This window comes from Felis catus, chromosome B3 (genome assembly GCF_018350175.1).
Source record: "Felis catus isolate Fca126 chromosome B3, F.catus_Fca126_mat1.0, whole genome shotgun sequence".
In the NCBI taxonomy this organism is placed as follows: Eukaryota; Metazoa; Chordata; class Mammalia; order Carnivora; family Felidae; genus Felis; species Felis catus.
The window spans coordinates 71,113,024-71,185,112 of NC_058373.1; the positions used below are offsets into that span (position 1 = coordinate 71,113,024).

Sequence of the window (72,089 nt, forward strand, 5' to 3'; positions counted from 1 at the left end):
ATCCAAAATCTATACTTACATGTAGAATATCTAAGAGGTAATGATTTTAACATGAAAGATAAAATATTACTGAGACTCAGAGTTATAGGAATATTTGAAAAGAAGTGAGGTTTGTTCCAAACCAATCTTCAAATGGCCAGAGTATCTAGGAGTTACTGGCTTTGCACATTTAAGTAAACCCCTTAAATTTCTCTGAACTTCAGTTTCCTTATCTATAAAAGAGAAGGATGAAGCATACCTCCCTACAGCTCAAAGGGTCATTTGGAAGATCAAATGAGATAATTTATGTAAAAATACTTTGTACATTTACAAGTGAATTGTTAGCAAAACCCACAAATGTTCATTGTTATTCACTCCTTGGTTACTTCTGTTTCTCTAACAGCTTTGGAATCTAAGAACGCAACAATGCATTTTGTGACTGAGTTTGTCCTCCTGGGTTTTCCTGGTCAAAGGGAGATGCAGAACTTTTTCTTCTCATTAATCCTTGTGGTCTATCTCCTCACTCTGCTGGGGAATGGGGTTATTGTCTATGTAGTGAAATGGGACAAGCGGCTTCACACACCCATGTACATCCTCTTGGGAAACTTTGCCTTCCTAGAGATCTGGTACATCTCCTCCACTGTCCCAAACATGCTGGTCACCATCCTCTCTGAGACCAAGACCATCTCCTTCACTGGATGCTTCCTCCAATTTTACTTCTTTTTCTCACTGGGTACAACAGAGTGTTTCTTCTTATCAGTTATGGCTTATGACCGGTACCTTGCCATCTGTCGCCCACTACATTACCCTTCCATCATGACTGGGAAGCTCTGTGTGATCCTGGTCTGCGTTTGCTGGGTGAGTGGATTTCTCTGCTATCCAATCCCCATTGTCCTCATCTCCCAACTTCCCTTCTGTGGACCTAACATCATTGACCACTTCGTGTGTGACCCAGGCCCATTGTTCGCACTGGCCTGCATCCCTGCTCCTTCCACTGAACTTATCTGCTATACCTTCAACTCAGTGATTATCTTTGGGCCCTTCCTTTCTATCTTGGGATCTTACACTCTGGTACTCAGAGCTGTGCTTCGTATTCCTTCTGGTGCTGGTCAAACTAAAGCTTTCTCCACATGTGGGTCACACCTAATGGTGGTGTCTCTATTCTATGGAACCCTTATGGTGATGTATGTAAGCCCAACATCAGGAAATCCAGCAGGAATGCAGAAGATTGTCACTTTGGTATACTCAGCAGTGACTCCACTCTTAAACCCCCTTATCTATAGTCTTCGAAATAAAGACATGAAAGATGCCCTAAAGAAACTCCTAGGATTAAGAAGTAACCCAAACTGAGACATGTTTGAGAGAGAAGCAGAATTTATCACTTCTAACCTTAATTATTTATAAAAACAATAGAGAATGGCTTCAGAAAGTCGTGTTCCAGCTCACACTTAAGTAGAGGGAGATACTTATTTTTCACGGTTATTTAGCAGTTCAAGTTCAGCTCATCAATGAAAAATGTTCAATAAAACATTTTAAATTACCTCACTGGATAATTGTGTTTTTATATATATCTTCTTTCCCTGTGATGTATCCTCATTGGTTTAATCTTAGCTGGTGGAAAGAATCACATATATGTGTACCTGGAGCCTTTCAATAGAGGGTGCAATCTTCTAAATTCAGAAAATACTCTTAAAGACAATGGACCAAGGGGCCGCCACTAACAACAACAACAACAACAACAACAACAAAAAGCCCACCCAGTAACAGACATTTTCCATTGTTTAAAGCTGTCTTTCACACCAAAAACAGAGTATGTTTCATACTTCTTTCACTTAGAGATAAAGTACAAACTCTCCTTCCTGCCAAAGCTCTCATTTACTAGACTCCTCAATCCATTCTTCTTTCCTATTGATCCACTGTCTAAGCCCTGCACTTCACAATGATCATTCTACATGTTCTCCCAAGTGGGCATCTTTACTCTTAGTGCTTACTCCCCAAATCAGTTGTGACAACTCCACTTGTAATATGGAATAACAATGTCCTAAGCATATTTTTATGCCTCTCAGAAGGCTATAGAGCAACATCTGAGTCAGGAAAGCATTAAGAGAAAATTATAGCAAGAACAAATTCCATCTTTGTGCCCAAACCCCATGCTGAAACAGGAAAGCCATTAGCTGAAAGGCCAATGTAGTTAAAATGAAAGTACCCCCTTTTAGTTATGGCCATTCGGGAAATAAAATTAGGTATGCCAGGAAGATAGGCCTGCTGGTACTAGTTGATTAAATACTCTCACACAGTGTTTCTCAAACCTTTCACTCCTCAATCCAAACAAAGAATGTTTGGCAACAGTGGTCAGAAAACATGGGGCATTTGGGGTCAATATTTCTTTGAAACTCAAAGTTTTATCTAAAAAATGATCACAAATTATACTTTCTGTTCCACAGTACACACGTATTTTGTGTAATAAAGAATTATCTTCTCTGAGTAAAACCTTCCCTTAAGGAAGATATTTAATTAGGAGCTCGTGTATCCCATGGCATACAATCACATACCCTGTTTGAGAAATACAAACTTAAGGAGACAATGGGGTCCCCAGAGAGTCAATGTAGCACATTATCTAATAATAACTACGGGCCAACCTACCAGAAATATTAATGAAACCCCCAGGCAAGAAGGAAGAAGGTCCCTAGAGAAAGTTACAAGATCACATGAAGAGATACCTGAGAATTCTCAACAATGGCCAAAATGGCACATAAACTAAGACCAGCACATAGTTTCAGCACACTCTGTAGGAAACAGACCACTAGAATCTCACAGTGCAAAGGAAGTGAAATAAGTCATGCATGAAGCTCTCACAGAGGGCTTCCACATTAAAGGCAGTGAAGGAGAGAATCTTCGTGACCTCCCTATGAACTCTCCCCAAGATGACCTAGGAAAGCTTCTCAGTATTTAGGAATCATCATCTCTGATGGGCATTGCTGCTATTATACACCACAGGTGGGCCTATTCACCTATATATTTGTTCATTCAATATGCTCAAGAGATTGAGTATCAAGGAATATTGGTTACTCACAGCTCAAAAACAAAAACAAAACTCTCAGAGTGTTTAGATCACCCTGGAACTTATACTCCCCCAAATAAGTACACTGAATTGTGTCAAAGTAATCCACAGATCTTCCCCATCTCAGGAAGTGTCTGGAGTACCAGGAATGGTATGACTTTCACAGGTATTTTGAACAAAACAGTGTGGAACTAGCTCCATCCACTGGGACTGAAACCAAGAGAAAACAGGGATTTGTTTTGTTTTGTTTTGTTTTGGTCTCCTCTCTCAGTTCTCTCCTCTTTGTTCATTCCATTACTTATGTCCACCATCAGGAGAGGTGGCATTAAAAAAAATTTTTAAGGGTAAAATCATATGAGTGTGTATAACAACTAAGATTCACATAGGGTTTAATGGTGAATATATTAGGAAATGCTTCTTATAATTATGTTGGAAACCATTTGTGAAATTCACTTGCCATGCTTTCCCTAGAGCTAATAGTTTTTCTGTGAAGTCTTTTTTTAATGTAAAAAAGAGTAGCCTCTAGCTCAAACACATGCATTTTTATCTTGAGTCAAAGTCTGTGAATCTGATTCAAGTCATTGTTGCTGTTTTCCCAGGGGTAAGTGGCTGCTGTCTGCATTACTCCTTTCTTGTCTTGTCGAGAAAAGAGAGCTCTTGTTTGGAAAGCACAAAGTTCCCACAGTGGGAAACCATTTTTTATACCAAATTATCTTACCAAAATCATCCATTCTATGGAACCCTTAACAAAAATTATGATCAATGCAGGTAAGTTTAGTTCTTCATAATCATCTTAATTTAAAAAATTAAAAAGAATTTATCTCCATCTTTCGATTTCCTTCTCTTCTTGGTTTCTTGTCCACAAGACTGCAACCTGCTTTGACTTAACCAGTCCAATAGGAAGGTTGTGTTTGCTTCTAGATGAATAGGTTCATAGTTCACTTTATGCATTATTCATTTAGTGAACTTGCAACAGCTGTTTCATTGTAAATATATTTATATCACTTAACATACTCTCACTGAATAGAAGGATTTTTCCCATTTGATTATGCTCAGTGAGTACTATAAGTATTTTATACACACCACTTCTATCAAAATTATTTTTAAGCAGAATTTTCCTCTTATCAAAGAAGTATCTTGTTAAAAAAAATTCTGGAGATTTTAATATGTTAAAGCTATCATTGTGTTCTTTTCTCTGAATTATTTGATTCTTAAAAAGGTATCTTTGGGGGCGCCTGGGTGGCGCAGTCGGTTAAGCGTCCGACTTCAGCCAGGTCACGATCTCGCGGTCCGTGAGTTCGAGCCCCGCGTCGGACTCTGGGCTGATGGCTCAGAGCCTGGAGCCTGTTTCCGATTCTGTGTCTCCCTCTCTCTCTGCCCCTCGCCCGTTCATGCTCTGTCTCTCTCTGTCCCAAAAATAAATAAACGTTGAAAAAAAAAATTTTTTTTAAAAAGGTATCTTTGGTGATGGTGTTGTAAAGAGAATAAGGTCAAATTTTGGAATATGGGAAATAATTATTTTTGATACATCTTTGATTCTTTTCTATTATTTTGAAAATTCAGAGTATTTTTTAAATAGACTAAATCCATTTAAAAATCTTCCAAAAAATAAACTTTAGGAAGATTGTAGCAGCAGTGAGAAGAGCTTTACAAGAAAATCTCCTGGTGATTTTAATTTTCTTCTCCAATACATTGTATCTGTTATATTCATCTTTAATAACATAGATTTAAATGCATATGAAGCATAACTTATCACATGAAATTAATTATTATGGAGTGAATTATAGTGACTTTTTATTGACAAAAACAAAGGAATAAATACCAAATTGTAAATGAGCTTTAATGCAATGTAAACATCTTTAAATAGGAAGTAGCTGTAAGAATTTATCTGAATATCTTTGTTGATTTTCTCCCACTATCATGAAAAAAATGATAGAAAGTAAATCTCCTAATGGAAATGGCTCAAGAAAAAAGGTAGGGGAGACAGAGAGGGTGAGAATCTGTAATAATGTCAAAGCTCAAACCATTCAAATCTATACAATGTGTCAGATACAAACCTATTTTTACATGATAGCATGTGTGTCCTAACATTTTGAAATAAATAGCACTAACTTCTATATATGAACAGTTTTCACTGAAAAAAAATGAAACATAAAACAAACCATTTTTGCCTCTAACACAAGATTTCTTTATATCTAAAAAAGATTAAATTTAACTGATTTTGCCCACTGATAAACAAAGTTCAAGTAGCTTAGAATTGTACATTTACAAAAAATCAGGGCCAAAGAGCTCACTCAGAATAGAACAGGACTTATTCAAAACTTGTTTTAGAATATTCAGTACATTTTCCTGCATCAAACTGCCTATCCTAAGAAAAGTTTCAAATGTCTCAGCAGAAAAGTGACTTGTCATTATCTGTCTTCTCTCCACAGTCTGGGGGCCATGAATAAGTCAGGGATATCTACTGTGACACAGTTTGTCTTGTTGGGTTTTCCTGGTCCCTGGAAAATACAGATCATCCTTTTCTCAATGGTTTTGTTGGTCTACATCTTGACTCTGACTGGGAATATGGCCATCATTTGTGCAGTGAGGTGGGACCATCGACTCCATACACCTATGTATGTGCTCCTGGCCAACTTCTCCTTTCTAGAGATCTGGTATGTGACCTGCACAGTCCCCAACATGCTGGTCAATTTTCTTTCCAAAACTAAGACCATATCATTCTCTGGCTGCTTCACTCAATTCTACTTCTTCTTTTCCCTGGGCACAACTGAGTGCTTCTTCCTCTGTGTCATGGCCTATGATCGGTACCTGGCCATCTGCCGTCCACTGCACTATCCCTCCATTATGACCGGGAAGCTCTGTGTCATTCTGGTGTGTCTTTGTTGGCTCATTGGTTTCCTTGGACATGCAATTACTATTTTCTTCATTTCTCAACTACCCTTTTGTGGTCCCAACATTATTGATCACTTCCTGTGTGATGTGGACCCACTGATGGCATTGTCCTGTGCCCCCACACCAATCATAGAGTATGTATTCCACTTTGTGAGCTCTCTTATCATCATTCTCACCATTTTGTACATTATTGGGTCCTATGCCTTAGTGCTCAGAGCTGTGCTTCAGGTTCCTTCTTCAGCTGGGCGGCAAAAGGCCTTCTCTACCTGTGGATCCCACTTAGCTGTGGTGTCTCTATTCTATGGAACCATAATGGTGATGTATGTGAGTCCTACATCTGGCAACTCAGTTGCTATGTATAAGATCATCACACTGATATACTCTGTAGTGACACCAGTCTTAAACCCCCTCATCTATAGCTTACGCAACAGGGAAATGAAATTTGCCCTCCGTCAGGTCATTTGTGGAATAAGAATCATCCAACCCTCATGAAAAGGTTTTGCGAGAAACAATGACTCTTTTTCTGAAAGTGCAACAGTAACTCTTTTCTTCCAATCTAAACTGATTTGACTTTATTCATAACCATAATGGTCCTGTGGTACAAAACAAAATTCATGTATTTAGTCATATTTGGATGTGCTTTTAGTTTCACGAATCTGTTTCCATGGAAAGAGATTGCCACCCAACACAGAGAAAAAAATAACTCTTAAAAATCTCAATATTCACCTCCAGGAAGGTTTTGATTCTTTCAGTATACAATCTCTGTCCACACAACTTGGTTAAGAGATATGAATCAAATTGGTTATTTGCTTACAAGGCTGTATAATGCTTCATTTTTAAAAAAAATTTTAGTGTTTATTTATTTATTTTGAGAGAGAGAACTTGCAAGGAGAGGAGGGACAGAGAGAGAAGGAGAGAAAGAGAAACCCAAGCAGTCTCCATGCTCAGTGCAAAACCAAACATGGGGCTTGATTCCATGATCATGAGATCATGACCTGAGCTGAAATCAAGAGTCAAATGCTCAACCAACTGAGCCACCCAGGCATATAACACATAAAATGCCTTTTGCCATTTCAACTTGGACCAATCTTGAAAGGGTTTTCACCCCAAAGCACAACTTGGAGAATAAGGCCATCCCAAATGTGAGTCTATATGGAGTGGGTCACCAGAATCCAGGGATGAAAGAAGTCATAAGTAGCCAATCAATGAAGCACTACATACATCAGGTAACTACAGTTTAGGGAGCTCTGCCCCCACCAAAAAAGGAAATACTCCATGAGAGAAAAATCAACATACAAACTTCTGCCAAACAATAGGGCAACAATACCACTCAAGGAAAAGCTTTTCACCTTTATTTTTCTCCCACCTGAAACCTAGAGTAACCAGAGGCAGTGTAGTCATGTGGGAGAAAAGGAATAAAAGGGCAGAGGAAAAGTAGTACATCAAGTCTGAGTCAGACACAGTCTTGAGAAATAAGTTTTAATTTGGATAAAAGATTAAAATTTTGCTTTTAAACTATACTACAATTTCCAATATCTGGACAAGAGAACCCTGTATTAATACTAAAAGTAACCAGAAAAGCTATCACAGTGGCCCAAGATACTATCCACAGATGGAAACAAATAGAACATCAGAAAGTGTGTGAAGTAGAAATGGTGAGAAAAAATAAAGTTTCTTTGTGTTTGTATCCCACTAAGTCCAAAACAATAAATTAAACAATTAAAGTGCAAATGTTTTTAAAATGCTGTAGCCTAAAGAAGGAAGAAAACCTTCACCTGAAGACCAAAAGGTATGTTTTTGAAAGTATTCTTGGGCAACTGGACAGCACTATACTTCAAGATGAGCACAGGAACTTAAAAAAGGTGGGAACAGAATCAGAAAATCTACTTGGGAAGCTACTAATGACAGATTTGAACAATCCACTACAGTTTGGACTTAACTCAGCACTAATATTTTAGTGATTCAGCTGCATTCATTAGCAGAAGGAAGAGAAAGTATTTTGTATAAAATAGCTCACACATATCCTACTACTGCAACTTATTAGATGTTGAATATGTAGCTATACCTATCAAACACCTATTCTTTTGTTAAGATTCAACTGAGACGTCACTTCCACCAGAAAGTCTTCCCAACATTCCCAGGTTGCACTATGTGTCTCTTCATAATGCATATAAAACACACCAGGTAATTTTTCATCATTGTACTTACAAACTCTTTGAGGTGAGTCTATTATGTATCTTTCTCTTCCTCTAGAGTACAAGCCCTTTTAGCACAAGGACAGTATCTTATCGTTTCTTCCCCAGCATGTAGCATGATAACTGACAGAATTATAGTAAGCATGTAAAGAAAGGAGGAGGAGGGGCCCACATGGTGGCGAAGTAGGGGGAATTCATACTCCCCCCTCTCTCAAAGAAGTGTAAAAGCCAAAGGACTTTGAACACCAGAGCCTGGGAGGTAAAGAGAATGAATCTGCTAGGAAGAAAATGGGAAAGCTGGAAAAAAGATAGGTGGGTAACTGCTGACTTGGGGGAGATTAAAAAAAGGCCACGTGGGCACGGAGGGGAGGGACCCCCTTCTGCAGAGAGACAAAGGAAAGAGAAAGAGCGGCTAGGGAAGTGCAGGACCATATCTGGACAGGAGAAAGACTTCGGACTGAGACTGAGAGGGATCCGATCTCTAACTGCGGGGCTTACTTCAGACTGGAGCTGGCTCCCTGTTCATACACCTGGGGAGGAGGGGAACCAGGCCGGGGTGTGGTTGCAGGTCAGGGGCTCAGTCGGCAGCTGGAGAAAGTGGTTCCCTCCTTGGAGGGCTGTGCAATAGCACAGAACCTGCCTGCGTCGGCCATCCCTGGGCACAGTGGCTGGGCTGAGGGCTCAGTCTGCAGAAGGATAAGGCTACCGTTTCCCTGGAGTGCTGTGGGAAAAGACAAAGGCTGCCTGTGTCCGCCACCCCGGGGGGCTCAGTCCACAGTAGGAGAAGGCAATCCTCCTGTAGTGCGGCTGCACAGACAAAGCCAGCCAGGACCACATCTCGCCGCACTGAGAGGCGCTTCCCCAGGGCTAGAGCGCACTGAGCGGGACTTTGAATCCTAGCCCAGCGCAGGGTGAGAGGAGTTGGTGGAGAAAGACCGCCCCATCTGTGCTCGCTGCACAGTGAAGACGACTCAAACTGAGTCCACCGGGTCCGGCTCCGTGGAGAAGAGACTGGGGGATCACCATCCCCCACCCCCCCCCCCCACCACCACCACCGCCACCAAGACGGGGCCTCAGGGATCACTCCCGGGGCCCATAGTGGAGGTGGGTTCAGATTATGCCAAACCATACCCCTTTGCACTGGGTAATTGTGTATCCACCAGAACGGCACAGACCCTGCGGACAGCTACTACCTACAAGCGCTGCAGCATTGCCCAGATTAACTCTAGGTCAATTCTGGATATATAGATACATTCTCCACTCCCCCCACCCCCCGCCCCATTTCGCCTCCTTATCCCTTCCCTCCCCTCGGCTGGTTACTCTGGTTATTGGTCTGTCTAAACAAACATATTTAATCCATTGTCTTGACACATGTTCTACACCTCCTTCTTCACACTCCTTTCTCTCTCTCTGGAATAATCAAGCCATATAGTTTCTCTGTCTGGGTAACTTTATCTTTGTTTTTCCCCCGCCTCCTTCTTTATTTTCCTTTCTCTCTCTCTAGATTAAGCCTTTTAGTCTCTTTGCCTAATCAATGTTTATCCACCCCCCCCCCTCCTGTCATTTCTCTCTTTGTATGCGCTCTTCCATCAGCACTGCCTCCACCCTCTTCTTTACTTGTAGTCGGTGTTTTGGGGTTTTTTGTTTTTAGCCTTCAGGGTTTTTTGTTTACTTGTTGGTTTGTGTTATTTGTGTGTTTGTGTGTCTTTTGTCTCCTGTTTGTCTACCTGTTTTCCTTTACAGGGCTACTCCAAGGAACAAATCAAAACATATCTGGTGGAGGGTCCAAAATAGTAAGCATGTAAAGAAAGGAAAAGTTTTTAGAACTGGATGAGTGAGCTAGTTCCTGAATCAGTCCTCACTGAATTAAATATACTTTGATCACAAAACCACTAACTGTTTACATTTTTTTAATTTAAGGAAATTATCACTTTTAAAACTATATTTTGGTATGTTTTATAATAAAAAAATATCATCTTGTCAAAATTTTTGAACAATACGTAAGAGGTAAAGTTAAGAGTAAAAGCTGTCACCTTCCTCCTTACAATCCTACTTCCCACAAATAACAAGTTTAATACTGGTCAAAATTTCTATATATATATATATATATAATAGCATGCAAATGCATATATATATATATATATAATGCACATATATATATAATGCACATATATATATATAATGGTTTTTCTTTTTTTAAACTGATTGTATTACACAGACTATTTCATAGCAGTTATTTATTCTCCTAAAATTGTGTAATTTTCTATACAGGTACAATACAAATAGATATGCTTCATTCTTTTTCACTTTCATATTGTCCTCTTGTGGAAATAAATCATAACTTTTTCATTTTTCCCCAACTGCCAGACAAACATTGTGTTAAAGTATTCTATTCTCACATAGGTTAATCTATGGAAAATAAAAAATTAAAAGTAAAAAAAAAAAAACTTACAGTTCTAGGGAGGATCTTGTTAAAGAAAACAAATCTATCACAAATACCATCTAACTAAATAATAAGCCAAACACACACAAAGTCTATATAATGTATATGCAACTTTAAAGAATATAAAATTTAGAAATGCCTGTGTTCTTCTTCACCCAAGTAAAAATCATGGCACAGTGTCAGCACTTTAGAAGCCTTTTGTGAGCCTATCCTCAACTACATTAGTCTCCCTACACAGTAAGAGGGGGGAGGGATTTTGTATTAATCTTTCCCTTTTCTTTGGCTTTACTACTTACTTATCTCTAAATAAAAACTATGGAGTAGCGAACCCAAATAATATTTCTCCACAGAAATGCTGAAAAACGGATGAACACTGTCAGAATCTACTTAATTGCAATTCTGGAAAAAAAGTCAAGAATGTATAGCAACTAAGTGAATGCTTCTTCAAGAAAAAGGCAAATAACACATGGTAGGAGAGCTTTGTGAAATTTTAAATTATCTTTGCCACATCTCTTTCTCCTCAGAGAAGTAGCAGTCTTAAAGTTAGCAGTCTATACTCCTGGTGGAAGTTACTGGTTCCTGGTTCCAGGAGAAGCAGAATTGAACTTGTTCACAGAAGTTGTTTGTCTGTTTTGACATATCTAAGGGCTCCCTGAAAGACTGTAAGAGAGGGCTTGTCTTTATTTCACCTACCTGGGAACTCTCTCAAGACACAGAAACATCTATGCGGAAAGCATTCCTCAAAAACAATAAAAGGAAAATGAACAAGCCATTGCTGACTAGGGCAAAGGATATCAATTGAGAAAGACAATAAACACACTGAAAATTCTAGGAGGAGAATTTTGGAGAGTTAGTTACTTATTCCTGGAAATCTCCCCAAACAGAAAATATCAATAACAGGAAAGGAATTATACAAAAGAATTAAATAAAAATTCTAGAGCTAAAAAGTACATTAGCAAACATTAAAAATTTCCTAGAGAAGTTCAACAATAGATTAAAAGTAGAAATAAAAATCACTAAACTTGAAAATAGGTCAATTGAGATTATTCAGTCTGAGGAAAGAAAGAAAAAGAAATAGGTAAACCAAACAGAGCCTAAGAGATGTATGGGACACAATCAAATATACCAATATACACATAGTAAAGAGACCAGAAGAAGAGAGAAAGAAAGGAATATAAAGAATATTTTAAAAAATAATGGTCCAAAACTGCCCAATACTTAGAGATAGAATTTCATATCCAAGAAGTTCAATGAACTCAAAGAGATTCACACCGAAACACATAATAATCAAACTGTCAAATATAAAGTAAGCAAAAGAATCTTGAAAGCAAAAGAGAAGTGACTTTTACCCAAAGCAATCTACATATTCAATGCAATCCCTATCAAAATAATACCAGCATTCTTCACAGTGCTAGAACAAACAATCCTAAAATTTGTATGGAACCAGAAAAGACCCCAAATAGCCAAAGCGATCTTGAAAAAGAAAACCAGGGGCGCCTGGGTGGCTTAGTCGGTTAAGTGTCCGACTTCAGCCAGGTCACGATCTCGTGGTCCGTGAGTTTGAGCCCCGCGTCGGTCTCTGGGCTGATGGCTCAGAGCCTGGAGCCTGTTTCTGTTTCTGTGTCTCCCTCTCTCTCTGCCCCTCGCCCGTTCATGCTCTGTCTCTCTCTGTCCCAAAAAATAAATAAACGTTGAAAAACAAATTTTTTTAAAAAAAAAGAAAAAGAAAACCGAAGCTGGAGGCATCACAATCCTGGACTTCAAGCTGTATTACAAAGCTATAACCATCAAGACAGTATGGTACTGGCACAAGAACAAATACTCAGATCAATGGAACAGAAGAAAGAACCCAGAAATGGACCCACAAACGTATGGCCAACTAACGTTTGACAAAGCAGGAAACAATATCCAATGGAATAAAGACAGTCTCTTCAGCAAGTGGTGCTGGGAAAACTGGACAGCGAAAAAATGCAAAAAAAAATGAACCTGGACCACTTTCTTACACCATACACAAAAATAAACTCAAAATGGATGAAAGACCTCAATGTAACACAGGAAGCCATCAAAATCCTCAAGGAGAAAGCAGGCAAAAACCTCTTTGATCTTGGCCGCAGCAACTTCTTACTCAACATGTCTCCGGAGGCAAGGGAATCAAAAGCAAAAATGAACTACTGGGACCTCATCATTTAGAAATGCCTGTGTTCTTCTTCACCCAAGTAAAAATCATGGCACAGTGTCAGCACTTTAGACGCTCCTTCCACACATTGAAGGAAACAATCAGCAAAACTAAAAGGCAACCGACAGAATGGGAGAAGATATTTGCAAACGACATATCAGATAAAGGGTTAATATTCAAAATCTATCAAGAACTTATCAAACTCAACACCCAAAACACAAATAATCCAGTGAAGAAATAGTCAAAAGACATGAATAGACACTTCTTCAAAGAAGACATCCAGATGGCCAACCGACACATGAAAAAATGTTCAACATCACTCATCCGGAAACTACAAATCAAAACCACATTGAGATACCATCTCACATCAGTCAGAATGGCTAACATGAACAGCTCAGGCAACAACAGATGTTGGAGAGGATGTGGAGAAAGAGGATCTCTTTTGCACTGCTGGTAGGAATGCAAGCTGGTGCAGCCACTCTGGAAAACAGTATAGAGGTTCCTCAAAAAGTTAAAAAGAGAACTACCCTACGATTCAGCAATTGCACTATTAGGTATTTATCCAAGGGACACAAGTATGTTGTTTTGAAGGGGCACATGCACCCCAATGTTTATAGCAGCACTATCAACAATAGCCAAAGTATAGAAAGAGTCCAAATGTCCATCGATGGATGAATGGATAAAGAAAATGCATATATATATATATATATATATATATATATATATATATATATACACACATCACATTTTCATATGTGTGTATACACACATACACACAATGGAGTGTGTATATATATATATATATATATATATATATATATATACACACACACACACACACACACACAATGGAGTGTGTGTGTGTATATATATATATATATATATATATATACACACATATATAATGGAGTATTACTCGGCAATCAAAAAGAATGAAATCTTGTCATTTGCAACTACGTGGATGGAACTAGAGGGTATTATGCTAAGCAAAATAAGCCAGAGAAAGACAAATATCATATGACTTCACTCATATGAGGACTTTAAGACACAGAACAGATGAACACAAGGGAAGGGAAGCAAAAATAATATAAAAACAAGGAGGGGGACAAAACATAAGAGACTCTTAAATATGGAGAACAAACAGGGTTACTGGAGGGGTTGTGGAAGGGGGGGTGGGCTAAATGGGTAGGGGGCATTAAGGAATCTACACCTGAAATCACTGTTGCACTATATGCCAACTAACTTGGATACAAATTTTAAAAAATAATATAATAAAAATTAAAAAAAAAGAGACGTGACTTGTTATGAACAAATGATACTAAATAAGATTTATAGCCAATTTCTCATCAGAAACCAGGAAGGCTGGAAGGCAGTAAGATGACATATTTAGAGTGTTAAAAGAAAAAAACATAACCAAGATTTCTGGCAAAACTGTCCCACAAAAAAAATGCTGAAGGAGTCCTTCAGGTTGAAATGAGAGGACAAGAGACAGTAACTTAAAGCCATATGGATATAAAAACCACTTGTGATGAGCACTGGGTGTTATACATAAGTGATGAATCATTAAATTCTACTCCTGAAACTAATATTACACTATATGTTAACTAAGTAGAATTTAAAATCATATGATTTCATTCATATGTGGAATTTAAGAAATAAAACAGATGAACATAGGGGAAGGGAAGCAAAAATAAGATAAAAACTGAGAGGGAGGCAAGCTATAAGAGACTCTTAAACACAGAGAACTGAGGGTTGCTGAGAGGGTGTTGAATGGGGGGATGGGCTAAATGGGCGATGGGCATTAAGGAGGGTTAGAATGAGCACTGGGTGTTATATGTAAGTGATGAATCAAATTTCACTCCTGAAACCATTACTACACTACATGTTAACTAACTTGGATTTAAATAATTAAAAAAAAAAACTTAAAGTGGAATTTAAATAAAACTTTAAACTACAAAAAAAAAGAGAGACACAAAAAACACTGACAAAGACAACTATATACATAAATATAAAAGCCAGTAATCCTGTATTTTTGATTTGTAACTCTTCTTTTTTTTTCTGTGTAATTTAAAGAACAAATGTATAAAATAATAATTTTAAGTCTATGTTAATAAGACAACAATTCAGTGACAGCAAATCTCAAAGGGATATTTATACCAATAAATATCTAATTTAAAAAGAAGGGGAGGGGCCAAGATGGCGGAACAGCATGGAAGTTTTTTTGTGTCTCTCATCCCTGAAATGCAGCCAGATCAACACTAAACTACATTGCATGCCTCGAAAACCGATTTGAGGATTAACACAACAATCTGCACAACCTGAACCATAGAACTCAGCAGGTACGCAGCACAAGGTGAACTGGGGGAGAGAGAAGCCATGGAGGGCAGGAAGATGGTTTTGCTGGCAGAGACAGACTGGAGATGGAGCAGGGGAGAGTATGGAAAAAGCACCAGTCCCCCCAAAAGCAGCTGGAGAGAAAAAGGAACAGTGGAAACAGCCACAGGGACTGAACAAAAAAGGGAGAAAGGAGAAAGGAGAGGGTTTAAATTCCATTAAGACTGTGTAAATGGGGAGGGGAGCTCAGAGTCTGAGCTCAATACCTGGCGGAGCTCAGGTGGGAAGCACGGTTACCCAGGAGCAGAGAGCAAGATCCGAGGGGTCTGAGAGCCACACAGGAAGAGGTGGTTCCCCTGCTGGGAGAACATTTGGTAGAGGCAGTGCAGCCTCCCCACAGACAAAGTCCCCAGCAGATCCCGGAGAACGGCCACATTCATTGCTGTTGGAGCAAGGGTGTTGAGGGTGAAGCCTGGCACCAGATGTGTGTTGTGATTTGCCATAATCCCTGAAATACTGCTACTACATGATTCCACGAACTTTTTCTGTGGCAGGCTGGCTCCTGGCCACAGTCTCTGGGCATCAGCAGCAGCACAGTCTCACGAACATTACTGGGGGTGGGCGAGCACCTGGCCATTGCTCAGGGAGACCTGCCCCCAGAGAGTCAGAATGGGTCAAAGCCTCAGTCCCTCAGCAGCAAGAGGTTGGGAGACACAGCCCCATGTGAGATAAAACTCAGGAGAGAAGTGCCGCCTGGCAGCCTGACAGCTTGGTCACGGACAGTTTAAAAGTGAGCAGTGGACAGAAGCTGGAGACAAAGGAGGGATGCTTGATTGCTGGTCAGGGAGAACACAGACTTCTGATACTAGAGACTGCGTAGTTGGATGATGCTGTTTTCATCCCTTCCGTGCATGTGCATACACACCTACACATGCCACAACAATACACCCCAGTAACCTAAGCAGTGCCACCTAGTGGAGAACAGAGTTGTTACCCTGCCCAACTGGGCCAACCTTGTACTTAAGGAACACCGCAAGTCTCTCCAACTGCTTAGTTTACAGACTATAGAGTGCTTCATAGTTTGACTTCTAGAGGAAACCAGATGTAATTTCAATCATACTTGATTCTGTTTGCTGGTCCATCTATTCTATTTTTTCTTTTTCTTTTCTTTTCTTATTCTTGAATACAGAAAGAGAATAAATTTATTTTTATTTTCCATTTTTATTAAAAAGATTTTTCTTTAATTTTTTCTACTTTTTTACTTCTTTGTAACATTTTATATTCCATTTTACTTCCATCATTTAATTCTATTCTATTTTACTGTATTCATTTTTTTCAAATTTTCAAAATTTTTTTGCTGTTTTTTCCTTTTCTTATCTTTCCCTTTTTTCTTTAATCTATCAAGTTTCTTTCAACAACCAGACCAAAACACACCTAGTATCTAGCATCCTTTATTTTATTTTTTGTGTTGTTTTTAATTGTTTATTTTTTTTACTTTATTAATTCCTTTTCTTCCATCAAAATGATGAAATGAAGGAATTCAGCCCAAAAGAAAGAACAGGAAGAAATGACAGCCAGAGAATTCATCAACACAGATACAAGCAAGATGTATGAACCAGAATTTAGAATCACAATAATAAGAATACCAGCTGGGGTTGAAAACAGATTATAATCCCTTTATGTGGAGATAAAAGGAGTAAAAGCTAGTCAGGATAAAATTAAAAAATGTTGTAACTGAGCTCTAATCTCAAATGGGTGCCTTGGTGGCACAGATGGATGAGGCAGAGCAGCAAATCAGAGATATAGAGGACAAACTTATGGGGAACAATGAAGCAGAAAAAAAAAGGGAGACTAGGCAAAAGAGCATGATATAAATTAGAGAACTCAGTGACTCATTAAAAAGGAATAACATCAGAATCATAGGGGTCCCACAAGATGAAGAGAGAGAAAAAGGTATAGAAGGTCAACAAAAACTGACCATCAACAAGGCATATCATAGTCAAATTCAGAAAGTATTCAGGCAAGGAAAGAATCATGAAAGCAGCAAGGGAAAAAAAAGTCCTTAACTTACATGGGAAAACATATCAGGTTCACAACAGACCTATCCACAGAAACTTGGCAGGCCAGAAATGAGTGGTAGGATATATTCAACATGCTGAATCGGAAAAATATGCAGCCAAGAATTCTTTATGCAGCAAGGCTGTCATTCAAAATAGAAGGAGAGATAAAAAGTGTTCCAGACAAACAAAAATTAAACGAGTTTGTGACCACTAAACTAGCCCTGCAAGAAATTTTAAGGAGGACTCTCTGAGGAGAAAAGCCAAAACAAAACAAAACAAAACAAAAACAAAACAAAAACAAAAAAACCCAAAAGCAACAAACACTAGAAAGGGCCAGAGAACACCACCAGAAACTCCAGCTCTACAGGTAACATAATGGCAATAAATCCATATCTTTCAATACTCACTCTAAACGTCAATGGACTCAATGCTCCAATCAAAAGACACAGGGTAACAGAAAGGATAAGAAAACAAGATCCATCTATATGCTGTTTACAAGAGACCCATTTTAGACCTAAAACACCTTCAGATTGAAAGTAAGGGGATGGAGAACCATCTATCATGCTAATGGTCATAAGAAGAAAGCTAGAGTAGCCATACTTATATCAGACAATCTAGATGTTAAAATAAAGACTGTAACAAGAGATGAAAAACGGCATTATATCATAATTAAGGGGTCTATCCACCAAAAAAAAACATCTAACAATTGTAAACATTGATGCTCCACATGTGAAAGCACCCAAATATATAAATCAATTAATCACAAACATAAAGAAACTCATTTATAATAATACCATAATAGTAAGGGACTTCAACACCCCACTTATAGCAATGGACAGATCATCTAAACAGAAAATCAACAAGGGCTTTGATGACACACTGGACTGGATGGATTTAACAGATATATTCAGAACATTTCATCCTAAAGCAGTGGAAAGCACATTCTTCTCCAGTGCACATGGAACATTCTCCAGAATAGATAATATGTTAGGCCACAAAACAAGTCTCAATAAATTCAAAAAGACTGAAATCACACCATGCATCTTTCCAACCACAATGGTATGAAACTAGAAGTCAATCACAAAAAAAATTATAGAAATAACACAAATACATGGAGGCTAAACAACATGCTTCTAATCAGTGAATGAGTAAACCAATAAATCAAAAAGGAAATAAAAAAATACATGGAGACAAATGAAAATGAAAACATCAGTTCAAAATCTTTGGATGCAGCAAAGGTTGTTCTAAGAAGGGAGAGTAAGCAGTACAGGCTATATAGCAAGAAAGATGTCAAATAAATAACCTAACCTTACATCTAAAGGAGTTAGAAAAAGAAGAACAAAGCTCAAAACCAGTAGAAGGAAGGAAATAATAAGATTAGAACAGAATTAGTGATGCAGACACTAAAAAAAACAATAGAAAAGATCAATAAAACCAGAAGTAGGTTCTTGGAAATGGTCAATAATATTTATAAATCTTTATCTAGATCCATCAAAAAAAGAAGAGAGAGGACTCAAACAAAATCAGAAATGAAGGATGAGAAATAACAACTGATACCACAGAAATACAAAAGATTATGTAAATATTATTATGAAAAATTATATGCCAAAAATTGGACAACCTAGAAGAGATGGATAAATTCCTAGAAACATATAACTTTCCAAAACTGAGTCATGAAGAAATAGAAAATTAGAACAGACCTATTACTACCAATGAAATTAAATCAGTAATCAAAAAACTAACAGGGTGCCTGGATGGCTCAGTCAATTAAACGTCCAACTTGATCTCAGCTCAGGTCATGATCTCACAGTTCATGTGATCAAGCCCCAGGTCAGGCTCTGCACTGACAGTGGGAGCCTGTTTGGGATTCTCTCTCTCCCTCTCTCTGTCCCTACCCCACTCATACTCTCTCTCTCAAAATAAATAAATAAACTTAAAAAAAAAAAAACTCCCAAAAAGCAAAAGTCCAGGACCAGATGGCTTCACAAGTAAACTCTACCAAATATTTAAGGAGTTAATACCTAGGAGCACCTGGGTAGCTCAGGCAATTAATTATCTGACTCTTGATTTTGGCTCAGGTCATAATTTCACAGTTTGAGGGTTCAAGCCCCACATCAGGCTCTGTGCCTACAGTGTGGAGCTTGCTTGAGAGTCTCTCTTTCCCTCTCTATGCTCCTCCCCCATTCATGCTCACTCTATCTCAAAATAAATAAACTTAAAAAAATAGTTAATACCTATTATTGTCAAACTATTGCAAAAACTAGAAGAGAAAGAAAAACTTCCAAATATATTCTACAAAGCCACCATAACTCTGATACCAAAACCAGACAGACACACAAAAAAAGAAAACTACAGGCAAATATCTCTGATAAACATAGATGCAATTATTCTCAATAAAATATTAGCAAACTGAATCCAATAACATGTTTTAAAAAATCACCACAATCAAGTAGATTTTATTCTGAGAATGTAAGGATGGTTCAATACTTACAAATCAAAGAACATGATACATCATAAAAACAGAATTGTTAATGAGTTCAAACCTCACATCAGGCTCCAAGCTGACAGGCAGAGCCTACTTGGAATTCTCTCTCCCTCCCTCCTTGCCCCCCCCCCCACTTTCTTTCTCTCTCTCAAAACAAACTTAAAAAAAAACAGAAAGAAAAAAACATTGGATCATGATGAATGGGCTCAGTAAAGTCACAGGACACAAAATTAACATACATATCTGTTGCATTTCTATACACTAATAATGAGGTAGCAGAAAGAGCAATTGAAACAATTCTATTTAAAAGTGTACCAGGGGCGCCTGGGTGGCTCAGTTGGTTGGGCGTCCAACTTTGGCGCAGGTCATGATCACACAGTAATTTCGAGCCCCACATCAGCCTCTGTGCTAACAGCTCAGAGCCTGGAGCCTGCTTCAGATTCTGTGTCTCCCTCTCTCTCTGCCCTTCCCCCACTCACGTTCTGTCTCTGTCTCTCTCAAAAATAAACAAACATTAAAAAAAATAATAAAAATAAATAAAAAATAAAATAAAAGTTTATCAGAATGCCTGGGTGGCCCAGTCAGTTAAGCGTCAGACTTTGGTTCAGGTCATGATCTCACAGTTTGTGAGTTTGAGCCCGAGGTTGGGCTCTGTGTGGACAACTCAGAGCCTGAAGCCTGCTTCGGATTCAGTGTCTCCCTCTCTCTCTGCCCCTTCCCCACTTGTGCTCTGTCTCACTCTCAAAAATAAACAAACATTTCAAAATATTTTTTTAATGTACCAAAAAGGGGCACCTGGGTGATTCAGTCAGTTAAGCGTCTCTGTTTTTTTTGTTTTTAATGTTCATTTTATTTTTGAGAAAGAGAGACAGTGTGTATTTTTGAGAAAGAGAGACAGAGCCCGATGCAGGACTCAAACTCAAGAACCACGAGATCACGACCTCAGCCAAAGTCAGACGCTAAATGAACTAAGCCACCCAGGCGCCCCAAAGCATCTGACTCTTGATTTCAACTCAGGTCATGATCTCATTGTTCATGACAGTGTGGAGCCTGCTTGGGATTCTCTCTCTCCCTCTCTCTCTGCCCACTCATGCTCATACTCCCTTTCTCTCTCTCTCTCTTTCTATCTCACACACACACACACACTCCCTCTCTCTCTCAAAATAAATACACATTTTTTAAGTACCACAAAGAATAAAATACCTGGAATAAACTTAACTAAAGAGGTGAAAGACCTGCACTCCTAAACTATAAAACAATGATAACAGAAATAAATGATCACACACACAAATGAAAGGCAATGCATGCTTATGTATCAGAATACCCAATATTGTTAAAATGTCCACACTACCCAAAACAATCTACAGATTCAATGCAATCCTTATCAAAATACCAGAAACACATGGGCACCTGCCTGGCTCAGTTTCTTGACTGACTCCCGCTTTTGGCTTTCAGGTAATGGGACTGAGCCCCTCATTGAGCCAGGTGTCAGGGTTCACACTGAGTGTGGAGCCTGCTTGGGATTCTCTCTTTCTCTCCCTCTGCCCCTCTCCCCCATTCGTATGCTTTCTCTCTAAAATAAAAATTAAGAAAAAAAAAAAATTTTTCATAGAACTAGAACAAATAATCCTAGAATGTGTAAGGAAACACAAAAGACCCCAAATAGCCAAAGGAAATTTGAAAAGAACAAAGCTGGAGGTATCACAATTCCTGACTTCAATGTATTCTACAAAGCTATAGTAATTAAAATAATAATGGTACTGGCAGAAAATAGACACATAGATCAATAGAACAGAATAGACATTCCAGAGATAAAACCATGCTTTTATGGTCAATTAATCCACAACAAACGAAGCAAGAATACACAATAGGAAAAAGACAGTTTCTTCAACAAAGGGTGTTTGCAAATCTAAACAGCTACATGCAGAAGAATGAACTGGACCATTTTCTTACACTACATATAAAAATAAACTTAAAATGGATTAAAGACCTAAATGTGAGAGGTGAAACCATAAAATGCCTAGAAGAAAACATAGCCAGTAATTTCTTTGACATCAGCCTTAGCAACATTTTTCTAAATGTTTCCTCTGGCAAGGGAAACAAAAGCAAAATTAAACTATTGGGACTATGTCAAAATAAAAAACTTGTGGTCACCAGGTGGCTCAGTCAGTTACGGGTCCAACTTTGGCTTGGGTCATAATCTTGTGGTTCATGAGTTCGAGCTCCCCATTGGGCTCTCTGCAGAGCCTTCTTTGGATCCTCTGTCTCCCTCTCTGCCCCTCCCCCACTCATGCACAAGTATGCACACAGGCAGTCTATCTCTCTCTGTCTTTCAAAAATAAACATCAAAAAAGAGACTGCTTACATAATAAAAATTCTCATTTGAAATCATGATAAAATATAAAAAATAGTAAAAAATATAAAAAATATAACATCATTATGAAAAAAATAAGACTTTTGCACAGCCAAAGGGGTGGCAATGAAAAGTGGTGCAGCCAGTGTGGAGAAGAGTATGGAGTTTTCTCAAAAAATTAATAACAGAAATACCATATGATTCAATAATTCCACAGTCAGGCCAAAAAAAAAATTCCACTGCTGGGCACTTACCCAAAGAAAATGAACACAACTTCATAAACATATATGCGCACATGTCTGTTTTCTTGCATCATTATTTAAGACAGCCAAGATATGGAAGTAACCCAAATGTCCACTGATAGAGGAAAGAACAAAGAAGAATTGGTATATACATACAATAAAATATTATGCAGCCATAAAAGAAAGGATGAGATCTTGTCATTTGGGAGAACATGGTTGGACCTAGAAGGTATTATGCTAAGTGAAGTAAGTCAGACAGAGAAAGACGAATACCATATGATTTCACTTATATGTGAATTTAAAAAACAAATGAATACGGGTGCCTGCATGGCTTAGTTAAGCGTCTGACCTCCACTTAAGTCATGGTCTCATGGTCCGTGGGTTTGAGCCCTGCATCAAGCTCTATGCTGACATCTCAGAGCCTGGAGCCTGCTTTAGATTCTGTGTCTGCCTCTGTCTCTGCCTCTCCCCTGTTTTCCCTCTGTCTCTCTCTCTCAAAAATAAAGAAATATTTTTTAAAATTAATAAAAAATAAAAACCAAATCAATAAACAAAAGCAAAATCAGACCTATAAATACAGAGAACAAACCCAGCTTTGCCAGGGGGGAGGGGATTGAGAGGGATGGGCAAAATGAGAAGTGAAGAGGAGTAGAAGATTCAGGCTTCCAGTTGTGGAATGAATAAGTCACATGAATAAAAGGTACACTATAGGAAGTATAGTCAGTGTTGTTATGTGTTATAGTGTTGTATGGTGACAGTGTGGTATGGTATACACTTGTGAGCACAGCATAACATATAGAGCTGCTGAATCACTATGTTGTACACTTAAAACTAATGTAACATTATGGGTCAACTATGCTCAAATTTAAATATATATATATATATATATATATATATATATATATATATATATATATACATATACATATACACATATACATATATTGAGTTTTCCAGCCCATAATCAAGTTATATATTTAAATTTATTTACATCTTTGATTTCTCTCAGCAACGCTTTTTAGTTTTCATTGCATAGGTCTTTCACATCTTCTATCAGATTTACTTCTATTAAATATTTTTGTGACTTATAAACGGTGTTTTTTAATACCAACATCTAATTGTTTCTAGCAATTGCATATAGAAATAAAGAGATTTTTGTATATGGATCTTATATCTTGACATCTAAAAAATCTTATTTTTAATACTTCTAGTAGCCTTTTTTGTAGATTTCATTGAATTTTCTACATAATCATTTCATATCTAATGAAAGACAATCTTCTATCTAGATGACTTTTGTTTTTCCTTTGTCTGATTGCACTTTCAGTATAACGCTAAATAGAAGTGATGAGAGCTGGGGCGCCTGGGTGGCTCACTTGGTCGAGCATCCAACTTCAGCTCAGGTCATGATCTTGTGGTCTGTGAGTTCGAGCCCCATGTGGGGCTCTGTACTGACAGCTCAGAGCCTGGAGCCTGCTTTGGATTCTGTGTCTCCCTCTCTCTCTGCCCCTCCCCTGCTCATGCTCTGGCTCGCTCTCTCTCTCTCTCTCTCTCTCTCTCTCTCTCTCTCTCTCTGTCTCTGTCAAAAATAAGTAAACATTAAAAAAAAAGTGGTGAGAGCAAACATTCTTGTCTTGTTCCTGATTTTAGAGGAAAAGCATTCATTTTCACAAGTATGATGTCAGACTCAGGGTTTTGAAAATGTCTACTACAGATCAAAGAAGTTTCTATCCCCAGTTTGCTAAGAACTTTTCTCAGGATGGGTGTTAACTGGAATATAGTTTCATGTGTGCAGATATATTACATATTACTTAGATGTTTATGTACCAACTTGCTCATTTAACTACATTATCTAATACAATTTAAATGGGGAATTTGCTTTAAAGAAAATTTATAACTGGGAACTTGACTTTTTACCAATTTATGAGTAATTTACCAATTATGAGTAATTTTACCAATTTAAGATTTTATGAGTCACAAATCTTCATTACACTCCTTTTCTTTTTAAATTAATATTTCTCTTTCTTTTTTTATTTAACATTTATTCATCTTTGAGAGACAGAGCGTGAGTGGGGCAGGAACAGAGAGAGAGGGAGACACAGAATCTGAAGCAGGCTCCAGGCTCTAAGTTGTCAGCACAGAGCCCAACACAGGGCTCGAACTCATGCATGGTAGGATCATGACCTACGCTGAAGTCGGATGCTTAACCAACTGAGCCACCCAAGGTGAGATTTTTATTAAATTACAATTTTTATTAAGCCTTACCCTTAGTATATAGTATTGAGCAGGCTTCCCCAAAGTTCAGATAAAATATTCTATTGTAACCTTGATGTTTCTAGTAATCAGATTCCTATCTCTCCAGTTTCATATACCATTTTCTTCAGGATGGCCAAAATTAACCTTTATTATCTTTGAAAAACCCTTAATTACACCTGCACTTATGTGGAATTTAATTCCCCTAGATTTCTGCATGGCTTATTCCCGTACATTAAAATATCACCTCACAAAAATACTCTCTGATACTCTGATCTAAGTTATGCCCTATCCTACCACTACAATTTTTGTATTGATTCTCTGTTTTTCCTCTTATAGTACCTCTGGTATTATAGATCTTTGAGTTATCTGCTTATTAACTGTCTCTCTCATGATAATGTGAGTTTCACAAAGGGAGGGATATCAGAGAGGCAAATGAATGGGTGAATTAAGTGTACCAACCCCAGAAGCCAACTGACTAATTTATTTTTTGACTGAACTGTTAGGTCAAATAACCAGGGAGCAGTCATCAAATTCATCTGCATCTGTCTTCATCTCAATCTCTTAGAATCACTGGCTTTTCCTCTTTTGGGCTGTGCATTCAACTCAACCTCCCTTCACATGAAACTAACCCAAATCGTGATGCCCCTAAGTGCTAACCATTTTAAAAATGTGATCTTGTTTCCAGGTATCTTAATTATCTTGCATAGATAAAAGATAAGAAGAATGTAATCTGGTCCTTACTTTATAAATGGAGGATTTCAAAATTGACTCAGGAAAAGAAACTTCTGCTACTGTCATTAGTGTTTGAGTCACCTTTAGTAATCACTGCAGCCTCCTTCACTTTTCCCAAATATATGTCACATATTTATCTAAAATAGTGGCTCTATAAGATGAGTCTGTGGATTGGGGCTGATCTAGGTACACTAGAATGAGTACTCATTTGCTTTGACTAATTTTTGTGCACATATGAATTTTTCTCAAGGCAGCCTTCACGTCATTGTTCCGGAGACTGTAGATCAGTGGGTTTATAAGTGGGGTCACTGATGAGTAGAACAAGGTTACAATCTTCTGTATCCCAGCTGCATTTTCAGAGGTTGGGCTGATGTACATGACCATGATGGATCCATAGAAGAGAGACACCACAGTCAGGTGGGAGCCACAGGTGGAGAAGGCCTTACGTCGGCCAGCTGCTGAAGGGACACGCAACACTGCTCTGAGAACCAGGGTGTAGGATGCAAGGATGAAGAAGAAGCTGATGAAGATAATAAGAGAGCTCAATATAGAACAGGAAAGCTCAATTCCAGGGGCAGGGATGCAGGACAGAGCCAGAAGAGGACCAGGGTCACAGACAAAGTGGTCAATGGTATTGGGGCCACAAAAGGGGAGTTGTGTGATAAAATAGATAGGGACTGGATAGCAGAGGAAGGCTGTGACCCAGCAGAGGGCCACCAGGTTCATGCAGAAGTGGCTACTCATGATGTTAGGATAATGGAGAGGCCGACAGATGGCCAAGTACCGATCAAAAGCCATGAGGGGCAGTAAGAAAGTCTCAGTAATGCCCATGGAGAAGAAGAAATAGAACTGGAAGAAGCAAGCAGTGAAAGAGATGGTTTTGGTCTCAGATAGGAAGTTCTTTAACATATTGGGAACAGTGGTGTTGATGTAACAGATCTCCAGGAATGAGAAGTTGGACAGCAGAATGTACATGGGGGTGTGAAGCCTGTGATCCAGCTTCACTGCACAGACAATGGCCCCGTTCCCCATCAGTGTCAGGATGTAGGACACAAAGAACAACACGAAAAGGAGGACCTGAATCTCTCTGGAGCACGGAAAACTCAGTAGTATGAATTCGGTCACTGTGCTGACTCCTGACATATTCATGGCTTCCTAAAGGGGTAGAGAGGAAGAAGTGTCAATGACAAAGATGACCTTAATCCTCAGGAATATTTCCTTTGTAGAGATCCCAGACTCCTTCAGATTTTGTAATTCCATTAAATAAATAATATAACTATACTACTAAAGACTATCAACCTTTCAGAGTGCTGGTATGATCAGATTTTGAATCTCTCTATTCTCCCATTTCTCTTTCAGAATTTTCTCATGGTAAAAGAAAAGATCTTATGTGATAAGCAGTTGAAGAATGTTAATGACAGTACTAACAAAAGTAGGTAAGTAAGAAAATCGTGCACTTTTATCTATAGATTAAGATATATAGACCCTTAAAATTTGACACAGAATTTCAATTACTTAAATCTTTGGAATCAGAGATAAAAAAGTTAGGCATCAGAAGAGGGAGAAAGGTAACAAGGTGCAGAAATATTTATACATTTCAGTGTTATTCTGGATCAGTGTTGGAATTATAAGTTTTGGCATCCTAAGATCATCCAATAATGGAGACAAAAACATCAAACGTACCATCTATTATTCAGTGTTCATCATGGTTAAGTAAATAAAAATTTGAACTCCCAGACATCTACATAATGGCTTTCATATTGGTTCTTTTACGTGATGAGTTAAAATACTTCTATAAAATTTTGGTCTAGGTTAAATCCCTACTTACAGGTAGAAAAACTGAGCATGTATCTGGTATATTATTTGAGGATTTTTGAGGGTTTTGCCTAAAGTGTCATGATACTTAGTAAAGCCTCTATTTTGGGTTATGGATAGAGGCAGAGGCTCACAAATGTCAGATAATCCCAAGCAGAGGCCTCTGGGAACCAGGAACAGTGGTGGGAGCCATAAACTGTCCCTCTAGACAAGGATTCCCCTCCTACTTCCTCACTCCCTCTGTTGCCCACATCCTACTTTAGATGTGGAAAGTTGCATTGTTTTGGGAAGTTGAAGGAGAATTTTTGTGAAAATTTCCTTCTCTGCTTTAGTCGTAGATGTGTGATTTCCATGTGTGAAAGCAAAACAAAGCCTATGAAATTGTCTACAATTCCATTGTTAGTAGTTTTGTCTTAATTTATTAATTTATTTTAGGATCCCCTTCACTAGTGAAGGACATTCATCATTTGGACCTAAACGACCCAAGTGACACGATTGAGTGATGACATTTATTCAAGAAAAATATAAGTGCAGAATACAGACCCAGATTATTTTAATTATTCTAGCTAAGAATATTTATTAATGTATCAGTTATAAAATGCATGACTTTCCAGATTGCATAATGTCATAGCTTTAAGGGTGATCTTAATGATTTCAATTGGTGACACAAGGGATCAGGGAAGTTCAGAATTTTCCACATCACACTTCACTGTAAGGCTCCTCTTTGGTCTGTGACTGGATCATGTTTGGCAATATCAAGCATTGAGTAATTCCTCTGTAGCAGGAATTCAGTGTAACCCAGAAGTCAAAGAATCCATGAGGAAAGAGGTGTAAAAGGAGGCAATATTTGGTGATTAATGTCTATGAGGATTGCAATGACTTTGTAAGCCATGTGGGAATGAACCCACCAAGTGGGCGTGTTCAGTCATGTTTTCCCTCCTCGAAATGGCTGATCATCTGCTCTGTGGCAGAGCCGAACACAGCTAAAATAAGAGAGAGCTGAAGTTTTTTCTGCCCTGCTCCTCATCGCCACTTTGCCAGTCATTTCCAGATGTCACTTTCCTAACATGCTGTTTCCCCCAAAGAGCTGGTTCTGACTGGATATACCTCCTGGTTACTAAGGATGGACTTTCCATACTTCCTCATGCTCATCTCTCTCACTTCCTTGATTCCCAGCCCTCTTAGTTGCAAAGATGAATGTCCTTACATTCTTCATGTAACTTGAGGTGCTATTGTTTCCACAACCACATAAAAGAAGGCAGAGCTAGAAGACACACCTAAGAACTCTCCTAAACTTGTATCTCTTCCAAACCTACCTCCTCATAGAACTGGCAGGTCTGACCTGAAATCTTCTGTTTGCACTGCAGCAAGAGGCAGGCACGATGGAGGATGTGGCATCCTTGACATCCAGCAGCCCAGAGAAGGTGTTTATATTGCTGGGCACAGGACATTCATTTGGAGAAAAATTGGCATATATGCTACACAACAGAGACTGATTTATGTTTCTCTGAAATCTGTATCTGATTGCTCCTAAGGGATATAGTCTCCTGGGACCAAAAGTGAGAATTCATGACAGAAGATTATCAGTTATATCCCCAATGTTCTCTTCCCTCAGGAGCCCACTGATTGGCCTTTGGGACTCAGTTTCCCACTGGTGATCAGAAACTCTCATGCTATTCTTAGAGCCAATGTCTATTTTGTTCAATAGACAAATTACTCTTATGATGATGCAATCACTACAGCAACACCTGTTTAGCTGTAATACAAGTTTTTTGTTATCTTTATGTTCCTTTATATTCAATTTTATTCATTTTTTTTTTTGAGATTTGGACTCTCTTATCTATCAGTTTCAGAGTTATGACATCAGATCTCTCATCCTCATTCCTGTTGACTCACTGAGTGGCTTGAAAAGGGTTATTCCCTTTCTTTGGGAGCAGGCTTTCTCTCCCAGATCAGCTCTGTTGTGCTAATAAGACACCAATAAGTAAAATTCACTGCGTGAGTTAACCTCACTTCGATCAGATTTTGCTTATGTATCCTGAAGCTGTGTTGTTAGGTATCTCCTACCTTTTTTTCCTGGAGAAATGACCCCTTTTGAGTCATATAGTGTCCTTCTTTCTGGTAATGTTCTTCATTCTGAAGTCTACTTTGTCTAATATTAAAGTGGCTATTCCAACTTCTTTTTGTTCAATGTTTGAATCGTGCATGTTTTTCTAGTATTTTACTTTTAATTATTTTTATTTAAAGAGGACTTTTTATAGACAGTATTTTGTTGCATCGTCCCTTTTTTTCTAATTTAGACTCTCAGTCTCTTAATTAGTTTCTTTAGATCATTTATATTTAATCTAATTTCCAATGTGATTGGATTAAAATGACCATTTTGCTAATTACATTCTCTTTATTCTATCTGTTCAGTTCTTTCCCTTTTTCTTTCCTGCCTTCTTTGTGTTATTTTTTATGAATCTACTTTAACTCCATCACTTCCCTATTACTTTTATGTGTTTAAAATATTTAAAATTGTTTTTCTAGGGTTTAAAATATTTAGTCGGAGTCTAAATTCAAATAATATCATACTACTTCAAGTGTTGTGAAAGAGACTTACACCAGTATATCCCCAATTCCTCACTCTCATCCTTTGGGGTATTTTTATGTTATAAATTTTACTTTTACTTATGCCATAAACACAAAATATTGCTACCATAAATGTTTCTTTTATTCCATTCCCAATGCTTTTCATTTCTTTGGTGGATGCACGTGTCCATCTGGTATCACATTCCTTCTGACTGAAAAATTAAACATTATTCATAGTGCAAGTCTACTTGGCAGTAAATTTTCTCAGTTTTGTTTTTATAAGAAAGTATATATTTCTCCTTCATTTATTCCTGCTTTATTGAAGTATGATTGACAAATAAAATTTTTATATTTTAAGTTGCACAGCAAGTTTTTTAAGATATACAACATGATGATTTAATATATGTATACATTGTGAAATGATTACCACCTCAAGTTACTTAACACATTTCTCACTTTTCATACTTAATTACATTGAGTCTATAGACGACTTTTGGTAGGATGGGCATTTTAATAATATTAATTCTTCTAATCCATGAACAGGATATCTTTCCATCTGTTTGTGTCTTTCTTCAACTTCTTTCATCAATGTCCTAAAGTTTTCAGTGTATAGATCTTTCACCTCCTTAATTAAATTTATCCCTAGGTATTTTTACTTTTTGATGCTTGGCAGCAGGAGTGTTCCTGGTCTATGGCTGAGTTAAACAGCCATTTCAGGATCTACAGTTGGACCAAGTTCATAGGGCCTGCTTCAGGGACATGAACATGTGTCTACAACCCAGTCCCTCAGTATTACTAAGGCTAGAGCTGGGTCACAGGGCACTTCAGGGGCCATAGCCAGACTGAGGTTGGCAGACACAGGCAAGTGTGACCCCTACCATGTCCTTTGGTGGATGGATGGTGTTGGTGGTGAAACTAAGGCCAAATATAGTTTAGCCAAGTCCACAGAGAGATGGGGCTGTTTCTGAATCTATACTTAGGAACCAGGTTAGTGAGTCTGCCACCTGGGCATGGATCTGCCTACTCAAAATGGTCCTCTTTGATCATGGGCTGCACTGGGGTTTCACAATCTCTTGTACAGATCTCAAAGCTCCCACTTTGTCTCATGTATGGCTGCCAAAGTATTGTTACTAAGGATGATACAAGGCCACCATTACCTTGATACCAAAGCCAAAAAAAGACACTACAAGAAAACTACTGCCAATATCCCCAATTAATATACATGCAAAGAATTCTCAACAAAATATTAGGAAACCAAATTCAACAATACACTAAAAGGATCATAAAACCATGATCAAGTGGGACTTATCCTTGGGACACAAGGATGGTTTGACATAAGCAAATCAATATACGTGATACACCACATTAACATAATGAGGGAAAAAATCTTATGATCATGTCAATAGATGTAGAAAAAGCATTTGAAAAAATACAATACCCTTTCTTAAAAAAACTCTCAAAAATGTGGGTACAGAAGAAATATACCTCAAAATCATAAAAGCCATATATGACAAGTCCACAGCAAGCATCCTACTTAATGGTCAAAGGTCAAAAGCTTTTCTGCTAAGATTAGAAACAAACAAAGGTGTCCACACTTACCATTCCTATTCAGTGGTAGTCCTGGAAGTCCTAGTCAGAGCAATCAGTCAAGAAAAAGAAATAAAAGATATCCAAACAAGAAAAGAAGGTAAATTGTTTCTGCAGTAAGCATAAGAGACTGGTAAAAACTGAGAACAAACTGAGGGTTGATGGGGGGTGGGAGGGAGGGGAGGGTGGGTGATGGGTATTGAGGAGGGCACCTTTTGGGATGAGCACTGGGTGTTGTATGGAAACCAATTTGACAATAAATTTCATATATTGAAAAAAAATTGTTTCTGCAGATTACATGATCACATATATAGGAAATTCTACAGACTCCACCAAAAAATTATTAGAACTATCAAAAAATTGAACAAAATTGCAGGATAAAAAATCAACATATGGAAATCAGTTGTGTTTATATACACTATGAAATATCTGAAAAAGAAATAAAGAAAACAATCCCATTTACAATAGCATCGAAAACAATAAAATGCTTAAGAATGAATTTAACCAAATAAGTGAAAGATCTGTACACTGAACACGATAAGACTTTGATGAAAGAAACTGAAAAAAGACAATGCAATCCCTATCAAAATTCCAATGGCATTTTTTAACAGAAAGAGGAAAAAAAAACCCTAAAATTTGAATGGAACCACAAAAGATCCTGAATAATGCAAAGCAATCCCAAGGAAGAACAAAGCTGGAGGCATCACACTTCCTGATTTCAAGCTATACTGCAAAGCTGTTGTAATAATCAAAACAGTAAGGGTATTGGTACAAAAATAGACACAGAAGTGAACAGAACAGAATAAGAGCCAAGAAATAAACCCTTACAAATATGGTCACCTAATATTTAACAAAGGAACCAAGAATACTCAGTTGGGAAATGGTGTAGAGTATCACTGAACATCAAGTTCACTTAAAAGCTATCCCAAGATTTTCTCATTGGTCATCACTGTCACCTTTTCCTAGGAATCATATTTTAAAGAAGTGGTTAAAAAGAGCCCTCAGTGATACCACCTTACACCTGTCAGGATGGCTAACATTAACAACTCAGGCAACAACAGATGTTGGCAAGGACGCGGAGAAAGAGGATCTCTTTTGCATCGTTGGTGGCAATGCAAGCTGGTGCAGCCACTCTGGAAAACAGTATTGAGGTTCCTCAAAAAACTAAAAATAGAACTACGCTATGACCCAGCAATTGCACTACTAGGTATTTATCCAAGGGATACAGGTGTGCTGTTTCGAAGGGACACATGCACCCCCATGTACATAGCAGCATATCAACAATAGCCAAAGTATGCAAAGAGCCCAAATGTCCATCGATGGATGAATGGATAAAGAAGATGTGGCATATATATATATGATATATATATATATATATATATATATCATATATATATATATACACACCATATATATATATACCATATATATATGATATATATATACACCATATATGTATACATACACACAATGGAGTATTACTTGGCAATCAAAAAGAATGAAATCTTGCCGTTTGCAACTATGTGGATTGAACTGGAGGGTATTATGCTAAGTGAAATTAGTCAGAGAAAGACAAAAATCATATGACTTCACTCATTTGAGGACTTGAAGAGACAAAACAGATGAACATAAGGGAAGGAAAACAAAAATAATATAAAAACAGGGAGGGAGACAAAACAGAAGAGACTCATAAATATGAAAACAAACTGAGAGTTGTTGGAGGGGTAGTGGGAGGGGGGGATGGGCTAAATGGGTAAAGGGCATTAAGAAATCTACTCCTGAAATTATTGTTTCACTATATGCTAACTAATTTGGATGTAAATCTTAAAAAAAAATAAAAATTAATTTTAAAAAAAGAGCCCTCAGAAGAAACCTTTATTTTTTCAGAAGAAAAACAAAAGACTAACGATAAAAAAATTTCTTCTCGTGTTTGCACTGATTTCAAATTCCCCACTAGAAAATGAAATCAAAATGAAAACTGACAATTTGATTAGATTAGTCAATTAAATGACTTCTGCCATCTTGAATTTCAGTCACACAAGGCAGTTCCTATCTGGTACCGACTACCAGGTGATTACATTACAGAAAAATATAGTGAATTTAACTTTAAAGTTATTCACAAACATGTCTCAGTTTCAGAATTCAAATCATGGGCAAATTTTCCATTTATTTATTGCACTTATCTCCACTGAGGGTGATTCTTTAGTGGAATGCAATCTCTTCAATAGAAAGCATCCTGAAATTTACTCAGTATTTCCCCCTGGATTCTGTTTCACAACAGAGCTAATCTACTAGGAGCTAATCTACCAAAACCTGGATAAGCCTCAAAGACTGGAAAGAGGATGCACTCCAGGGGAAACATGAGGGCGTCTTCGAGTTTTAGAGTAATCCCTGAGAGGGATTAATCCCTGAGATTAAACACAGCTTTACATGTTACAAGATCTCAGTAAATGCGTAGAGAATACGCTTCTAGAGCCTCCAGAAATTAAGGAAGTCCAGCGAACCATATATAATGCCCTCACCTGGAGTTTTCCTCATCAAAGCCAGTGAAGAGAAGATGCCTATATGTTCAACTCCTCTGTGTCCATCCCTTTTTCCAAGCTGAGCCAGGAAATCCATCATTGTATGTAAGAAAAAGGGACTAATTGTCCATATTACAACCACTGCTGTGATATACTACAGGCTGCCTTTTACTCTGTAAATCTGATTAGTCATTTTTTCTCAGTAGTAGTACAGTGTGAACATTCCATATATGAATACGTGACATTTACATTCCTTGGGTAAAAAGTCATGCACCCTCTGTGAAGCTTATCTGTAAAACAAAACGTTAAAGTAGATTATCTGGACCATTTTTCCCCACTATTATTTTTTTATTATTAAGGACCATCTTCTGAAAATAATCTCACTTTCCAAGAGTAATTAGGTGTTATATTCTTCTCTAACACAAACTGAGAAGACAGTGTATCAAGCGAGGGACATTTGGAAGGAGGCTATTTAATCAAACTATTATTCTTGAGGTGGCCATCCAAGAATGCTGAGTTGATTGGTTGGTTAGTTTCTTGTGTTAGAAAGGAGGTATGGAAAAGCTAGGATTGTAGCTCATATAATGATTTATAAATGCCAAAAACGTGAAAATGGCATTTTTTTAATGGTATAAAATGGTAAATACACCATTCTAATGCCCTACCTATTACCAGCAAGTACTTTTGGAGGCTTTAGAGGGTAGAGTGATACAGAACTTTATGAAGTCAGCTTATTTCATCAGTGGTTAAAATAAAAATTGATTACCCTGGCTTTTCAATTACATTCCCAACCCTTTGATTATCCTATTATACTTACCACCACCTTCACCAAAGGCTACAGGAAAAATAATGTTTCTGCTAATAAATTTTACAGGGTACAGTTGCAGGAAAAAATGAAATTAAGTGTGAAGTTGTTGATTATAATGGAGAGTGTCCTGAAATGTTATTCACATTAAGAAGGCATGGCATGGCCCATTGTTTCAGAAAGAATATAGGAAGCACAGATCTCAGGACTCTGATTCCTAGTTTGAATCTGTCAATCTGGACTTAGTTCCTGACCTATAGCAGGGAAATTGATTTATTTATGCTTCATAAATAACAGTCTGGGAATTGTCCATTGAGCACCTTATCCAGTGAAGGTGGTTAACAAATGTATTTCAAGTTCAACATTGATTAGAAAACTGTCCAACTTTAGAACTTGGGTGCACAAGCCTCCTTTTTGTGCTTCCTTAAAAACCACCAACAGAGGACTAGTGATACTAAAGTCCAGATCTTCTCTGTTCTTATTTGCTTTTCAAATTTCTTTATCTTCCATTCCTGACAGTTATATCTAGTGACCTCCACTAGACAAGGCAAGTGGTTTGACAAGTTTAACAAGAAAACTCAATATTGAAACTACCATTTTTAAGATTCTTACTCAGTGCTTTCTAATATTAATTAGTTGCAAGATTACTCTGTTGTTTAAACACAAAACTTGGTACCTTTTTGTTCAATTCTTAAATACTATTGAAAAGTACATGCCTATCCAAATATTTGAAATTGCCCTCTCCCTTTCAGAAAACATAATTAACTATACCAGATAAAACTGCAGATAAAAATGCCATTCAATCTAAGATCCCTTTGTTTTTATCATCCAAAATTATTTATTCAATGAACTAAAACTTTGCACTGAAAACATAATTTTCTTTATTTTAACTAGGTAGGATCTGAATATGAAAACTAAGACAGTTCATTCTGTATAGTATGTGTAAAAACATGAAAATAAACACTTGCAAATAGAAATAATTCAAAATATTCTTATTCTTTAGAGCAAAGATATTTGATATGGTTGGTCTTTTGTATTTTTTTTAGGTGTCACTGAACTGTTTTGATACTTTAAAAGAAAATCTTTATGGGCACCTGGGTGGCTCAGACAGTTGAGCATCTGACTTCAGTTCAGGTCATGATCTCATGGTTTGTGGGTTTGAGCCCCACGTGCGGCTCACTGCTATCAGCGCTCTTTGCCCCTGCCCTGCTTGCACTCTCTCTATATATATTCAAAAATAAATTTAAAAAAACATTTAAAAGATCTTTAAAGGAAAATTTAAGAACAGCCGGAGAAAGGCCTTTGCCACCTGTGGTTCTCATTTAGTTGTGGTGTCTCTTTTTTATGGGACAGTCATGATAATGTATGTGAGTCCTACATATGGCATCCCAACTTTGATGCAGAAGATCCTGACAGTGGCATATTCAATCTTCAATTGAATCTTGACTAAGGTGATGACTGTGACAATTAATTCACTTGATTAGACTATCCTGAAAATCCAATGTCCTGGAGTAAGTTTTATCTCCATGAGTAAGTCAACTAATTTTGTTTTTTTTTCAAGGTTTAACCCAATATCACACTAGCTGTCCTCAAAATCTTTTTTTAACAAGGTAAGCTGAGTAAGAGAAAATGGATGAGTTTGTTCATTGAAGATTCATAATCAGCTTTAGAAAAACAAACCAAAATCATAAAAGGTCTTCTTAGGGATCAAAGAAATCAAAAAAGAAAGAAATTTTTCACATTGTACCACTAATGTGGAAAATTCTTGCTGCACTGCATTCTAGCAAAAGAAAACTAAGATTTAGAACCACAATCAATTCAAAATAAGGTGAGATTTATTCCCATCTAGTCTCAAAATATCTCATATTTTCCTGTAGAGCTTAAGTTCTCTTCTCAGTTAAGTTCTTGAGATATGTAGGAAGCAAAGAAACTTGTGTTACCCTCATGTTTTTCTTCTTCATAGGTTTAAGACCCATGAACAGGTCAGCAACACACATTCACCTTGTGACTGAGTTTATTCTCCTGGGGTTCCCTGGTTGCTGGGAGATACAGATTTTCCTCTTCTCACTCTTTTTGGTGGCTTATGTCTTGACGCTGCTGGGGAATGGAACTATTATCTGCGCAATAAGATGGGACCCACGACTGCATACCCCAATGTACTTTCTGCTGGGAAATTTTGCCTTCCTTGAGATCTGGTATGCTTCATCCACAGTTCCTAACATGTTAGCCAACATTCTCTCCAAAACCAAGACCATTCCATTTTCTGCCTGCTTCCTCCAGTTCTACTTCTTCTTTTCCCTGGGCACAACTGAATGTCTCTTCCTGGCAGTCATGGCTTATGATCGGTACCTGGCCATCTGCCACCCACTGCACTACCCCACCATCATGACTGGGAAACTCTGTAGAATTCTGGTGTCTCTCTGCTGGCTTACTGGATTCCTTGGCTACCCAATCCCCATTTTCTTCATCTCCCAACTCCCCTTCTGTGGATCCAATATCATTGATCATTTCCTGTGTGATATGGATCCACTGATGTCTCTGTCTTGTGCTCCAGCCCCCATTACTGAATTTGTTTTCTATACTCAGAGCTCCCTTGTTCTCTTTTTTACTATTATGTACATTCTTCGATCCTATACCCTGTTGCTCAGAGCTGTTTTTCAGGTCCCTTCTGCAGCTGGCCGGAGAAAGGCTTTTGCCACCTGTGGTTCTCATTTAGTTGTGGTGTCTCTTTTTTATGGGACAGTCATGGTAATGTATGTGAGTCCTACATATGGCATCCCAACTTTGATGCAGAAGATCCTGACAGTGGCATATTCAATAATGACTCCTCTCTTTAATCCCCTGATTTACAGTCTTCGTAATAAGGACATGAAACTTGCCCTGAGAAATATCCTGTTTAGAATGAGAATTAGTCAAAATTCTTAAGCCAAAAATGTCCATACTTCCAAATTCCAGTAAAGAATAAGTTGGAGATGTGAAAGTTTTTTTTTTTAATAATCTTTTCGTTCTTACCCTGAGTAATTAAAAGCCTTTCTTTTTCTACTGGAATTGTGCTCGGCTTACAAAACTATACTGACTACTAAAACCTAAATTCACTGTAATTCAATATGCAGTGAAATTTTTCTAAAGCCTATAATAATTGGAGTGATAAAATGGGATTAATTTTTGAGAGAAGTTAGACTTCCCTGAAAGATATACCTTCAGTTTTAGGACAAGTCTAATGACCTTTACCAAATTATTAAAGGTGCAGTGATTTTTTTCAGTTTTTTTAGGTATAATTGAAACACAAAAAGACTGCACATGTTTAATGTACACTAAAGGTGCAGTGGCTTTTAACTAGCCATGAGACCTTTCTATAATTTTTTTAATGTTTATTTATTTTTGAGAGAGAGAGACACCATGGTCAGGGCAGGAGCAGAGAGAGAGGAAGACACAGAATCCGAAGTAGCCTCCAGACTCTGAGCTGTCTGCAGAGAGTCTGACATGGGACTCTACTCAGGAACCATGAGATCATGACCTGAGTTGAAGTTGGATGCCCAACTGAATGAGCCACCCAGGCTCCCCAAGACCTTTCTATAATTTTTAACAGACACTCATTTTTTATTCCTAGTCCAACAAGCTTATCTAAACACAGTTTCTCTATATTAAAAGAGAGGAGCAAAACTCTCTTGACCAGTAGGAACTCTTTCAACAAATTTTTTTAGAGATATAGTTCCTTTGTGGTATGTTTGAAATAAAACTTAGATACAAGCTAAAATATAATTTGTTGAAGTTGCATTTATATGTAAATGTACCATGTTGTGGCATAATTTATTTATTTACGTGTACTCCTAAGAAAGCTCCTTGAGGACAGGAATTACCTTTTTCCTTTGTGGATCCCAACCACACAGTGACAGAGAGGAAAGCAGCCCCTGGAACCAGGGAACTGGCCTGGCAATTATCACTCAAGGCTAGTGCTGCCAGGAGCTGGCCTAGCACTATCAGCCAAGCCTGCTGTATAAACCTGTTGAACATAAACAACTCCACAGAATGCCACCTCGAACCAGGTCACTATGTGAACATGATAGATGAAGACAAAACAAGACCACTCCATAATTATGTCTGGGCACGGACAAAATCAAGAACACAGTCCCAACTATAAAAAATGACCAAACATCCCCCTCTTTAGGCTAATATGAGTGACTGCCACCTCCTTACCCAGTAAAGCTTCAGCCCAATTGCCTTCTAGATAAAAATTAAGATACCTAATCACAGGGGCACCTGGTTGGCTCAATCAGTTAAGCGTCTGACTTCAGCTCATGTCATGATCTTGCAGTCCATGAGTTTGAGCACCACATTGGGTTCTGTGCTGATAGTTCAGAGCCTGGAGCCTGCGTCAGATTCTGTGTCTCCCTCTCTCTCTCTGCCCCTCCCACACTCATACTCTCTCTCCCTCCCTCTCTCACTCTCTCTCAAAAATAAAGATTTAAACTTTTTAAAAATTTAAAAACAAAGATACCTAATCATAGAATTTTCTTCCACTTTCTGACAGCATCCAGAGAAAACCTCTATTTCTTTACATTCTCCCCAAAGTCAATTAACACAAACCCAAATCATATAATAAATCCCTTCTAGCATCTTCCTATTGGATTCCCCGTGTTCCTCATGGCATATTTCCCCCCTTGCTGCAAAAAGCCAATAAACTTATTTTTCTTCGACTACAGTATATTCTTGATGGCCTTTGCATGACCATGAATCAAGAACACTATGATACCTAATTAGAACTCAAAATGCTTGTTGAATACTTTTATCTCAATAATTTTACTTATGAAAATAATATGCAGTTATAACAAAGTTGATCAGTGAAGAAGTGTATGAAGATGATGTATTTCCCACCTGCATTCTCATCCTCACCAATCCTTCACTCTCCTCTTCAAAGTCAACATTCCTCAGTTCTCTGTCTGGCATTGAACACACTTCATAGTATGGCTCCACTAATCCTACTTTGTTTTCCTTCTCTTCCCAAATGAACCCTCAGCTCTAGTCAGGCTACTCAACCACTCCATTCTCTACCCTCTCCACACTGTTGCTTAGGTTACTCTTTAAACCTGGAAAGCCTCACTTTGCCTCCTGCTATGCAACTGGACACTTAGATTCTTAGGGTCTTATTTTGTAAAATAGGTATGTAACTTATATTTTGAAAACAAGGCCATAAGGATTAAATGAGACAATTTATGTAAGGACCATAGCATAATAAAAGACACATAATAGATTCTCAGTACATGTTTGTTCCCCTTTCCTTCCTATCTTTCCAATCTGACCATGGATAGTTTGCTGGTTATTCCATCAGACTGTCACTATGCTCATGAAAACCTTTGTTTCCAAATAATACATATGCATATTAATTTGTAACTAATGCATTAAAGTGCAAACTCTAGATTCAGACATTTATATACTGCCTTGTCTGCTAGCTATGACTTTGGGCAAGTTGCTTGAATGCCACAACTTCAGCTACTTCACTTGTAAAATACGATAGTAATAACAGCTATCTCAAAGGGGTATTATGAGTCAATACTTTATTTAAAAACTAATTCAATACTTTTTAAGCACTTTGCATTGTGCCTGGTAAACAGTATCACTCAATAAATATTTTTAACTCAATAAGATGTAATAGTATCTTTTTAAAAACTTTTTTAGTTTAGGGGCGCCTGGGTGGCGCAGTTGGTTAAGCGTCCGACTTCAGCCAGGTCACGATCTTGCGGTCCGTGAGTTCGAGCCCCACGTCAGGCTCTGGGCTGATGGCTCAGAGCCTGGAGCCTGTTTCCGATTCTGTGTCCCCCTCTCTCTCTGCCCCTCTCCCGTTCATGCTCTGTCTCTCTCTCTGTCCCAAAAATAAATAAACGTTGAAAAAAAAATTAAAAAAAAAAAAAAAACTTTTTTAGTTTATTGATTTATTTTGAAAGGGGGGAGGAGCAGTGAAAGAGGGAGAGAGAGAGAGTCCCAACCAGGCTCCGGACTGTCAGTGCAGACCCAACACAGGGCTTGAATTCACAAACCATGAGATCATGACCTGAGCCGACATCAAGAGTTGGACCCTTAACTGACTGAGCAACCCAGGTGCTTCTAAAATATAATAGTATATTTTAAAGTCAGTACATATAATTTTACCTCATTCTATTTAAGACACAGTGTGTTCCACCAAACAAACATATCACAATTTGCTTATCAATTACTCACTTAAGACACTTGATTGCATCCAATATTTTATAATTAAAACAATGCTGTGACCTATGTCTTTGAATATATGTCTTTATATATTCACATCAGTATTCCAGAAATTAGAGATAGGATTCCTGGAATACAAGAAATGTATATTTTTAATTTTGAGAAATGCTTCTAAATAAGATATCTGCAAATAGTGTATGGCTCTTCAACAAATGGTGCTGAGACAACTAGATATCCACATGCAAAGAATGAAGTTGAACCCACATGCAAAAAATTAATTCAAAATGAATCAAAGACCTAAATGTAAGAGCTAAACCTATGAAACTACTGGAAGAAAACATACATTTAAATCTTTGTGATCTTGGATTATGTGATTTTTAAGACATAATACCAAAAATACAAGCAATAAAAGAAAAAATAAATTAGACTTCATCAAAATTTTAAGATTTTTGTGCTTTGAACGATGCTATCAAAGTTCACAAAATGGGGAAAAAATATTTGCAGATCATGTATCTGGTCAGAGTCTATTATCCAGAATATATCAATAACTCTTACAACTCAACAATAAAAACACAAATAGGGGGAGGAGTCAACATGATAGAGAAGTGGGGGAGGGGGGGGCTGAAATTCCCTCATCCCTCGAACACAGCAGTATTGAGGCCAGAAGACTTGGAATTCCAAGAATCCAGGCTACAGAGTGGCAGAAACATCTCCAGGGGCCCATGGAGACAGCTTGGCAGAACAGAGGTGCATGCTTGAAAATTGAAAGAGATCAAACAGGCAGCATAGGCACAGACTAAAGGGGAACCTCTTCGGTAGAGAGACAAAAGTAAGAGAAAGAAAGGCTATGGAAGTGCGGGATTGTATTTGGACAAGAGAAAAACTTCTCCAGACCATGGACTGGGGTATGGAAAAAAATGGAGAGCCAGTCTCTAACGTGCAAACAGCCTTAGGAGTGATGATCCAGGGTTGGCTCCACTTTTCCTGGACCACAGCCACCCTAGGAGGCAGGGGGAGCCAGCCCCTGGCTCAGTAGTCAACTCAGAGGCCCAGTCGGAGACAGCAGTCCCCTCCCCTTGAGTGAGAAGAAGGTAGATAGCCACTCCAAAGACAAAAGACCCTTGAGGTGCCAGCCAGAGACCCTTTGTCAGTTGGGTGGAGTGGCACTACTCCAGAACTGGGGTGGGAGGAGTGGAATCCTTTAAGAATCTCAGTGAGCACCTGGGAGCACATGAGACTGTGGAGTGGGACAAACCAACCCGCTTGTGCCCACGGGGCAGTATGAGGACTGCCTGAACAGTGTGGTTTGGAACACCTGGTCTAGGGAGGAGAGATTGGGGTATGCCATTTTTCTCCAGGTCACCAACATGGTGGGGCTTCAAGAAACAGGACAGCAGACCCCCAGTGGAGATGGGACCTTCTTACACCAAACTCTGCCTCTCTGGGCCTGGAAACGGCCTGTCTACTGGAGTGAGATTGACATTGACCGAACCAGAAGGCCCCCTCCTCCAGACCAGAACAGCCACCAGCTCCAAGGCATCATCAGACAATGGTCCAGGGGATTTGCATTTTCTGATCTGATTCTTGGTCAATACACATATGTGTGTGTGTGTGTGTGTGTGTGTGTGTGTGTGTATACACACACATATATATGTATTTGTATATATACATGTGTGTATATATATATATATATATATATATATATATATATATATATATATACATACACACACACACACATATATATGTAGTTGTTGTGGGTTTCTTTTTCTTTTCTTATCTTCTTTCCCTTCTCTATTCTGGTTGTTGGTTTGCTTAAGCAGGTATTTTTAATCTATTCTTTTTACACCTCTTCTGTATCGCCTTCTTTATTTTCCTCTCTCTGTGTCTGGATTAAGCTGTATAGTTTCTCTGAATCTCTGCCTGGTAATTTTTTCCCTGCCCCTGTCATTTCTCTTTGCATAGGATAAGGTTTCTTCCACCCCCTCCCTTTATCAATTTTTTTGCAGAGTTACTTCAGTGAACAAATCAACGCACACCTGGTGGAAGGTCAAAACTGCCACTACGAGTAGGGAGATAAGGCAACCAGAGTCACAACAGCAGAGAGCATGCAACACACTCTAAAAATACTTCCTGAAAGGCAAGGCCCTGGAGAGTGTATGACCCCTTTTTAATACAGTAGTACTCTCAGGTGCACAACACATAACAAGCTATTAAATCATGTAAAAGACAGACAACTAGCCAAAATGATTACACAGAAGAATTGTTCTCAAAAGAAATTTCAGGAAGAAATGACAGCCAGAGAATTGCTCAAAACAGATATAAACAATATATTTGAACAAGAATTTAGTATAATAGTCACAAGACTAATAACTGGGCTTGAAAAAAGCCTAGAAGGCAGCAGAGAATCTATTGCCACAGAGATCAAGGACCTAAGAAATAGTCAAAGCGAATTAATAAGTGCTGTAAATGAGATGCAAAATAAGCTATATGCAATGGCAGCAATGATGGAGGAAGCAAAGGGGAAAGTAAATGAAATAAAGATAAAATTATGGAAAATAATGAAGCTGAAAGAAAAGAGAGATAGTAAAATACTAGACCACAGGGGGAAAATTAGAGACTTAAGCGATTCAATGAAATGTAATAATATACGTATCATAGGAGGTCCAGAAGAAGAAGAAAGAGAGAAAGGGACAGGTTTATTTGAGGAAATTATAGCTGAGAACTTCCGTAATCTGGGGAAGGAAGCATAAATCCAAGTCCAAGAGGCACAGAAAACTCCCTTCAGAATCAACAAGAACAGGTCGTCACCATGGCATATCACAGTGAAACTGGCAAAATACAAAGATAGAGAGAGAATTCTGAAAGCAGTTAGGGACAATGGTCCTTAATCCAGGTGTAGACACATGAGGATAGTAGAAGCCTGGTCCACTGAAATGTGGCAGGCCAGAGCAAGTGGCAGGAAATATTCAATGTGCTGAATAGGAAAAATATGCAGCTAAAAATCCTTTATCCAGCAAGGCTGTCATTCATAATATAAGAGAGATAAAAGCTTTCCCAGACAGACAAAAACTGAAGGAGTTCATGACCACTAAACCAGCCCTGCAGAAGATCCTAATGGGGACTCTGTGAGTGAAATGCTACAAAGGACTAGAGACATCACCATAATCATGAAACCTACAGATAACACAATGACACTAAATCCATATCATTCAATAAACACTCTGAATGCAAATGGGCTAAATGCCCCAATCAAAGGACATAGTGTATCAGAATGGATTTAAATAAATAAATAAATAAACAAATAAATAAATAAATAAGATCCATCATATGCTGCCTCTAGGAGATTCCTTTTAGACCTGCAGATTTAGGCCTAAGGACACCTGCAGCTTGGAAGTTGGGGGATGGAGAACCATTGATCATGCTATTGGAAGTCAAAAGAAAGCTGAGTAGCCATATTTATATAAGACAAACTAGATTTTATTTTTTTAATGTTTATTTTTGAGAGAGAGAGAGAGAGAGAGAGAGAGAGACAGAGCATAAGCAGGGGAGGGGCAGAGAGAGAGAGGTAGACACAGAATCTGAAGCAGGCTCCAGGCTCTGAGCTGTCAGCACAGAGCCCAACACAGGGCTCGAACTCACAAACTGTGAGATCATGACCTGAGCCAAAGCCGGACGCTTAACTGACTGAGCCACCTAGGAGCCCCAAGACAAACTAGATTTTAAACTAAACACTGTAACAAGATATGAGGAGGGCATTGTGTCATAATTAAGGGGTCAATCCATCAAGAAGAGCTAACAATTATAAATGTTTATGCCCCCAATTTGAGGGAACCCAAATATATAAATCAATTAATCACAAATATAACCAATCTTAAGGATAATAATATGGTAATTGTAGGTGACTTTAATACTCCACTTACAACAACCATCTAGGCATAAAATCAATAAAGAAACAATGACTTTAAATGATACACTGGACCATATGGACTTGACAGATACATTCAGAACTTTCCTCCAACAGTAGCAGAATACACATTCTTTTCAAGTGCATATGGAACATTCTCCAAAAATAGGTCACATACAGAGTCACAAAATAGCCCTCAATAAATATAAAAGGATTGAGATCATACCATGCATATTTTCAGGATCACAATGCTATGAAACTTGAAATTAACCACAAGAAAACAATTTGGGAAGCCTCCAAATGCATGGAGGTTAAAGAACATCCTACTAAGCAATGAATAGGTCAACCAGGAAATTAAAGAAGAAATTAAAAAATATATGAAACAAATGAAAATGAAAATATGACGTCCAAACATTTTACAATACAGTAAAGGCAGTCCTAAGAGGAAAATACATTACAATCCAGGCCTATATCGAGAAACAAGGAAAATCCCAATATAAAATCTAACAGCACACCTAAAGGAACTAGAAGCAAAACAGCAAAGAAACCCCAAGGCCAGCAGATGAGAAATAATAAAGATTAGAGCAAAAATAAACAATATAGAGAAAAAAAAAACAGAACAGATCGATAATCTAAGAGCTGAGTTTTTTTGAAAGAATAAATAAATTTGATAAGCCCCTAACCAGACTTCTTAAAAAGAAAAGAGAGAACCCAAATAGATAAAATCACAAATGGAAGAGGAGAGATCACAACCAACACCACAGAAATACAAATGATTATTAGAGAATACAATGAAAAATTATATGCCAACAAACTGGACAATCTGGAAGAAATGGACATCACACACTACCAAAACTCAAATGGGTAGAAATAGAAAATTTGAACAGACCCAAAGAAATTTAATCAATTATCAAAAATTCCCCAAGAAATAAGAGTTCTGAGCCAGATGGCTTCCCAGGGAATTCTACCAGACGTTTAAAGTAGAGTTAATACCTATCCTTATCAAGCTGTTCCAAAAAATAGAAACAGAAGGAAAGCTTGCAGACTCATTCTATGAAGCCAGCATTACCTTGATTCCCAAACCAGACAGAGATCCCACTAAAAACAAGAATTACTGGCCAATATCCCAGATGAACATGGATGCAAAAATTCTCAACATGATACTAGCAAATCGAATTTAACAGTACATAAAAAAAAAAATATTCATGGGGCGCCTGGGTGGCGCAGTCGGTTAAGCATCCGACTTCAGCCAGGTCACAATCTTGCGGTCCGTGTGTTTGGGCCCCGCGTCAGACTCTGGGCTGATGGCTCAGAGCCTGGAGCCTGTTTCTGATTCTGTGTCTCCCTCTCTCTCTGCCCCTCCCCCGTTCATGCTCTGTCTCTCTCTGTCCCAAAAAAAATAAATAAACGTTGAAAAAAAAAAGTTAAAAAAATATATATATTCACCATGACCAAGTGGGATTTACTCCTGGGCTGCAGGGCTGCTTCAATATTTGCACATCAATCAGTATGATTCAACACATCAATAGAAGAAAGGATAAGAACCATATGATCCTGTCAATAGATGCAGAAAAAAGCATTTGAAAAAATGCAGCATCCTTTCTTAATAAAAACCCTCAAGAAAGTCGGGATAGAAGGAACATACCTTAACATCACAAAAGCCGTATATGAAAGGCCCACAGCTAATATCATCCTCAATGGGGAAAAACTGAGAGCTTTCCCTGAGACTGGGATGTCTACTCTCACCACAGTTGTTTAACATAGTGTTGGAAGTCCTTGCCTCAGCAATCAGACAACAAAATGAAATAAAACGCATCCAAATTGGCAAAGAAGATGTCAAACTTTCACTTTTCACAGATGACATGATACTTTATATGGAAAACCTGAAAGATTCCACCAAAAAACTGCTAGAACTGATACATGAATTCAGCAAAGTCGCAGGATATAAAATCACTGTACAGAAATAGGTTGCATTTCTGTACATTAATAATGAAGCCACAGAAAGAGAAATCAAGGAATCGGTCCCATTTAGAATTGCACCAAGAACCATAAAATACCTAACCAAAGAAGTCAAAGATCTGTATGCTGAAAACTATAGAAAACTTATGAAACAAAGCATAAGAGACTCTTAAAAACTGAGAACAAACTAAGGGTTGATGGGGGGTGGGAGGGAGGGGAGGGTGGGTGATGGGTATTGAGAAGGGCACCTTTTGGGATGAGCACTGGGTGTTGTATGGAAACCAATTTGACAATAAATTTCATATATTGAGAAAAAAAGAAAACTTATGAAACAACTTAAGGAGACACAAAGAAATGGAAAAGCATTCCATGCTCATGGATTGGAAGAACAAATATTGTTAAAATGCTGTTACTACCCAAAGCAATCTACACATTCAATGCAATCACAATCAAAATTGTACCAGCATTCTTCTCAGAAATAGAACAAATAACTGTAAGATTTGTATGGAACTACAAAAGACCCTGGATAGCCAAAGTAATGTTGAAAAAGAAAACCAAAGCTGGAGGCATCACAATCCCGAACTTTAGCCTGTACTACAAAGCTGTAATCATCAAGATGGTATGGGACTGGCACAAAAACAGACACAAAGACCTATGGAATAGAACAGAGAACCCAGAATTGGACCCACAAATGTATGACCAACTAATCTTTGACAAATCAGGAAAGCGTATACAATGGGAAAAAGGCAGTCTCTTCAGCAAATGGTGGTGGGAAAACTGGACAGCAATATGCAGAAGAATGAAACTAGACCACTCTCTTATACCCTACACAAAAATAAACTCTAAATGGATGAAAGACCTAAGTGTGAGACAGAAACCATCAAAATCCTAGAGGAGAAAACAGGCAACAACCTCTTTGACCTCAGCTGCAGCAATTTCTTGCTCAACACGTCTCTGAAGGTAAGGGAAATAAAAGCAAAAATGAACTTCTGGGATCTCATCAAGATGAAAAGCTTCTTCACTGCAAAGGAAACAATCAACAAAAGTAAAAGGCAACTGATGGCATGGAAGAAGATATTTGCAAATGACATATCAGATAAAGGGTTAATATCCAAAATCTATAAAGAACTTACCAAACTCAACACCCAAAAACCAAATAATCTAGTGAAGAAATGGGCAGAAGACATAAATAGACACTTTTCCAAAACAGACATCCAGATGGCCAACAGACACATGAAAAGATGCTCAACATCGCTCATCATCAGGAAAATACAAACCAAAACCGCAATGAGATACCACCTCACACCAGTCAGAGTGGCTAAAATGAACAACTCATGAAACAACAGATGTTGGTGAGGATGTGGAGAGACGGGAAACTTCTTGCACTGTTGGGAATGCAAACTTGTGCAGCCACTCTGGAAAACAGTGTGGAGGTTCCTCAAAAAAATTAAAAATAGTATTACCCTATGACCCAACAAGAGCACTACTAGGAATTTATCCAAAGGATACAGGAGTGCTGATTCATAGGGGCACATGTACCCCCAATGTTTATAGCAGTGCTCTCACACTATCAACAATAGCCAAGTTATGGAAAGAGCCCAAATGTCCATCAACTGGTGAATGGATAAAGAAGATGTGGTGTACACACACACATACACACACACACACACACACACACACACACACACACACACACACACACACAATGGAATACTACCTGACAATGAGAAAGAATGAAATGTTGGTCTTTTCAATGACATGGATGGAACTGGAGGGTATTATGGTAAGTGAAATAAGTCATTCAGAGAAAGACAGATAACAGATGTTTTCACTCATATGTGGAATTTGAGAAACTTAACAGAAGACCATAGGGGAAAGGAAGGGGTGAAAAAAAATAGTTTCAAACAGAGAAAGATGCAAACCATAAGAGACTCAAATATAGAGAACAAACTGAGGGTTAATGGGGGGTTCAGGGGGAGGGGAAAATGGGTGCTGGGCATTGAGGAGGGCAGTTGTTGGGATGAGCACTGGGTGTTGTATGTAATTGATGAATCATGGCAATATACTCCCGAAGCCAAGAGCACACTGTATACACTGTATGTTAGCTAATTTGACAATACATTATATTTAAACCAAATAACTCAACTTTTTGAATGCACAAAGATATGAACAGAAATTTCTCCAAATAAGACATACAAATGGCCAGTGAGCACATAAAAAGATGCTCAACATCATTAGTCATTAGGGAAAGGTAAATCAAAACCACAATGAGATACCATTTCATACCCATGTAGCACAGCTAGCTTCAAAAAGACAGACAATACAAGTATTGACAAGGATGTGGAAAAACTAGAACACGCACATATTGTTGGCTGAAGTATGAAATGGTATAGCTCCTTTAGAAAACAATTCAGCAATTTCTCAAAAAATATATAGATTTACATGATCCAACAATTTTCATGCATAGGTATAAACCCAAGAGAAAAACATATGTGTGCACAAAATGTGTATACAAGTTCTCATGGCAGCATTATTAATAATAGCCAAACAATAAAACAACCTAAATGTCCATCATCTCATGAATGGATGAAATGTGGTATATACATAGAATGGAATATTATTCAGTCATAAAATGGGGCTAAGTATGATACTTACTACAACATGAATGAACTTTGAAACATTATGTGAAATAAAACATTCCAGACGCAAAGGTAACACATTGTATGATGTCATTTACATAAAAATGTCCAGAGTAGGCAAATCCATACAGACAGAAAGTAAATTAGTAGTTATAAAGGACTAGGCAGCGGGGAAAATGGGGAATGACTGGTAATGGATACCCAGTTTTGGAGGGAGTGATGAAGATATTCTACAATCAGCTGATGGAGATGGTTGTACAACTTTGTGAATATACTAAAAACTACCTACACTTTAAAAAGGTGAATTTTATGCAATGAGAAGTACATCTCACTAAAAAACTTGCATGAACATGCTCATTTTCCCATAGCCTCCCCAGCACTGGATCTTATCACTCTTTCTCATTTGTTTACCAATATGAGTGGTCAGATTAATATTGTGTTAATTTTCCTTCCTTGAACTGAACATTAAATGCCACAAGAGCTTAGGAAAATAAGATATAAATATATACTGTAAACAAATTTATTTAAGGAGGAAGTTGTGGCCAGGGCACTTGGGTGGCTCAGTCAGTTAACCATGGGATTCGGTTTTAGCTCAGGTCATGATCTCATAGTTCGTGTGTTTGAGGCCCACGTCGGGCTCTGCACTGGCAGTGCACAACCTGCTTAGGATTCTCTCTCTCTCCCTCTCTCTCTCTGCCCCACCTTGTTGCTCTCTTTCTCTTTCTCTCTCTCTCAAAATAAATAAATACATAAATGAACTTTAAAAAAAAAAGGAGGAAGTTGTTATTGATCTGTGGCTTGAAGTTGGGAAGAACATTATATATATGTAGATACTAACCTCTCCAGGAAGCTTAACCCCTTTTCCCAAAAGGTGGCCTAGACTTAGTGACTTGTTTTTTATTTTGGAGTATTTTATATTTACAGAAGTTTAAAGGATAGTACATAAAATTCCAGTATACCCCTCACCCAATTTACCCCATTGTTAACAACGTATGTAGTACATTTGGTAAAACTAATAATTTTAGTCCTTCCTGCATTATCTTTTTGCAGATTTAAGTAAGAATGCATAATTTCTTTCACTTCCTTACTTGGCAATAATAGCCCCACAAAACAGGCCAGTATGGTGTCAAAAGCACTAGACCTGGTTTCAGGAGACCCAGATTTAAGCCCAGGCTTACCACTCACTAGTTTAAAACTCTTATACTGCTATATCCAATACTAGAGTAGGTGCTGGATCAACGTTGATAAATTTAATCAGGAACTGAGCCTAGGAGAAACCGGTGAAGAAGTGAAGGAGGCTTCCTCTTTGCTTGCCAACTTATGAATCAAACTATAAGAAGAGGCAAACAAATAAAAGAAAGTATATAGTCCTTTCCCCCACCAACCCCCCAGTTGTTCAATCCTGGCAGGCAAAAAGTAAATGGCCTGCACCAGGAAATAAGCACAAAAAGAATGAAAGCTAGACAGGGCAAAATACTGGTAGGCTTAACTTCACTAAGACTTCTTATCCCCTGGGAAGCAGTTTTTCCTGACCACACTGGGAGATCATGTACTCTCCCATGCAGTGGGGCCATACCCTAGAATCCTAGCACTCTAGATCTACTTCTGATATATCATTCTATCAGATACTCATCTGATAGAATTCTGGTTAACATTTTCTACAGACATCATGACCTGAACAAAAATAAACAATACCGTGTAGTCATTTTCTTTATCTTCTCTGTCAATATGAGCATGTAAAGTATATGGGGGGAAAAGAATGAGAATATCATCTCTTAAATCTAAAGCAAGAATAAGAAAGACATATGTAAGCAAAAATAGAAAAATGTGTTCAGAGAATTATAATCAACAACAAAATAATGTATATTCATTCAACATTTATTGAGTGTTTACTATAAACAGATACTATGCTAGGTTAGGGATACATTTTAGAAAGACATATTTCCTACCTAGAAGAGATCAAAATCTCATGGGATATTATTTATAATAGTTTACAAATCACTTATACATTACACAGTAATAAGAATATATACATATGGTTGCTTTATCTAGAACACAGTTCTCAATGAACACTGAATAAAACTGTATAGACTGAGATTCCTGTGCCTTTCTTGGTCTTGTCCCAAGATACACCCTTGTAAGCATGTTCATCCATAGGCTAACAACTATCCTATCATTTAGTAGAAAAGTCACAATTCAACCCTTAGACAAGTCTTCCATCCTGGACCTTGACTGTAGACTGGCCAAAAAGCATTGGTATAAAGCACTCAAAGTCAAGTCTACTACTGCATTGCTTCTCCAAGTGTGAGCTGGAACCAGGACAATTTCCTTCAGCAGTATCCATTTGTTCAGAAAGAGGTCACACGAATGTGCTTGTATATGCCACAGGAGATAAATTTACTCTGTATCATAGCTTTAAAATCATACTTTAAAAATGTTTTTAAATGTCATTTAAAAATGTAATCCAAGAAGGGACACCTGTGTGGCTCAGTTGGTTGAATGTCCGACTTCAGCTCAGGTCATAATCTCAAGGCTTATGTGTTCGAGCCCCGTGTCGGCCTCTTTGCCGACAGCTCAGAGCCTGGAGCCTGCTTCAGATTCTGTGTCTCCCTCTCTCTCTGCCCCTCCCCTGTTCACACTCTGTCTCTCTCTCTCTCAAAAATAAACAAACATTAAAAAAATATTTTTTAAAATGTAACCCAAAAAGTCAACCCCAAAAGACTATATACTCTATGATTCCAAATGTATGACATTCTGGAAAAGGTGAAACTGTGGAGACAGTAAAAAGACCTGTGGTTGCTAGGGGTTAGAGGAGAAGGGAAGGATGAATAGGTGGAGAACAGAGTATTTTTAGGGTAGTGAAACTATTCTGCATAATACTAAAATGGTGGATACAAGTCATTATACATTTGTCAAAATCCACAGCATGTACAACCAACCTCAAGAGTGAATCCTAATGTAAACAAGCCATGGGTTTTGGATGTAAGTTCATTGACTATAACAAATGTAACATTCTAATGCAGGATCTTGATGGTTGGGGAAGTGTGTGTGTGTGTGTGTGTGCGTGTAGAAGGTACATGGGAACTCAACAGTCAACTTTGCTGTGAACCTAAAACTGCCTTAAAAAAATAAATTATATTTAAAAAATAATCTTAAGAAATTGTAACCCAATAATGATAATTGGCCAAAACTGCACAAGTAGTGTTTATTCCCCTTTGGGCAGTGATAAACAGAAGCAAAGTAAGATTTCTACAAGGCTTTTTTTGCTAGAGAGAAGCAGTCTGTGGACCAAAATGTAGAGGCTCACGTGATAACCTTTCCTCAAATGATTAGTTTTTTCATCTACTCATTTCTCCTATCATTCATTTGTCCCATTTTGGAGACCTCAATCAAGTATCTTCTTCTCCCCTCTGTGCTAGCAAGAACAAAAAAACCTGCAGGTCAAATACAGTAGTTGGCAAGTCTCAAAGAGGTTGGCATTGTTCATGCTGCCCCTGTGTGAAAGCAATGCCCAATGGGTTCCCATTCCCCCAGGCCTAATTGAAAGACAAAGTTGCTTTAACAGATTAGAAAAGAAACTTGAAGAAGCAGAGTCATAGCAAAAGATCCTGGGGTCCCCAGGTGCCAGTTTGGGACTCTCAGCAGCAGCTCTGCCTTGGCTGATTAAAGCAGGAGTTGGAGGCCCGTGAGAGCCAATTAGAAAAGGAAGTCAAGGTGAGGAAAGGAGAAATGATTCCAGCAACTACCAATTAAAAGTGAATGGATCTCACAGCACTGGGGGACCATGACTCAAACTGTTGCATCAGCCAAGTTCTAGTACTAACTCCCTAAACATGAAAAGGGAGCAAAGGGGAGAGAAGCAGCAGAGTTTCACACACTGGCAAGCGTCCACTGCTTATCCCAAGTGCACACATACCTGGCAATTAAGGTGAAAGGGATACCTCTTGATTAGCCATGTAGAAAACCCCAAGAAAATGCCATGAGAGTGACAGGCCTTACAGGCTGGAAAACACACCCAATGGAGTTATTCAGGGTGTTGCGGATACAACATCCCTGCTACTAATTCAGAATCACACCTGTCAGACCAGATCACACATGACCCATTGTCCTTTGTAGAACAATACTTCTATGATTACCCTCCCCTCCATCCTGTACTTTTAAAATACCTGATGATTTTCAAGCATGTTCACAAATAGCACTTCATTGACTGTCATAAAATCCCTGTGGGTTTTGTCAAGGATGTATCAGTATTTCCATCTAATAATCTAAAGAAGTTAATGCTGAAGTTCAAGAGATTTGCCTAAGATCACACAAATAGTATTACTTGTATATTTTAAGTGATATGCCACTATGCTGACATATACACAGACTATCTGTGGAAGAAAACATAAGAAAATGGAGTGGTTGCTACATCAAGAGAACTACGAGTCAGGAGGGGAAATGAAGCTTGCTGCTATTACCTTTTTTTTTTCTTTTTTGGTAACTTTACAATTTTATGCTATTGTGTATTTAACTTCCTGAAATTAGGTAGCTCAGTCAATTGAGTATCCAACTCTTGATTTCAGCTCAGGTCACGATTCCAGGTCATGGGATCAAGCCCTGCATCAGGCTTTGCCCTGAGTGTGGTGCCTGCTTAAGTTTCTCCGTCTCTCCCTCCCTCTCCCTCTCTCCCTCCCTCTCCCTCTCTCCCTCCCTCTCCCTCTCTCTCTCCCTCTCTCTCCCTCCCTCCCTCCCTCTCTCTCTCTCTCTCTCTCTCTCTCTCTCTCTCTCTCTCTCTCTCTCGATTCAGATTAAATGTTACCTCTCTTATAAAACCTTCCTGAGATCAATTGAAGTAGATTTTGATGTGTCTGTCTTTATATTCTCAGAGCCCTGATGACATTGTGTTTTAATTCTTTGCTCATTTCCTGTGGGTTGTGAGCTTTTTGAAGGTATCCATTTTTGTGGTCTTAGATCCTAGCTCAGTACCTGACACTATCTCTTTCTCTGTCTCTCTTATCCCCTCTGTAGCTCTCCCCTTCCCATGCTCCTCTCTCTCTCTCTCAAACAAAAAAAAAATTAACTTCCTGAAGTTAAATGAAAAAGAATGTTATAATTAAGGAACAGAACACCACAATCCAATTTTCTTCCCACTGCATAATGCTGCCTCCCATGTTGGGTAGGAGGCCTGAGTAGATTTCTTTCTCCTGTATCTTCCCACTCTTTCCCATTCCATCACTTCCATCCACACATCCATACACAAGCACAATTTTCTATGAGAACTTTCCCATGAATTCCAGCTCTATGCAAATCTCCCAGGAGCTAAGAGTGTGTCAAAAACCAACCAAGTGATAAGGAAAGTGAAAATGTGATTCTGGCTTATAGATGGAGTGATCCTAACAATACAGTCTCATTTGGGAGGAAAAAAATAGCATCCTTGTTCAATATTTTAAGAGAATATAAATATAAATAAACACTTGAGCATAAAGGATCAAGATTAGAAAGAATGAAGGCCACAAAACCTGCCAGTATTTGGGATTGCGCTTCCCTAATACTCAACAGGCTGGCAAGTCACTGGCAGAGGGGAAGAACTCCCTGTCCTGGATATCAAGGGAGATTTCTCAGCCTGATAGGGTGACACAGGCTGCCACAAGAAGAAAGGTGATATATGACACAATGGCAACTGCAGTTACACACATCTAGAGACAAAACAGATCAAATTAAATTGATAGAGTATTGGAAGAAATTGCCTCTCACGTCACTTTCAACATCGACACTCAGTGACTACAAATCACAGACATAAGTAGAACAGTAAGTAGGAAAGAACGTGCTAACAGAATCCTGACACCAAGATGCAGTCATTACGGTGCAGCAAATAAGGTGTTTACCATGGGAACAGCATAAACATTCTTTCAAAGTTTGTTCATCCGTTACATGTAAATTTATTGAGCACCTGTGTCAGGTCCTGAGCTAGGATCTAAGACCACAAAAATGGGTACCTTCAAAAAGCTCACAACCCAAAGGAAATTAGCAAAGAATTAAAACACAATGTCACCAGGGCTCTAAGAGTATAAAGACAGACATATCAAAAGGAACTTCAATTGAGCTCAGGAAAGTTTTACAAGAGAGGTAACATTTAAGCTGAATCTCAAAGGACACTTGGGAACACTTCAGCACGTTTCAAGCAGAAGGAACCACAAGTGCGAAAGTACTAAGGTATGGAAGAGTGTGGAAAATATCCAGATATTAAGAATATGTTGGGGGTGCCATGCATTAGGATTTCAAGGAGAAAAGAGCAGAAATGAGGCAATACAGAACAGACAAAACATGAATGCTGTGACCATGTGAAAGAGTGTCTTACTGGAATTACAGAACTGTTTAAGGCTTTAAATAAGGAAATATGGTAGTCTTCCTTTATTCACTGGCAATTCTGCCCAAGACCCCCAGTGGATGCCTGAAACCCTGGATAGTACCAAACCCTACATATACTGTCTTTTTATACATATATACCTATGATAAAGTTGAATTTATAAACTAGGCACAGTAAGAGACTAACAACAGTAACTAATAAAACAGAACAATTAAAACAACATACTGTAATTAAAGTTATGTGGTCTCTCTCTCCCTCAAAACATCTTACTGTACTATACTCACCCTTCTTCTTGTAATGATGTGAAATGATAAAACACCTACATGATGAGATGAAGTGAGGGGGATGACGTAGGCATCGTGCTGTAGTGTTAGGCTACTAATGACTTCCTAAAAATTCACCAGGAGAATCATCTGCTTCCAGACAGTGACTGAGGAGAGTAACCGAAACAGCGAAAAGCAAAATCGTGAAAGCAAAACCTTGGATGAGGGAGAACTACTGTAATGTGATCAAATAGATGTTTGATAAAGGTAAAGCTGTTGGCAGCATTTCACATTTCTGAAATATCAGCAGCACATCAGCAGAAAGGATAAGAGTACAAGCTATGGAGCCAGGATGACTGAGTTCAAATTCCAGCTGTCACAAAGCTGGAATATCAGCATAACTGAGTATTGTCCTACTTGTCTCTGTTTGTCCTGTACCACAGGGAGGACGTATGTTAACTCATTTTTTTAAATTTTTTAGTGTTTTTATTTATTTTTGAGAGAGAGAGCACAAGCAGGGGAGGTGCTGAGAGAGAGGGAGACCCAGAATCTGAAGGAGGCTCCAGGCTCTGAGCTGTCAGCACAGAGTCCAAGGAGGGGCTCGAATTCATGAACTGTGAGATCATGACCCGAGCCAAAGTCGGATGCTTAACTGAGACACCCAGATGCCCCTGTATGTTAACTCATTTAAACCTCACAACAATCCTACAAAGTAGGTAGTAATATTGTCTCCATTTTCCAGATGGGGTCACTGAATCTCAGAGAAGAAACTTGACAAGAGCCTTTGAAGCAAAATAACAATTAAGATGTCAAATCTTGGCTCTGTTATTTACTAGCTATTTAATAGCTCTGTTATTTACTGTGTTTCAGGCATGTTGGATATTAAGTGTCTGAGACACATACAGCCTAGTAAGCTGGTATATAAATTTATCACTGGTGCTTAGGGAAACTATCTGGAAATAGGGATTTAGGAAAATTGGTACCTAGTTGGTAATTGAACACATACTTATGAATGAAACAGTGTAGGAAAAATATTTTGAGAAGAAAAGCGGCAAGCCACAGGTAGAACTCCTAAAACCACCGTCATTAAATATGGAATGAGGGAGGCACCTGAGGGGCTCAGCCAGTTAGGCATCTGACTCGATTTCAACTCAGGTCATGATCTCATGGTTTGTGAGTTTGAGCTCCATGTCAGGCTCTGCACTAGCCCAGAGCCCGCTCGGAATTTTTCTTTCTCCCCTCTCTGCTCCTCCCCTGCAGGTGTTCTCTCTTTCTCAAGATAAATAAATTATATATATATATATATATATATATATATATATATATATATATATATATAATTATATATATGTAGGAAGTATGACTCAGTAAGATTCTGACTTCAACACCAGGGCTATGCTCATCACATCCACAGACCAGAAATAGTGCATGTTTTGGTACTTATGGGGGTTCACTATGCTCATGGTTATCCTCTCAGATTTAGCATTCCATACTTTTCTCTTCTCAGATCTTCCCCAATCACTGTAATTAGGCCTCCTTTCCTCCCCTGTAGAGCCTAGTTATAAGCCTCAATTTCCTCCTAAAGTCCTGTGTGGAATTGCACTGAATTGCACTGTGTCAATCTGCTAAACTGGAGCCACCTTTCCAAGTATCCTCTTTCCTGTACGAGTTCTGGCTTGGAGTGGGGGGTGGGGAGGAATTTTTACAAAACCTGCAAGGTAGAAATGAATCACTAGCTGTTATTCTGACAGTCACTGTGGCAAGAGGTGGTGACAGACACAGAGCTGCCGACAAGTTCCAGCTTGTCCTTACTCTCCTCCACTCTGTCAGGTCTTCTTTGTTCCTGACTGGTTGGCCTACAGGGACTGTGTTTACAGTGGCATAGCCTCCCACAGACAACCCCCACCCCCTGCCACTGACAAGCCTCCCTTCTGCAGCCCCATTTCAGTGATTGGATGTGCTTGGCTTCTCAGATTGACTGACTCAAAACTTCATCCTGGCCCTTCACTTCTCCAGCCACTGACAACTGCATAAGGTCTGTTTGTATAATAAATCCCTTATCCCATACCTCATAAAGATTCTGCTCCCCGACTGAATGAGGAACTAATATCTTCCATCCTCTTCCCTAATTCTGACCTCCAGTTTCCATATTCTGCTAAAGAACAGCACAATTTCCACTGTGTCTTTGAAAGGCTAGAGACCATACAGACCTACAAGAAGAGCAACTACCAGAGCAGGAGCCCTGTTCTACAGGTTCTTCATGCCAATGGAATGAAGTTTCCAAATTATTAGTATTCTGCGTACAAGGTATCAATACCCTCTCTATGAGTTGAAAATATCCTACTTTCCTAATCCACCTTCTATAAGGCCAGCCAGCTATTTGTTATTGAGTCAGGCAATAGCTAAACCTCAGGTGTATGTGATAATGTCTAAACCTCAAAGATTAGTAGTGTCTGTCCTTAAAGAGTTCAAACCATATAAGCAAGCAATTCTAAAACAATAAAACATGGTCCATGTAATACAGGATGTACGAAGTGCTATATTATTTCCTAAACATATGTTCCCAATGTTTTTTTCTTTAATACGGTTTCCACAGTCTTGGATGTCCTATTTTTCCATTTCACATCAAATTCATAAGTAGCTAACAAATATTTTGTTAAAATATGCTCAACATCATGGATAAAGGAATATAAACTTAAAGAATGAAGTGTCATGTTGCCTATCGAATATAAAAACTACATCCCAGTTAGTTGCGGGAGGGGCCAAGGTGGCAGAACAGCATGGAAGTTTTTTTGCATCTCTCTTCCCTAAAATGCAGCCAGATCAACACTAAACCACCTTGCACACCTAGAAAACTGATCTGAGGATTAACACAACAATCTGCACAACCTGAACCATAGAACTCAGCAAGTACGCAGCACAAGGTGAACTGGGGGAGAGAGAAGCCATGGAGGGCAGGAAGATGGTTTTGCTGGCAGAGACAGATTGGAGATTGACCAAGGGAGAGTATGGAAAAAGCACCAGCCCCCCAAAAGCAGCTGGAGAGAAAAAGGAACAGTGGAAACAGCCGTAGGGATTGAACAAAAAAGGGAGGAAGGAGAAAGGAGAGAATTTAAATTCCGTTAACACTCTATACACAGGGGAAGCACAGAGTCTGAAACTCCACAGCTCAATACCTGGCAGTGCTCTGGTGGGAAGGGCGAATCTCTGGGAGCAGAGCACAAGGTCCAAGAGCCACATGGGAGAGGTGGTTCCCTGCTGGGAGGACATTTGGTAGAGGCAAATCAACAGATCCCAGAGAATGGCCACATTCACTGGTGTTGGAGCGAGGACGTGGAGGGTGAAGCCTGGTGCCACATGTGTGTTGATTTGCCATAATCCCTGAAATGCTGCTCCTTAACAATCCACGAACTTCTTCTCGGGCAGGCTGGCTCCCAGCTGCAGTCTCTGAGCATTGGAAGCAAAACGAACTAACGAATGTTTCTGGGGATGGCCAGCACCCAGCCATTGCTCAGCAAGACCCTCCCCCAGAGGTTCAGAATGGGTCAAAGCCGCAGTCCCTCAGAAGTGAGGGGTTGGGAAACACAGCCCCATCTGAGATAAAACCCAGGAAGGAGGTGTTGCCTAGCAGCCTGACGGCTTGGTCATGGACAGTATAGAAACAGGGATCAGACAAAGCCAAAGACAAAGGAGAGCTACTTGATTGCCAGTCAGGGAGAACACAGAGTCTGATACTAGAGACTGGGTAGTTGGGTGATGCCATTTTCACCCCTCGGGGAATAGGCACACAGCCCTACACGTGCCACAGCAATCCACCACAGTAAGCTAAGCAGTGTCACCTGGTGGAGAACAGAGCCATTACACTAAACCCCGCCCAACTGGGTTAACCTGGCACTTGAAGAACACCACAAGTCTCTCCACCTGCTTAGTTTACAGACTACAAAGCGCTTCATAGTTTGACTTCTAAGGGAAACTAGATGTAATTTCAAACATATTCGATTCTGTTCGCTGGTCCATCTATTCAATTTTCTTTTCTTATTGTTGAATACAGAAAGAGTAAATTTATTTTTATTTTCCATTTTTATTTAAAAAATTTAATTTTTTTCTAATTTAATTTTTACTCCTTTGTAAATTTCTTATATTCTACTTTACTTCCATAATTTCATTTTATTCTATTTTATTGTATTTATTTTTTCAAATTTTCAAGCATTTTCCTTTTTTTTTCCTTTTTTTTCCTTTTCTTATCTTTTCTTTTTTTTCTCTAATCAAATTTCTTTCAACAACCAGACCAAAACTCACCTAGGATCTAGCATCATTTATTTGACTTTTTGTGTTGTATTTAATTCTTTAATTTTTTTTTACTTTATTAATTCCTTTTTTCCCTTCAAAATGAAATGAAGGCATTAACCCTAAAAGAAATAACAGGAAGAAATGACAGCCAGGGACTTCATCAACATAGATACAAGCAAAATGTCTGAACCAGAATTTAGAATCATGATAATAAGCATACAAGCTGGGGTTGAAAACAGATTAGAATCCCTTTCTGTGGAGATAAAAGAAGTAAAAGCTAGTCAGGATGAAATAAAAAATGTTGTAACTGAGTTGCAATCTCAAATAGATGCCACTGCGGCAAGAAAGGATGAGGAAGAGCAGATCATACAAAAAGAGGAAACACTTATGGAGAATAATGAAGCAGAAAAAAAGAGGGAAACCAAGGCAAAAGAGCCTGATTTAAGAATCAGAGAAATCAGTGACTCATTAAAAAGGAACATCAGAATCATAGGAGTGCCAAAAGCTGAAGAGAGAGAAAAAGAGGTAGAAGGGTTATGTGAGCAAATCATAGTGGAAAACTTTCCTAACCTGGGGAAGGACACAGACATCAAAATCCAGGGAGCACAGAGGACTCCCATTAGATTCAACAAAAACCTACCATCAACAAGGCATATCGTAGTCAAATTCACAAAATAATCAGGCAAGGAGAGAATCATGAAAGCAGCAAAGGAAGGAAAGTCCTTAACCTACAAGGGAAGACAGATCAGGTTTGCAGCAGACCTAACCACAGAAACTTGGCAGGCCAGAAAGGAGTGGCAGGATATAGTCAATGTGCTGAATCAGAAAAATATGCAGCCAAGAATTTTTTATCCAGCAAGGCTGTCATTCAAAACAGAAGGAGAGATAAAAAGTTTCCCAGACAAACAAAAATTAAAGGAGTTTGTGACCAACCCAGCCCTACAAGAAATTTTATGGAGGACTCTCTGAGGGGAGAAAAGATGAAAAAACAAACAAAAAAAAAACCACAGAAAGACCAAAAGCAGCAAAAACTAGAAAGAACCAGAGAACACCACCAGAAACTCCACCTCTACAGGCAACATAATGGCAATAAATTCATATCTTTCAGTACTCACTCTAAATATCAATGGACCAAATGCTCCAATCAAAAGACACAGGGTAACAGAATGAATAAGAAAACAAGATCCATCTATATGCTGTTTACAAGAGACCCACTTTATTTTTTTTAATGATTTATTTATTGATTTTCTTTTTTAATATTTATTTTTTTATTTTATTTTTTATTTTTAAAAATTTACATCCAAATTAGTTAGCATATAGAGAGTTAGCATATAGAGAGATTTCAGGAGTAGATTCCTTAATGCCTCTTACCCATTTAGCCCATCCCCCCTCCCACAACCCCTCCAGCAATCCTCAGTTTGTTCTCCATATTGATGAGTCTCTTCTGCTTTGTCCCCCTCCCTGTTTTTATATTATTTTTGTTTTCCTTCCCTTATGTTCATCTGTTTTGTCTCTTCAAGTCCTCATATGAGTGAAGTCATATGATATTTGTCTTTCTCTGCCTAATTTCACGTAGCATAATAACCTCCAGTTCCATCCATGTAGTTGCAAATAGCAAGATTTCATTCTTTTTGATTGCCAAGTAATACTCCATTGTCTATATATACCACATCTTCTTTATCCATTCATCCATCAATGGACATTTGGGCTCTTTCCATACTTTGGCTGTTGTTGATAGTGCTGCTATAAACATGGGGGTGCATGTGTCCCTTTGAAAGAGCACACCTGTATCCCTTGGATACATGCCAATTGCTGGGCCATAGGGTAGTTCTATCTTTAATTTTTTGAGGAACCTCCATACTGTTTTCCAGAGTGGCTGCACCAGCTTGCATTGCCACCAACAATGCAAAAGAGATCCTCTTTCTCCGCATCCTCGCCAACATCTGTTGTTGCCTGAGTTGTTCATGTTAGACATTCTGACAGGTGTAAGGTGGTATCTCATTGTGGTTTTGATTTGTATTTCCCTGATGATGAGTGATGTGGAGCATTTTTTATGTGTCGATTGGCCATCTGGATGTCTTCCTTGGAGAAGTGTCTATTCATGTCTTTTGCCCATTTCTTCACTGGATTATTTGTTTTTTGGGTGTTGAGTTTGATAAATTCTTTATAGATTTTGGATATTAACCCTTTATCTGCTATGTCATTTGCAAATATCTTCTCCCATTCTGTCAGTTCCCTTTTAGTTTTGCCAGTTGTTTCCTTTGCTGTGCAGAAGACTTCTATTGTGATGAGGTCCCAGTAGTTCATTTTTGCTTTTATTTCCCTTGCCTCCAGAGATGTGTTGAGTAAGAAGTTGCTATGGCCAAGATCAAAGAGGTTTTTTGCCTGCTTTCTCCTTGAGGATTATGAAGGCTTCCTGTCTTACACTGAGGTCTTTCATCCATTTTGAGTTTATTTTTGTGTATGGTGTAAGAAAGTGGTCCAGGTTCATTCTTCTGCATGTCGCTGTCCAGTTTTCCCAGCACCACTTCCATTGGACATTCTTTCCTGCTTTGTCAAAGATGAGTTGGCCATATGTTTGGGGGTCCATTTCTGGGTTCTCTGTTCTATTCCATTGATCTGAGTATTTGTTCTTGTGCCAGTACCATACTGTCTTGATGATTACAGCTTTCTAGTACAGCTTGAAGTCTGGGATTGTGATGCCTCCTGCTTTGGTTTTCTTTTCCAAGATTGCTTTGGCTATTTGGGGTCTTTTCTGGTTCCATAAAAATTTTAGGATCATTTGTTCTAGATCTGTGAAGAATGATGGTATAATTTTGATAGGGATTGCATTGAATATGTAGATTGTTTTGGGTAGTATCGACATTTTAACAATATTTGTTCTTCCTATCCAGGAGCCTGGAATCTTTTTCCATTTTTTTGTGTTTTCTTCAATTTCTTTCATAAGCTTTCTATAGAGACCCACTTTAGACCTAAAGACACCTTCAGATTGAAAATAAGGGGATGGAGAACCATCTATCATGCTAATGGTCAACAAAAGAAAGCTGGCGTGGTCATACTTATATCAGACAATCTAGATTTTAAAATAAAGACTGTAACAAGAGATGAAGAAGGGCATCATATCATAATTAAGGGGTCTATCTACCACTAAGACCTAACAATTGTAAACATTTATGCTCCAAACGTGGAAGTACCCAAATATATAAATCATTAATCACCAACAAAGAAAGTCAGGGGCACCCGGGTGGCTCAGTCAGTTAAATGTCCAACTTCAGCTCAGGTCACGATCTCATGGTCTGTGAGTTCAAGCCCTACATGGGGCTCTGCGCTCACAGCTCAGAGCCTGGAGCCTGCTTAAATTCTGTGTCTCCCTCCCTCTCTGCCCTTCCCCCACTCACACTCTGTCTCTCTCTCCCTCTCAAAAATAAAACCATAAAAAAAAGAAACTCATTGATAATAATACCAATACAGTAGAGGACTTCAACACCCCACTTACAACAATGGACAGCTCTAAGCAGAAAATCAACAAAGAAACAACGGCTTTGAATGACACACTGGACCAGATGGACTTAACAGATACATTCAGAACATTTCATACTAGAGCAGCAGAATACACATTCTTCTCAAGTGCACATGAACATTCTCCGAAAGAGATCACATACTGGGACACAAATCAGTTCTCAACAAGTAGAAAAATATTGAGATCACACCATACATATTGTCAGACCACAACACCATGAAACTCGAAATCAACCACAAGAAAAAAATTGAAAAGATAACAAATACTTGGAGACTAAATAACATCCTACTAAAGAATTAATGGGATAACTAAGAAGTTAGGAGGAAATTAAAAAGTACATGGAAGCCAATGAAAATGATAACACTACACCCCAAAACCTCTGGGACACTGCAAAGGCAGTCATGAGAGGGAAATATATAGCAATCCAGGCCTTTCTAAAGAAAGCAGAAAGGTCTCAGATACACAACATAACCTTACACCTTAAAAAGCTGAAAAAGGAACAGCAAATAAAGCCCAAAACCAGCAGAAGACAGGAAATAATAAAGATTAGAGCAGAAATCAATGCTATCTAAACCAAAAAAAAAAAAAAAAAAAACAAAACAAAACAAAAAAAACAGAACAATCAAACCAGAAGCTGGTTCTTTGAAAGAATTAAAAAATTGATAAACCCCCAGCCAGTTTGATCAAAAAGAAAAAGAAACGGATGCAAATAAGTAAACACATGAATGAAACAGTACAGATCACAACCAACACTGCAGAAATACAAACAACAAAGAGAATATTATGAGCAATTATACGCCAATAAAATGGGCAATCTGGAGAAATAGAAAAATTCCTAGAAACATATAAACTACCAAACCTGAAAAAGGAAGAAATAGAAAATTTGAACAGACCCATAACCAGTAAAGAAATCTAATTAGTAATCAAAAATCTCCCCAAAAAACAAGAGTCCAGGGCCAGATGGCTTTCCAAGGGAATTCTACCAAACATTTAAAGAAGAGTTAACACCTATTTTTTTGAAGCTGTTCCAAAAAAATAGAAATGGAAGAAAAACTTCTAAACTCTTTCTATGAAGCCAGCATTACCCTGATTCCAAATCAGACAAAGACTCCACTAAAAAGGAGAACTACAGACCAATTTCCCTGATGAACATGGATGCAAAAATCCTCAATAAGATCCTAGCCAACTGGATCCAACATTACATTAAAAGAATGATTCACCACAACCAAGTGCGATTTATACCCGGGATGTAGGGCTGGTTCAATATCCGCAAAACAATCAATGTGATACATCACATCAATAAAAGAAAGGACAAGAACCACATGATCCGCTCAATAGATTCAGAGAAACCATTTGACAAAATACAGCATCCTCTCTTGATAAACCCTCAAGGAAGTAGGGACAGAAGGATCATACCTCAAGATCATAAAAGCCATATATGAAAGACCCAAAGCTAATATCATCCTCAATAGGGAAAAACTGAGAGCTTTTCCCCTAAGGTCAGGAACACGACAGGGATGTACACTCTCACCACTGTTATTCAATATAGTATTGGAAGTCTTAACCTCAGCAGTCGACAACAAAAAGGAATAAAAGACATACAAATTGGCCAGGAGGAAGTCAAACTTTCTTCCAAAATGACATAATACACTACATGGAAAACCGAAAAGATTCCACCAAAACTCTGGTAGAGGTGATCCATGAATTCAGCAAAGTTGCAGGATATAAAATCATGGCACAGAAATTGGTTGCATTCCTATACACCAACAATGAAGCAACAGAAAGAGAAACCAAGGAATCAATCCCATTTACAATTGCACCAAGAATCATAAAATACCTAAGAACAAACATAACCAAAGAGGTGAAAAAAATCTATACACTGAAAACTATAAAAAGCTTATGAAAGAAATTAAAGAAGACAAAAAGAAATGGGAAAATATTCCATGTTCCTGGATTGGAAGAACAAATATTGTTAAAATGTCGATACTACCCAAAGCAATCTACGTATTCAATGCAATCCTTATCAAAATAACACCAGCATTCTCCACAGAGCTAGAACAAATAATCCTAAAATTTGTATTGAACCAGAAAAGACCCCGAATAGCTAAAGCAGTCTTGAAAAAGGAAACCAAAGCTGGAGGCATCACAGTTCCAGACTTTACGATGTATTACAGGAGAGTTGGGGAAGATGGCGGTGTAGGAGGACGCTGGGCTCACCGTGTCCTGTGGATCACTTAGATTCCACCCACACCTGCCTAAATAACCCAGAAAACCACAAGAAGACTAGCAGAACGGATTCTACAGAGCCAAGCATAGACGAGAGGCCCAAAGAGGAGGGTAGGAAGGGCGGAGAGGCAGTGCACTACATGGAATGGCGGGAGGGAGCCGGGACAGAGGGGCAGCCCACTGGCAAAGCAGAGCCCCCGAGTCAGGCTTGCAAAAGCAGAGGGGCCGGATGGAGTGTGTTCTGACAGTAAGCAGGACTTAACATCTGGAAGGTTACAAGTTAACAGCTCTGCTCGGAAAGCGGGCGGGCTGGAGGACAATGGGAGGGAGAGTTGTTGAGCCCCGGACTACAGAGCGCAGCTTGTTGGGGAACAAAAGCGCTCGCCAGTGCCATCTCCCTCGCCCATCCCCCAGCCAAAATCCCAAAGGGAACCAGTTCCTGTCCAGGAACTTGCTTGCACCGCGCAAACAACCAACCCTTTGCTTCTGCGGATCCATCCCTCCGGTGGGTCTGACTCCCTCCTGGTGCTGCAGGGCCCCTCGCGAAGCGGGTCTCTGAAGGAAAAACGATCTGAGCCTGCCCCTCCCATCCCGGTGCCCCTTGCGGATCCACCCCAGCTAATACGCCAGATCCCCAGCACCACAAGCCTGGCAGTGTGCAAGTAGCCCAGACAGGCCATGCCACCCCACAGTGAATCCCACCCCTAGAAGAGGGGAAGAGAAGGTACACACCAGTCTGACTGTGGCCCCAGCGGTGGGCTGGGGGCAGACATCAGGTCTGACTCCGACCCTGCCCACCAACCCAAGTTATTCAAGACAGCACAGGGGAAGTGCCCCGCAGTTCCGCACCACTCCAGGGACTATCCAAAATGGCGAAATGGAAGAATTCCCCTCAAAAAAACCTCCAGGAAATAATGACAGCTAACAAACTGATCAAAAACAATTTAAACAATATAACAGAAAGTGAATTTAGAATAATAGTCATAAAATTAATTGCTGGGCTTGAAAACAGTATAAAGGACAGCAGAGAATGTATTGCTACAGAGATCAAGGGACTAAGGAACAGCCAGGAGGAGCTAAAAAATGCTATTAATGAGTTGCAAAATAAAATGGAGACGACCACAGCTCGGATTGAAGAGGTGGAGGAGAGAATAGGTGAACTAGAAGATAAAATTATGGAAAAAGAAGAAGCTGAGAAAAAGAGAGATAAAAAAATCCAGGAGTATGAGGGGAAAATTAGAGAACTAAGTGATGGATAAAGAGAAACAATCTACACATAATTGGTATTCCAGAGGAGGAAGAGAGAGGGAAAGTTGCTGAAGGTGTACTTGAAGAAATAATAGCTGAGAACTTCCCTGATCTGGGGAAGGAAACAGGCATTGAAATCCAAGAGGCAGGGGTGGGAGGGAGGGGAGGGTGGGTGATGGGTATTGAGGAGGGCACCTTTTGGGATGAGCACTGGGTGTTGTATGGAAACCAATTTGACAATAAATTTCATATATTGAAAAAAAATAAAAATAAAAATCCTGAAAAAAAAAAAAAAAGAAATCAAAGAGGCACACAGAACTCCCTTCAGACCTAACTTGAATTGATCTTCTGCATGAAATATCATAGTGAAACTGGCAAAATACAAGGATAAAGAGAAAATTCTGAAAGCAGCTAGGGATAAACGTGCCCTAACATATAAAGGGAGACCTATAAGATTCGTGACCGATCTCTCTACTGAAATTTCTCAGGCCAGAAAGGAATGCCAGGAAATCTTCAATGTGATGACAGAAAAAACATGCCGCCGAGAATCCTCTACCCAGCAAATCTGTCATTTAGAATAGAAGGAGAGATAAAGGTCTTCCCAAACAAACAAAAACTGAAGGAATTCATCACCACTAAACCAGCCCTACAAGAGATCCTAAGGGGGATCCGGTGAGACAAAGTACCAGAGACATCGCTATAAGCATGAAACCTACGGACATCACAATGACCCTAAACTCATATCTTTCTATAATAACACTGAATATAAATGGATTAAATATGCCAACCAAAAGACATAGGGTATCAGAATGGATTAAAAAAACAAGACCCATCTATTTTCTGTCTACGAGAGACTCATTTTAGACCTGAGGACACTTTCAGATTGAAAGTGAGGAGATGGAGAACTATTTATCATGATACTGGAAGTCAAAAGAAAGCTGGAGTAGCCATACTTATATCAGACAAACTAGACTTTAAATTAAAGGCTGTAACAAGAGATGAAGAAGGGCATTATATAATAATTACAGGGTCTATCCATCAAGAACTAACAATTATAAATGTCTAAGCACCGAATATGGGAGCTCCCAAATATATAAAACAATTACTCACAAACATAAGCAACCTTATTGACAAGAATGTGGTAACTGCAGGGGACTTTAATACCCCACTTACAACAATGGATAGATCATCTAGACACATGGTCAATAAAGAAACAAGGGTCCTGAATGATACATTGGATCAGATGGACTTGACAGATATATTTACAACTCTGCATCCCACAGCAACAGAATATACTTTCTTCTCGAGTGCACATGGAACATTCTCCAAGATAGATCACATATTGGGTCACAAAACAGCCCTTCATAAGTATACAAGAATTGAGATCATACCATGCATACTTTCAGACCACAATACTATGAAGTTTGAAATCAACCACAGAACAAGTCTGGAAAACCTCCAAAAGCATGGAGGTTAAAGAACACCCTACTAACGAATGAATGGGTCAACCAAGCAATTAGAGAAAAAATTTAAAAATATATGGAAACAAACGAAAATGAAAATACAGCAGTGCTTTGAGATGCAGCAAAGGCAGTCCTAAGAGGAAAATACATTGCAATCCAGGCCTATCTCAAGAAACAAGAAAAATACAAAATACAAAATCTAACAGTACACCTAAAGGAAATAGAAGCAGAGCATCAAAGACACCCCAAACACAGCAGAAGAAGAGAAATAATAAAGATCAGAGCAGCAATAATATAGAATCTAAAAAAACTGTAGAGCAGATCAACGAAACCAAGAGTTGGTTTTTTGAAAAAATAAACAAAATTGATAAACCTCTAGCCAGGCTTCTCAAAAAGAAAAGGGAGATGACCCAAATAGATAAAATCATGAATGAAAATGGAATTCTTACAACCAATCCCTCAGAAATACAAGCAATTATCAGGGAATACTATGAAAAATTATGTGCCAACCAACTGGACAACCTGGAAGAAATGGACAAATTCCTAAACATCCACACACTTCCAAAACTCAAACAGGAAGAAATAGAAAGCTCGAACAGATCCATAACCAGAGAAGAAATTGAATCAGTTATCAAAAATCGCCCAACAAATAAGAGTCCAGGACCAGATGGCTTCCCTGGGGAATTCTACCAGACATTTAAAGCAGAGATAATACCTATCCTTCTCAAGCTATTCCAAAAAATAGAAAGGGAAGGAAAACTTCCAGATTCATTCTATAAAGCCAGTATACTTTGATTCCTAAACCAGACAGAGATCCAGTAAAAAAAGAGAACTACAGGCCAATATCCCTGATGAATATGGATGCAAAAATTCTCAATAAGATACTAGCAAATCGAATTCAACAGCATATAAAAAGAATTATTCACCATGATCAAGTGGGATTCATTCCTGGCCTCCAGGGCTGGTTCAACATTCGCAAATCAATCAACGTGATACATCACATTAATAAAAGAAAAGATAAGAACCATATGATCCTGTCAATCGATGCAGAAAAAGCATTTGACAAAATTCAGCAACCTTTTTAATAAAAACCCTCGAGACAGTTGGGCTGAAAGGAACATACTTAAACATCATAAAAGCCATTTATGAAAAGCCCACGGCTAATATCATCCTCAATGGGGAAAACTGAGAGCTTTCCCCCTGAGATCAGGAACACGACAGGGATCACCACTCTCACCACTGTTGTTTAACATAGTGTTGGAAGTGCCAGCATCAGCAATCAGACAATAAAAGGAAATAAAAGGCATCAAAATTGGCAAAGATGAAGTCAAGCTTTCACTTTTTGCAGATGACATGATATTATACATGGAAAAGCCGATAGACTCCACCAAAAGTCTGCTAGAACAGATACATGAATTCAGCAAAGTTGCAGGATACAAAATCAATGTACAGAAATCAGAAATTGCATTCTTACACACTAATAATGAAGCAACAGAAAGACAAATAAAGAAACTGATCCCATTCACAATTGCAGCAAGAAGCATAAAATACTTAGTAATAAATCTAACCAAAGATGTAAAAGATCTGTATGCTGAAAACTATAGAAAGCTTATGAAGGAAATTGAAGAAGATATAAAGAAATGGAAAAACATTCCATGCTCATGGGTTGGAAGAATAAATATTGTCAAAATATCAATACTACCCAAAGCTATCTACACATTCAATGCAATCCCAATCAAAATTGCACCAGCATTCTTCTCAAAACTAGAACAAGCAATCCTAAAATTTGTATGGAACCACAAAAGGCCCTGAATAGCCCAAGTAATTTTGAAGTAGACCAAAGCAGGAGGCATCACAATCCCAGACTTTAGCCTCTACCTCAAAGTTGTAATCATCAAGACAGCATGGTATTGGCACAAAAACAGACACATAGACCAATGGAAGAGAATAGAAACCCCAGAACTAAACCCACAAAAGTATGGCCAACTCATCTTTGACAAAGCAGGAAAGAACATCCAATGGAAACAAGACAGTCTCTTTAACAAATGGTGCTGGGAGAACTGGACAGCAACATGTAGAAGAATGAAACTAGACCACTTTCTCACACCATTCACAAAAATAAACAAAATGGATAAAGGACCTGAATGTGAGACAGGAAACCATCAAAACCTTAGAGGAGAAAGCGGGAAAAGACCTCTCTGACCTCAGCTGCAGCAATTTCTTACTTGACACATCCGCAAAGGCAAGGGAATTAAAAGCAAAAATGAACTATTGGAACCTCATGAAGATAAAAAGCTTCTGCACAGCAAAGGAAACAACCAACAAAACTAAAAGGCAACCAACGGAATGGGAAAAGATATTTGCAAATGACATATCGGACAAAGGGCTAGTATCCAAAATCTATAAAGAGCTCACCAAACTCCACACCCGAAAAACAAATAATCCAGTGAAGAAATGGGCAGAAAACATGAATAGACACTTCTCTAAAGAAGACATCCAGATGGCCAACAGGCACAGAAAAGATGCTCAACATCGCTCCTCATCAGGGAAATACAAATCAAAACCACACTGAGATATCACCTCACACCAGTCAGAGTGGCCAAAATGAACAAATCAGGGGACCATAGATGCTGGAGAGGATGTGGAGAAACTGGAACCCTCTTGCACTGTTGGTGGGAATGCAAATTGGTGCAGCCACTCTGGAAAACAGTATGGAGATTCCTCCAAAAATTAAAAATAGACCTACCCTATGACCCAGCAATAGCACTGCTGGAAATTTACCCAAGGGATACAGGAGTACTGAGGCATAGGGCCACTTGTACCCCAATGTTTATAGCAGCACTCTCAACAATCACCAAATTATGGAAAGAGCCTAAATGTCCATCAACTGATGAATGGATAAAGAAATTGTGGTTCATATACACAATGGAGTACTACGTGGCAATGAGAAAGAATGAAATATGGCCCTTTGTAGCAACATGGATGGAATTGGAGAGTGTGATGCTAAGTGAAATAAGCCATACAGAGAAAGACAGATACCATATGTTTTCATTCTTATGTGGATCCTGAGAAACTTAACAGAAACCCATGGGGGAGGGGAAGGAAAAAAAAAAGAGGTTAGAGTGGGAGAGAGCCAAAGCATAAGAGACTCTTAAAAACTGAGAACAAACTGAGGGTTGATGGGGGGTGGGAGGGAGGGGAGGGTAGGTGATGGATATTGAAGAGGGCATCTTTTGGGATGAGCATTGGGTGTTGTATGGAAACCAATTTGACAATAAATTTCATATGTTAAAAAAAAAGGATGTATTACAAAGCTGTAATCATCAAGACAGTATGATACTGGCACAAAAACAGACACATAGATCAATGGAACAAAATAAAGAACTCAGAAATGGACCCATAAATGCATTGCCAACTCATCTTTGACAATGCAAGAAAGAACATCCAATGGAATAAAGACAATCTCTTCAGCAAATGGTGCTGGGAAAATGAACCTGGACCACTTTCTTATAC

At 38.6% G+C, this 72,089-nt stretch overlaps 4 protein-coding genes and 1 long non-coding RNA gene across 6 annotated transcripts; 4 read left to right on the forward strand and 1 right to left on the reverse strand.

Annotated features, from left to right (window-relative positions):
* Positions 1-336: 336 nt before the first annotated feature.
* On the forward strand, positions 337-1,329 carry LOC101099806 (olfactory receptor 11H6). The gene has a single exon (XM_011283361.3). The coding sequence runs from the start codon at positions 337-339 to the stop codon at positions 1,327-1,329; it is 993 nt and encodes a 330-aa protein (XP_011281663.3).
* A 4,141-nt stretch (positions 1,330-5,470) lies between these two features.
* Positions 5,471-6,510, forward strand: LOC111560846 (olfactory receptor 11H7). The gene has a single exon (XM_023255546.2). It carries the CDS (start codon positions 5,483-5,485, stop codon positions 6,425-6,427), a length of 945 nt encoding a protein of 314 aa, XP_023111314.1. The 5' UTR covers positions 5,471-5,482; the 3' UTR covers positions 6,428-6,510.
* Positions 6,511-25,010: 18,500 nt separating this feature from the next.
* Positions 25,011-35,105, reverse strand: LOC101090443 (olfactory receptor 11H6-like). Of its 2 annotated transcripts, XM_045059616.1 has the most exons (2): positions 35,048-35,105; positions 25,011-26,341 (listed from the first exon to the last, which is right to left on the reverse strand). In XM_045059616.1, the coding sequence occupies exons 1-2, from the start codon at positions 35,103-35,105 to the stop codon at positions 25,413-25,415; spliced, it is 987 nt and encodes a 328-aa protein (XP_044915551.1). In that variant the 3' UTR covers positions 25,011-25,412. The 2 variants fall into 2 exon arrangements, with proteins under 2 accessions (XP_044915551.1, XP_011281400.3); XM_011283098.3 differs by lacking the exon at positions 35,048-35,105 and having other exon boundaries at positions 25,011-26,357.
* A 1,347-nt stretch (positions 35,106-36,452) lies between these two features.
* LOC101090191 (olfactory receptor 11H4) lies at positions 36,453-37,433 on the forward strand. The gene has a single exon (XM_011283099.2). The coding sequence runs from the start codon at positions 36,453-36,455 to the stop codon at positions 37,431-37,433; it is 981 nt and encodes a 326-aa protein (XP_011281401.2).
* Positions 37,434-55,098: 17,665 nt separating this feature from the next.
* On the forward strand, positions 55,099-58,348 carry LOC109501169. Its single transcript, XR_002159125.3, has 4 exons — positions 55,099-55,412; positions 55,971-56,096; positions 57,803-57,864; positions 57,972-58,348. It is a non-coding gene; the product is annotated as an uncharacterized LOC109501169 (long non-coding RNA).
* Positions 58,349-72,089: the final 13,741 nt, after the last annotated feature.

Excerpts from the sequence above, each read along its gene's own strand:
- LOC101099806 (XM_011283361.3), top strand. The coding sequence starts at position 337 with ATGTTCATTGTTATTCACTCCTTGGTTACTTCTGTTTCTCTAACAGCT.
- LOC111560846 (XM_023255546.2), top strand. The coding sequence starts at position 5,483 with ATGAATAAGTCAGGGATATCTACTGTGACACAGTTTGTCTTGTTGGGT.
- LOC101090443 (XM_045059616.1), bottom strand. The coding sequence starts at position 35,105 with ATGGTAGTTTCAATATTGAGTTTTCTTGTTAAACTTGTCAAACCACTT. Across the intron at positions 26,342-35,047 it reads CAAACCACTTGCCTTGTCTA|TCAGCACAGTGACCGAATTC; the intron begins GTGGAGGTCACT and ends ATATGTCAGGAG.
- LOC101090191 (XM_011283099.2), top strand. The coding sequence starts at position 36,453 with ATGTTTTTCTTCTTCATAGGTTTAAGACCCATGAACAGGTCAGCAACA.